A 72,089-nucleotide genomic window follows, 5' to 3' on the forward strand; every position below is an offset into this window, starting at 1 on the left:
AAGTGATGTTTTCATATTATATTGTAAAAGATAAGTAAAGATAAAAATACTAATTTCGTCCGGATTTCTAAGGAGGCGAAAGGAAAGAAAGTGAATACGAGACCTAAGATTAGCCAAAATCATGAAAAATGTGAGATTGCAACATAAACGACCATTGCCGAGCAGAGGGCCCAAAATCACAGAAAGACTAGAGGCGCCAGACAAGACTGGGCTTGAAACGCCGAACCAAAACCGTGCTTGAGCGGGACGAGGTGTACAAACCTTATGAATGAATGATGTGAGGTGTACTAACCTCTTGGAGGGTGTACAAACCCTGTGGAATGAAAGATATGAGGTGTACAAACCTCTTGGAGGGTGTACCAACCCTATAGAAAGTGAATGATTGAGGTGTACAAACCTCGTGGAGGGTGTACCAACCCTATAGAAAGCGAATGATTGAGGTGTACAAACCTCGTGGAGGGTGTACAAACCCTGTGAATGAATGTGTGTGAGGTGTACTAACCTCTTGGAGGGTGTACAAACCCTGTGGATGAATGATGTGAGGTGTACTAACCTCTTGGAGGGTGTACAAACCCTATGGATGAATGAATGTGAGGTGTACTAACCTCGTGGAGGGTGTACAAACCCTATGGATGAATGAATGAGGTGTACAAACCTCGTGGAGGGTGTACAAACCCTGTAGATGAATGAATGTGAGGTGTACTAACCTCGTGGAGGGTGTACAAACCCTGTGAATGAATGCTATGAGGTGTACTAACCTCGTGGAGGGTGTACAAACCCTATGGATGAATGATATGAGGTGTACTAACCTCGTGGAGGGTGTACAAACCCTATGGATGAATGATGTGAGGTGTACTAACCTCTTGGAGGGTGTACAAACCCTGTGGATGAATGATGTGAGGTGTACTAACCTCTTGGAGGGTGTACAAACCCTATGGATGAATGCTATGAGGATCAATAGGCTCGACAAAGGCCTTGAGGTGTGCTATCGAAGAAACAACTCTGGGATTCAGATCTTTTTTGAAGAAACATTGGTAAATACTGAGCAAAACATTAGAGAGATTTACATATAAAGGTCTGCTAACCTTTTTCACCACTTCATTTTCCCTTTACGGATTTTTGAACAATTTTCTTTGCTTTCTATGAAATGATGTTATGTTATGATGGTGCATGAATGCATATGAGCCAGTGGTTTCGTTCCCTTCTTTTGCTCTCGCTTTCTCTATCTTGCACCTTTTTCTTTTTTTTTTTTTTTTTTTTTTTTTTTTTTTTTTGAAAATTCTATGCTTGGAATCCGTTGTCAATGTTGACGTCAAACGCGATGTACGTTCGAAATGCATTCAATCAAAATAATGTCAAGAAGCAGTGGGTTCTTTGATGAAAGGAAGAGAACGTAACTAGGGGTTCAAATTCCCTCTAGCACTAGCTTGAACCTGAAAAGGTGCGGGAGATGAGTATGAAAGGTGGATGGTTGAATGACTACCTGTGGGTAATGTTAGCATTTGAATTTTTCTTACTTTGGGAGGCGTTGTTTAATATCTACACATGCATGGCCCGCTAGGGTTGCCCCAACTTTGTTGCGTATAGTAAACTTGATTTGGAGAGGTGGAAAGGTTCGGGTAGGAAGGATTGCCCCAATTTGGCGATTCTTGATTGACGGGGAGACTTCACATTTTTTGTCTTTTCTTTTTTTTTTTCGATGTTTTTATTTTCTTTCCTTCTTTTTTTCTTTTCTTTTGAGTGATTGTGTCATTCACCACATCATTTCGTTTCAGGGTTAAAATCGTGAGAAAGATTAAGACAAACAGTCTTCAGTCAGCGTGGACTTTTATTGGCTTGTACCGTGGCCAAAGGTCAAAGGGTTTTGAAAGAAATGGATAATGAGGGCTCAAATAAGTGTTTGGCGGTTAAATTGTTTCAACAAGAATCATTTGCAAGGTGTCGAGTCAACCATCCTTAAGGATTTGAAACTTTGGGCATCCTTTTATTTTCATGTCTGTTTTTTTTTCTTTCTTTTCTTCCCCTTTTGGGTCGCTTGCTTCGTTGTCTCTGTTGTGTACTTCTTTGAGACTTTATATATTTTATATTTCTTTTCACTTTTCTCTTTTTTTTCAGAAATCCCCTCCTTGATTTCGGATGCCCTTGATGTACCCTTTAGGTTGACATCGATGTGCTAATGATTCTTGTCGGGGGTGATGAAAACAAATATAATTTATGGCTCAAAAGGGGTGCAATTGGATAAACTTCTCTTAACGTTTGGATAAAGAAAAAATGGCCACACGTCACTCTGAATCTTTGCTTACCTTACTTTCTCGCGACCTTAGCCCTGGAATAAAACTCGGTGGTGGTTGACACATCGACTTCATTGTTTTTTTCTTTTTTCTTTTTTCTTATTATTTTTTTTATTTATTTTTTTTTTATCTCCCAATCAACAGATCGTTGGGGATGTGTACCATGATGAACACTGCCCCAGTATTGTATTCATGACAACCCTTTGTTTTAATGGGAAATGAAAAGGTTGAGGGTTCAAGTAGTATGAATGCAGATGCTCTAGCCGGAAAAGAACGATGGTTACCCCCGAAACCTTGCATCAGGAGAAGACCCAACTTTGGTATTTTCAAAATTTATTTTGCTTTTGCTTCCCGAAAACACTACGCCCTTGACAACCTCATTGACAACGAATTCCACATGTGTCTTTTCTTTTGCCTTTTTTTTTTATTATTATTATTTTTTTTATTTATTTATTTTTTTTTTTTTACCTTTTTACGACACCCACCAGGACCGAGCTAAGCCGACTGAATACCCGTGATGCTTTTATTGACATTCGTTCAATTATTTTCGTTTTCATTCCTCTTTATTTACCTAAACAGCTCAGCGCGACATGCAATAATTTCAGAAAGTACGAACAAAAATTTAATATGCGGTATTTATTGAATGAAATAACACAGATTACAACAAGGCGATGTTAATATTCGCTAACGGCAACCCTGATCACGGAATCATCATACGTAGAACCTTTTGACCGCATCAGAATTAACCGGTAACGGTAATTCCTCCCCATCCATCCTTGTGAGAATTAGTGCCCCACCAGAGAATGCTTTCTTCACCACAAACGGCCCTTCATAGTTTGGGGTCCACTTGCCTCGATGATCTTTTTGGATGGGCAAAATCCTCTTCAACACCAGTTCGCCCTCATGAAACTCTCTTGGGTGCACCCTTTTGTCAAACGCCTTTTTCATTCTCCTTTGATACAGCTGTCCATGACACACTGCTGTTAACCTTTTCTCTTCGATAAGGTTGAGTTGGTCGAATCGGGTTTGAACCCACTCAGCTTCCTCTAACTTAGTTTCCATTAACACGCGTAAGGAGGGAATTTCGACCTCAAATGGAAGTACCGCTTCCATCCCATACACTAGCGAGAACGGCGTGGCCCCAGTTGATGTTCGTACTGATGTGCGGTATCCGTGCAAAGCGAAAGGAAGCATTTCGTGCCAGTCCTTGTAGGTGACCACCATCTTCTGCACAATCTTCTTGATGTTCTTGTTAGCAGCCTCTACTGCCCCATTCATCTTTGGACGATAAGGAGAGGAATTATGGTGGTGAATTTTGAATTCCTCACATAACTCCGCCATCATCTGATTGTTCAGGTTGGTAGCGTTATCAGTGATGATCTTGTTAGGTAGCCCATACCTACAGATCAACTCCTTCCTTATGAATCTAACCACAACCTTTCTAGTCACGTTGGCATACGAAGCAGCCTCAACCCACTTGGTGAAATAGTCGATTGCGACTAGTATGAAGCGATGTCCATTTGACGCTTTTGGTTCTATAGCTCCGATGACATCTATTCCCCACATCGAAAATGGCCATGGTGCAGACAACACGTTCAGAGCAGTGGGTGGCACATTGATATTATCTGCATATATCTGACATTTCTCACACTTTCTCACGTGTATGCAACAATCGTTTTCCATGGTCAACCAGAAGTAACCAGCTCTTAAGATCTTCCTGGCCATCGAATGTCCATTCATGTGTGTACCAAATGTACCTTCGTGCACTTCTTTCAATATCAACTCGGCTTCCTTTGCATCCACACATCTGAGGAGGACCATGTCATGGTTTCTCTTGTATAAAACATCCCCACTTAAGATGAAACTGCCGGCCAACCTTCTTAGTGCTCTTTTATCGTTTTCAGACGCATCCTCAGGGTATTCTCGGGTTTTAAGATAACGCTTGATATCAAAGTACCAAGGCTTACCGTCTAACTCCTCCTCGATGAAGTGGCAATATGCGGGCTCTGCATGGCTTTTCATTTTGATTTTTGGTAATTCTGCATCTTGATCAACCTCAAACATTGACGACAAGGTGGCCAGTGAGTCTGCTAATTGATTATCTTCTCGAGGTATATGGTTAAATGTGATGGAATCGAAATACTCCATTAATCCCCTGATGTAAGCTTGGTAGGGAATTAATTTTGTATCCCTAGTTTCCCATTCTCCTTTCAGTTGATGGATGACCAAAGCCGAATCTCCATACACATCCAGAATTTTTGCCTTAGACTCAATTGCTGCTTTCATTCGCTGCTCAGCATTATGAAGTTGCCTTTCACAGTTTGGGTAAGGAGAAATTAACTTGAATGACAATTTGATTGTCTTAACCATCTCTGCGATTCATTGGCTATTTATTAAAAGTCCGTGATCTTGGGTCTCCCTTGAAGCGAACAACATTGCCCCAAGCGTTCTTAACTTGATGAAGCACTTTAGCAAAGGTTCATTCCTCATAAGATTTGCAATGTGGCCCGAGATGCAGGCGTTGGCGATCCTCTCACAGGATACCCAAAATTGTTTTTTTTGTGCTGACACATAGGATTGTAATTAATGCAACATCAGATACCCATGAGGAGGACATCAGGATAACTCCCGCAATCGTGTATGATACACGATCTTTGTTGCCAAGAAAAACACGCAATTAATGTTCTCTTTATAAGCTTGCGCAAAGCTGCACCCATTCATTTGCTCCTTCAATTTCTGGTTTAAACTGTAGTAACTCCTCCACAAGACCTGTAGCATTCAAGGCTCCCTTACTCATGCGAGAGATGAATCACAGATACAACATTGGTAGACAATGTAACCTCTTCCTTCTCCTTGGCTCACAGCATTGACTAAAGGGTTCCATAAGATTTAGCTAGGACGATAGAATCGGCGTCACAGAGCGAACTTTGTATCCCGCAAATACATTCGTGGCAGCACAGTCGATCAACTCCATGGTATTAGGAAAGAGAAAGACACCATAGTGGATAAAAGCTAGTACATTCATGAATGTTTCCCACTTTTCCTCCCTGGTCAATCAATGCAAGAACCATTCTAGGCATCCTTGAGTGAGGCCTCCTGTTGTAAATATGAATTCACTCTCCAACTTCAAGGTTGTACTTTCATGATTCTTGCTAGTTGCAAGATAGAGGTATACTGTCCTAGGTAGTTGTAAGGAATTTTTCCCTCGAGAGGTATATCTAAAATTTGCTCGAATTCTTCTACCATAGGCACCAATTGGAAATCCCAGAAAGTGAAACATCTCAATGGTGGTTTATAAGACTGGGCTAAAAGAGTAATGGCCGATGTTTGAACTTCCACCTCTAACAGGCTCAACAAATTCCCATACTCCTTCCTGAATGCATCCTTTTGGGTTGTCTTCATTTTCTTCAGCAGTTCTCTCAGGCAATCCATATTACCCTCCCTTACTTCAATGGCTAACCTTTCCCTTAAACTGTCTGAACTTGAACCCCCCTTGACTTCATATCTCATGTTAATTTCCATTTTATCTCAAAGGCTTAGTCACAAACTTATAATTTCACGACTAGAACCAGTGACAAGACCATAAAAATGCATGAGAAAAAGAAAGGAAAGAAAACAAAATGTATCAAAAGATATAGTGATATGTACAAGTTATTGGATTTTATTAAGCAAAAATGAGGGTTATAAGACTGCACACATCTCCCTTTGTGCCCTAGATAAGGTTCAACGCTTCGGATTCGAGGTCAACCATATGCAATCTCACCAGGATGGTTCCCTAAACTTAAAGGTCGACGGTCACTAGAGCTATGGCCCCCTTCATAGCATCTCCACAACAGTCGAGTAATCAACTAGGTGTGAAGACACAAATGAAGAGAACAGACTCTAGCTGGGGTTCTCACGATAGCCAAACAGGAAGTACATCCCAGAGTGACACCGCTACACAACCCCTCTAATTCTAAGTTGCGCTCAGACCCGGGTATAGGGCCTCACTCATGATATGCATAAGGTGCGTGTGTGAAGCGAGAATGCAATGCATACCCAAACCCTCACCTGCAAAACAACCAGAAAAATTCCCAGGCAGATATAAACATGGTTTCTACCCTAGGGTTCAGTATCCAACAAGCAAATTTATTCACATGCGATTATTCAAATATCAAAGATAGATAAAGAAAAAGGGAAGAAAAACATAAAGAAAAACCACATTGAATTCGCGCATATAGTTAAATGGCTTGACTCTCTAAAAAAAGTCCCCAGTGGAGTCGCCATCTGTCGCAACCGGAATCGCGACGGGACGACGATCCAAAAAAAAGAAACGCGTTTTGAAAAGGAGATTTTGGAGTCGCCACCATAGTTTATTATGGAAAACTACGGAAAAACCATAAAACGATAAAGCACGGTCCACGAAAACCAGATTCTGGGTTCGGGAGTCGGTTACGCGTGGGGAAGGTGTTAGCACCCCACAACGCCTGCCCTAAGGCAGTACCTTTAACTAAATGCGCGAATGTGATGTGGTTTTCAAAATGTTTCTATCCCCTAAAATAAAATTTTAAAGAAACAAAATATATTTTTAGTTTTTTGGGCCCGACGAGGATTGACCTCGCTCCTACGTATTCTCATTCGGAATGAGAAATCAGGGTTACGTAGTTCTTTTTGAAAATGTTTGAGAAATTTGTTTGAGAAATTGATTGAAAGATTTATTTGAGAAATTGATTGAAAGATTTGTTTGAAAAAATGATTACGGATGAATTTGGATTTTTGGGAAAGTGAACCTGACAAGGGCTAGCCTTGCTCCTACGTATCTCCACTTTTGATGGAGAATCAAGGATCACGTAGTTCTGGTTAGGAAGATTGTTTGTTGTTTAAAATTGTTGATGTTTTTGGGTTTTTTGAAGATTTTATACCCTTTTCGTATTTTGTTTAAGAAAGAGAAAAGGTTGTTAGCACAAGGACGATGCGTGCGATCACACATGTGCATAAACCTTTAAAACATATTTTTTGTTAATTTTACTTAAGGAAAAGAAAAGGTTTTTAGCACAAGGACGATGCGTGCGATCACACATGTGCATAAACCTTTAAAACATATTTTTGTGATTTTAACTAAGAAAGAGAAAAAGGTTTTCAGCACAAGGACGATGCGTGCGATCACACATGTGCCTAAACCTTTAAACATATTTTTGTGATTTTAACTAAGAAAGAGAAAAGGTTTTCAGCACAAGGACGATGCGTGCGATCACACATGTGCATAAACCTTTAAAACATATTTTTTGTAATTTTAATTAAGGAAAAGAAAAGGTTTTTAGCACAAGGACGATGCGTGCGATCACACATGTGCATAAACCTTTAAAACATATTTTTTGTAATTTTAATTAAGGAAAAGAAAAGGTTTTTAGCACAAGGACGATGCGTGCGATCACACATGTGCCTAAACCTTTAAAACATATTTTTTTGTAATTTTAATTAAGGAAAAGAAAAGAAAAGGTTTTTAGCACAAGGACGATGCATGCGATCACACATGTGCCTAAACCTTTAAAACATATTTTTGTGAATTTCTTTATTTAAATTGTAAATATTGCATTATTAAATATATATTTAGGAAAAGTAAATATCTAGAATAAATGGATAGAATAAAATAAAATAAGATAATAAATATAAAAATAAAATAAATAAAACAAATGAAATGAAATAAAATACAATAAAAAAAAAGCAAATAAGTAAATAAAGCAAATAATGAGGGGTCCGAGAAAAGGAGTGCCGAACGCTCGTACGTTGAGAAAAATAGCCTGGATGACGAGCGTTCGTTGGTGATACGACGAACGTATGCATGCACGGTTGATGGCGAACGGACGCTGAGAAAAATAGCCTGGATGACGAGCGTTCGTGGGTGATATGACGGACGTACGTCGAGTACAGGGTGGTAGATGACGAGCGTTCATTGGGAAAGGAGGTTGAATGACGAGCGCTCGTTGGGGACGAGCGTTCGTTGGGACGAGCGTTCGTTGGGGAATTGACGAACGAACGCTGGGAAAGGGGCGAAATGACGAGCAGACGTTGAGAACAGGAGGCTGGATGACGAGCGCTCGCTATGGACGAGCGTTCGGTGGGAAGATGAGACTGGGTGACGAACGCTCGTTGCGGACGAGCGTTCGGTGGGAAGATGTGGGAAATGGATGACGAACGCTCGTTATGGACGAGCATTCGTTTTGAAGATGAGACTGGATGTCGAACGCTCGCTATGGACGAGCGTTCGTTGGGTTAGATAAGACTGGATGACGAACGCTCGCTATGGACGAGCGTTCGTTAGGAAGATGAGGCTGGATGTCGAACGCTCGTTGCGGACGAGCGTTCGTTTTGAAGATGAGACTGGATGTCGAACGCTCGCTATGGACGAGCGTTCGTTAGGAAGATGAGGCTGGATGTCGAACGCTCGCTATGGACGAGCGTTCGTTAGGAAGATGAGGCTGGATGACGAACGCTCGTTGCGGACGAGCGTTCGTTTTGCAGATGAGACTGGATGTCGAACGCTCGCTATGGACGAGCGTTCGTTAGGAAGATGAGGCTGGATGACGAACGCTCGCTATGGACGAGCGTTCGCTGGGAAGATTGGGCTGGATGACGAACGCTCGCTATGGACGAGCGTTCGCTGGGAAGATCGGCGTTCGTTAGGGAATTAGATGTCGAACGTTCGAAAAAGGCCAAAAACGTGCGTTTATTCTGGGCTTGGCCCACCCGGGTGGCTGCTAACCTAGAATTCCCCTAGGGGTTCTGCCTTCCCATTCTCAAATGCTGCCTCCCTCCATCGAGACCCAGGTCTCTTTCTCTCTGACCAGGAAAACCTAGGGCTGGGAGGCACGCCGCCGCCACCTCGGCTGGAATCGGCCACCGCCACCTCCGAACCAAACCCGCCACCGCGACGAAGATGGGCACCGCGTCACTGCCCCCTCTGGACCAGCGACCACGTCACGCCGTGCCTCGATCCGGCCACCCAGGGAGGGGTTCCTCTCCGGCGTCTCTGCGCCGCGCCTGCCTAACTGGCCGCCGCTCACCACCTCCCGTTTCAACCCTTCCTCTCTTTTCTCTTGTTGTTTTCTTGACTGTACAATGGGCTATGTGTGTGGATGTTGTTCGGTGGTGATGAAGGTGAAGGCTGATTCGGAGATGAAGATGATGAAGTGGGGAGCGGTGGTGATTGCGTGAAGGAGGATGACGGGTTCACGGGGTGATGGGCAGACGTTGGAGGTATAGTGGATGGCGGAGTTGAAGGTGATGAAGATGAATATGAAGATGGCGGAAGTTTGAAGTGGGAGCGTGAAGGTTGTGGGTTAGTTATTGGAAATGGATGAAGATGAGGTGGTGAAAATGAAGAAGGTAAGGGATGAAAATGATGGGTTGGCCGTGGGGTGTTGGTAGTAGTGTTAGAGACGATGATGCTGGAGGTGGTATCAGGATGAAGATGTTAGGTGCTCCCGTGGTATAAGGATGAAGATCGTAGGTTGTTTGGCTGTGGGATAAGGTGTTGTTGATTGGAAATGAAGGGAAACTTGAAGGGTGAAAATTGGGAGTGGAAGAAAAAGGTGGCTGAAAGGGTGTTGGTTACTATAGTAGCCGGAAACGATGGTGAAGGTTCAAATACAGGACCAATCTTAAACAGAGCAATATCAAGCGTAAAAAACGCAATAACGAGTATAAAAAGGTAATAGCAACCATAAAAACTCCAGTGTTCATTCCGTCATACAGGACAATATGAACGAGTGAAGTAGTTGCTTACCTCTTGGAGCTCCTATGCTATTGCTTGGCGTCTCTAGTGGCTGCTGCAACTGCGAGTGAAGTTGGTGCTGGTAGTGAAGATCTCCAGGAAAACCCCCTTCTCCCTTGAGTGGCTGACCTCTCCCTTCTCTTTGCTGTAAAATGCTGGATGCTCTGGATGATGATCGAAGATGAAGGCCCCCAAAGAAGCCGTGTCCAACCCCCCTTTTCTCTCCAAAATCAGAATAAATCTCTCTTGCTCTCTCTCTGTGCTTGTTTTTCTGCCCTCCTCTGTGCCAACAATGCTTGTACTGACTTCGTACGCACCCCAAATCGCGTCTGCCACCCTGCTCTCCTCCAAAACGTCTCTGCCACCACCTTGCCCTCTGCAGAAAATCCTTTTTTTCCTTTTTCTGCTCCCCACGTTCCAACCTCCACAGCCAACCTCTCTTTCTTTTTCAAATCTTTTTCTTATATTTTTCCTTTCTTCTTTTTTTTTTTAGCCGTATTAAACAAAATATTTAAAATAGGTAAAACTTAACACTAAAATGAAAATAGAATAAAAAATAAAAGCAATAACTACATAGTAGAATTTTAAAATAAAAATAACGTAAGAAAAATATATATATCTATATATGGAGAAAAATAAGATAACATATAGAAATAGATAAAACAAAAATGATGATAATAATAAATAAAAAAAAAAAGCAAATAATAATAATAGATAATAATAAAAACAAATAGACAAGTAACAATAAATGAACACAAGACAAAAACGAGAATAAAAAATAAAGATACAAAGAAATAAATAATAGATTACAGTAAAGCCAAAAACGATCCGGACGAAATTTGGTATTGACAGTAGCCAAACATTTAGTTTAATGTATTTGGTAAGTCATTGTCACCCACTTAGGGAATAATAATAGTGGGTACAATTAGTTTTTATCATCTACCAGCATATGTAATTGTAAGGGACCACTTAGAGAACAATAGTAGTGCTTGCAGTGGTAAGGGACCACTTAACTTACTTATCTTATTTAATAGTATGGGACCACTTCAATTACTTTTAATTTCTTGTTTTCCAACTTTATTTATGCCAAGTTAATATGTGTTGTTTGTTGCTATCTAAGGTTTAAAATAAAGCATGGAAAACAACATTACCGTTTGGTGTAATTAGTAATTGGTAATACACTCTCCCCTCCATCGTCCGTTCGGTTTTAATAGCATTACCGTTCGAATTTAACAACATTACTGTTCGATTTTAACAACATTACACTTCCACATTACATTACTGCTTGGTTCTCCTCTATCATTATCGTTCGACCCTCCTCTAACATTACCGTTCTGGTTCGACCCTCCTCTAACATTAACGTTCTCGATCAGGCCTCCTCTATCATTATCATTCGACTCTCTTGTGTCATTAACATTACCGTTCGGCCATACTCTTTTATTCCTCCTCTCATATACCTTTAGCTTCCTAATAGTGGCTGCTTAGTCAAGCAGGATACTCTGCTGCCTTGCCATTGTGATAGAGGTAAAAAAGATATACAATATGAGAACCAAAGTTTAACTTGGTTCACTCTCATATAACAAGCACATTTGTGTTCTGTAAAAGTCAGCATCAAAGACAATATTAACATCATCAAGCAGAATTTGGAGACAAACTCAAGTACCTCATTTTATTCAACCATAATTCTTAATTACGATTCATTTTGAACAAAAACATAATACAAAAGAAAATTATTAACGCCCATGACAAAACAAACAACAACATCATTTTCCCAACTTTCTTCTCTTTCTCTAATTTCCTCTTCAGCTTGTCGTTCTTCTTCCTTAGATCCAGTACAGGTTTTTCATTTTCCAAACACATTTCAACTTCTTCACACTTTCTTTCAAAGCTTCCTTCAATTTCAGAAACTCCTTCATCAAGCCATTCAAAGTAATTACAACTTGAATTACTCTGCAATCAAAATAACACACGATTAATACTAATTTCAGCACATGAACTGAAGGATTTAGTCACTTACTGCCCAATTTCTACATCTATAAAATAGTCTTCCTTTGTTCTTCAAAGTAGTTGCCTTCAAAAGTAACATTGTTTCCCCACAACCACAAAATTTAGATGGTAACTGAGAAGAGGATCCATAGCTTTGCGACTTTCCCGAACCAATGGTCCTTCGCGTCCAACCATTTCCTCCACTGTCACCTTTCATTTCACTACAACAAAGAAATCCCTTCATCAACTTACTTCCCACTATTCCCACCGAAATCCTATATCCCCAATCCATATATTCCCACGAAGAAGACCAAAACAAAACGTATTAACTTACCTCCTCAACAAGAAGAAATCCAACCTTCAGATGTACAACTTTCTTTGAACCTTCAAATGTGATTTCGTATTTGCTCCCAATTGCATACACATCACACTTGCTTAAAATCCCATTTATAAGAGATGACGAAGTTAGGTTCAACCAAGTAATACACAATGCACACACTTAACATACTTAATCTCATTTAAAAATTAAACAAGCAACGTGACAAAGAGTAAAGAGGGAAACTGACATCAGACGTGGGTTTGCCGTTTGCCACATCAAACAAAAGTTAACGCATTCAATTTTAAGGACTAATTATAATAGTTTCAAAACTAAGAAGACTAAAAGAAACAAAACTTTTGAATAAGGACTAAACCCAAAATCGTGTGATAGTTAAGGGACTAAAAACATATTTAACCCTAATAATAATAATAATAATAATAATAATAATAATAATAATAATAATTAGAATAATAATAATAAAATAATAATTATTGCAATAATAATATTTACATTTAAACTTTTAACACGTTTATTTTCAAAAATAAAATAATAATCATTTAATTTTATCAATTAAAATATTTTTTAATATATTATATCCATCTGCACAAATTTTCATTTCAAATCTATTTAAATTATATTATTTTTTTCTTAATCAAAACAACCTCATTTCTATTTTCATTTTATTTTTAAATTCATTTAAATCGACTTTCTCAAAACCATCTTTAAATCTAAACACACCGTAGATCCTGCTTTTAATGTGTGAATCCTCTTTACCACTATTGATTTACAAGTTACAGTTGTGTTTGAATTAATTAATACAAATGACAGTAATGTAATGTAAAGGACATAATTAGATTTTTTTTAAAAAAATAGAAGACATAATAACAGCAAATAAGAATTATGAGTTTATTTAAATTTTTAAACAAATTAGAGGATAAAAAATAGAATCAAACCCCTCAATTTTAAAGAGAAAATAAGAGAAAGTCAAATAATTAGCAATGCAATGTCCTAATTACTCTCAATTTTTTTCTCATGCAATATCCAGTTTGTAGTCATTTGCTTATATCACACTCATGCACCAAATTATGTACGTTTCCGGTTCCAACTAAAAAACAAAAAATCGATTTAAAAAACTAATATTGTCTTAATTAAAAGAAAATTAAACACAAAAAACTTAATTAAAAAATTTAAATGAATGCTACATTTTTTCATCACTTAAAACATATTTTTAATTTATATCAATCACATTTTATTTAAATTTATCTTCATCAATTTTTTTAAATTCATATTTTATTGTAATATAATTTAAAATAACTATATTTTATTTTAAACTAATTTTAAAAATAAGAATAAATTTATAATAATTTTATCAATTAAAATATTTTTTTATATATCATACCAATTAAATTATTCAAAAACTCTCACAGATTTTTGTTTTTATTTCTCTTCAGTTTTAATTTTCTTTCCCTTGATACAAACGTAACACTAGAAACACACCAAGTCTCAAAGACTGAATCACTTATAATAATTATTTATTTGATGAAATTTTACAGTTTTTTTTTGTTGAGAAAAACACAGTCATGAATAATTAGACAATAAAAATTATGTTTCTAAGTATTTAAGAGAGTAATTTTGACATTAGTGGGTATGTTCTAAGCTAAGTGGTTATGAATAGAGTGCATGGGCTTTTTTTCTTATAAGAAAATAGAAAAGAGGTTGAAGAAAGGTTATGGGTAGGTGGACCACAGTCTCCCTTTGGTTCATAGCTTGATGATTATGAGGATCATGAGGACCATATGTAACGTTGTGGACCCAAATTTGAGGACCATGTGTGTCTGTCTATCTTAAGCCCAAAATCGGTGCAGTGAATAGGACAAGACAAAATGAATCCAAAGACCTAAAAAGTTTCAATGTTTCCTATGTCAAACATTTTGGTCATAATTGCATACATAAACATAGTCTTCAACAAATCCAAACACCCCAATCATCTTCTAGATTCCTTGCTATATAGCTTAAGCTTAGGTTAGCTTAGCATCAAACAAAGCAAAATCAAAAATTTAAAATTGGATCTTGTCCCTTTTCTTTTACTTCTTCTTTTCTCTGTCCACTCCTTTTTTGGCTCTCGACATGTTTGAGGTTTCGAACGACAACCACCTTACACAAAATTCAGAAATAAACGACCCCTGTAATCATCATTATAACTAAACTGTAGTTTCAATGCATTTTTGTTTTAATTTAGCATCCTATGACATAAATAAAATTGTGAGTTAATGTTTACAATATTTTATAAAGAGTAAGATCATCATCTCACACACATTAATATTTATTTGACAATAAAGATAAAATGATCATAATGAATTTTTATAATTTTTCAAAAAAAAAAAGTAAAAATTAAAATATAAAAAAGTAATGTGTGTCAAAACTTATCAGTATATTAATTCTCACTACAATTACTTTTTATTATATAAAATATCTACATCAATTAAAAAATTAAATTCACAAATTTGTAATATATAAATATAAATATAAACTTCATAATTTTATATAAGTATAAATATAAATTTTATCCTATAAATAATTTTGTATAATTAACTTAAATTAAAAATTTATATTTTAAAACTATACGAAGAATCATCTAAAATTTATTATAACTTGTTATTTATTAAATATATTATATCATCCACACTGTCAAATTATAATTCATTTCTTTATCATCTGATTATTATAAAGTATGAATGGTTATATGTATATTTATTAATTAAGGAAACGACACTTTATTCCATAATGCAATTTGCTATCTTTTATTAAAATAGTTTTATCGACTTATTGTTTCAATATATATATATATATATATATATATATATATATATATATATATATATATATATATATATATATATTAAATAATATTTAAATATCCTCTATTTCTTAAAAAATATTTATTTTTTTAGACTTTATTTCATTTGTATGTTTCTCCATTAATTAAAAATTTGTTTAATTATGCAAACTCAGTATAAAAAGTTAAAATGAGTGAAAAGAAAAAACACAATATATTTTATTTACTTATGATATGATAATATTATTATAACATTTATTTATGATATAACTTTTCTTTAATTAAATATGTAAAAATCGATGGTTCATCTTATAATTTCGTTATTAATCATAAGGTGAATTCCAAATTTAAAAGTATGAGAAATGAAAAGAAATTTATTTGGAAAAAAACTTTCCAAATCTCAAGTCAATAAATGTAAAATAGCAAATGTGAATTTCAAATTATCTTTCATAATGAAAATTATATTTATTCCTAGAGCTTTATGTAATTTATATAATTTAAATAGAAAATATATCAATTAAATATATATTATTAAAAGAAATTTAATAAATATAATAAAATTTTTGCCTGAGGTATGTATGTACATATTTTATTTTTAAATGTGTGAAAAACGAGTTCGTATTCATAATATGTTATAAATAATAAATAGCATGTGTACTACATCATCGTTTAATCATAAATCAACGGTCGAATAGTATCTATCAGGCTTATTGATTTTTACAATAACAATGATTTAAAAACTATAATAACAAATATTTTTCAATATCTTAGTTGTATTATTTTCTTACACGGACAATACATATTTATTAAATATACATCTTAACAGTTAACATTTTTTTTACAACTTCCTAATATTTCAAGAAAAAAGTGCTATTTTTTGAGTATTTAACAAAACAGATATTTATGTCATAGGATTCGAAAATAAAAGATGTTCAGCACACGAGGCTCATGGAGAAGGGCGTTTATCATTGAGTCGACACAGTTAACCAAGATTGCAATTTTTCATGTACCTATTTGGAATATTCAATTAATAATTCTTCTCAATTGAAATAAATTTTTACCTAACCACTCTACTTGTAGTACTTTTTGTTTTTCTTCTTATGTATATAATTCCCTTTCGATCATCCAATGAATCAAATTTTCCAATAAGAATTCATCGTTAACAATGTCTATAAATATTTCATACTATTTATAAATATAATTACCAAAAATTTGTTCTAAAAATATTAAAGAGATGACATAAACAATTTGACAGAGAGGGGACAAGGTAGCCAAAGGAAGGAAGTTGGAGATAAGAAGTGAATGAGAGTGGACCCAACGAGGAAACAACTGCTGAGGTGGCTAAAATTTTGAGAAAACTTAACTGAGGTAATTTTGTTCATGAAAACTGCAGAGAAGACACAGAAAGAAACATTGTCAACTCCAGAAGAAAAGAAAAAGCACTGTAATCAGACTGTTAGAGGAGGGAGAGAGAAAGAGATCAAGAAAAAGGAAAAAAAATGGGCTTTGAAATTTGAACATCGAGGAGAGAGAAAGAGTGTGTGGAATGGAGAGGAGAGAGAAAGGTGTGGAGGGAGAGGACAAAAGAGGAGGATTAATGGTGGAAAAGTTGAGGGAAGGAGTGTTGGTGGGGAAAAAGGGAGGGCCTAGTACTCCTCCACCCACATGGAGACTTGAGCTTCCATCGCAGTACAATGGCAGTGACAACGTTCAAGAGTTTCTAAATTTTCCCACTTGTTCTTCCCTTTCGGCCAGAAAGCTCTGCGCCAACCTCTGGGAACTTCTGCCCCACCAACAGCAACACACCCCACCTGTCAAAATGAACAAGCTTGGCACCAACCTCAGCCGCCGCCGCCGCCGTAACCGCCGTCTTCTCCGCCACCCCAAGGACACGGGTTCGGAAGTGAACAACAACCAATTGGCTGAGGCTCCAGACACCCCTTCTGGTTCTGATCAGGTTTTGTCTCAATTTATGTGAATGCTCATTTTGTTTTCCTTGCAAAAAAGAAGGGAAAAGTTGTCCATTCTTACCTATTTAACCACTTGTTTTGCACTTTTGAGCTCTACCTGAAAGTTTTTTTATTTTTTGTTTCCCATGTATGATTTTCTTGGTACTATTTCAGAAGTGGTGTCTTGAGGAATTTCTAGTCTTGTCTTTTGTTGTTTGTTGCTGACTTTAACTTCATCACCTCTTGTGGTTGCACAAGATCTTGCTCTCTTTGTAATCTGATTTGGTGGGTAGGGTGTCCCATCTGTTCCACTTAGTTCCATTACGTACACACTCATGTTCCTAACTTTTTCTTTAAAGTATTATTTTACTAAATTTCCCCCACCATCTTGTTAAGCCTTTCTTGATGGCTTAAAAAGGGAAATATCTGTTAAAATTTGGTGAAGGGTTTGGTTTGTGTCATTTTTGTGTATATTCAAGCAAGTGGATTGTTTATCTAAATCTTTTCCCATAAATCAACACATTGTTGTCTTAGATGTGCAATTTCTTAGTGAAGCTAGGCTGGATCATGAACTAACTAGAAACTTTTCGGGGAGAGTGTTAATTTTGTCCATTTAATTTCATTCCTACGTTCTTCAGTTGGCTAGGGTATGATAAATGAAATTTCTTTCACTGACCGTGTCCCTTTGCCTTATTGCAGCCAGCATCATCTAGTAGCTCAAGATCTGTTGCAGCATCATTTGTTCGACACCGTACATCAGTAAGAAGTGGCTGTGCTTTAGAGCCTGTATCCCCTGCTTGTTACAGTAGCTCAGAGGAAGTAAGCATATTTTTATCCAATTCAATCTTCAGCAGTTCAATGCTATGTTTTCATTGTTCTAAAATTTTTAATTACTTGGCATGGTACGAGTTTTGCAGTTTGTAGCTTTTAAAATATTGCTATAGACGAGTTTTTAAGGGTACTGACTTTATCCTTTTTGGATTCTTCAATTTTGCTTCTCATCTGTTTACCTAATTGGTTTTTTCTTTGTAGAGAACATTGTTTCGTAATTCTGGGGTGTTAGCTCAGTTGCATAGGAACATCATTTCTTATGATTATCATATGAAACATTTTTCCTTAGAGCAGAATTTGTAAAATGTAGTGGTAACAAGCAGGAAACAGAAATACGATACATCATATAATCGGAGACATTCTGGTTGTAGGTGTTTGTCAGTACTTTATTATGAACTAATTGAGGTCAGTTCTGCATGATTAAATTCTTCTCAAACCATCATTAAAGGAAAAAGTGAATGACAAAAACAGTAAATTTTTATGTAGTTGTTCTTTAGGTCATTATGTAGTTTGTTCAAGTATTCTTCAGCTGTTCTATCTTGATTTTTGATCATTCTTTCAGCATTTGTTTAACTTGAAAATTTATAGGATTCAATGATGGATTTCTTAGTTTTTGTTTTGAAGCATGAGGTTGATTAGCTTGAACTTCATACCTTAATATATAAGTCATGATGTGTCTATTTAAACACCTCTTGAAGAACAATATATGGGCCTGGCGATTTATTTTTTTATCCTTTGGAGATGGTTAAAAATGATGCAAATGCTATTTTCTTAAAACAGGTAGCATCGTATACATGTGCAGTAACCCCCAAAAGCTCGGTAGACTTCAAAGGTAGGAATGAAGGGTCAAGCTACAACCTTAAAACATCCACAGAATTACTTAAGGTACTCAACCGTATTTGGAGCCTTGAAGAGCAGCAGGCATCAAACATGTCAGTGGTGAAAACTTTGAAAACTGAACTAGATCGCTCTCAAGCACGGATAAAGGAGTTAAAACGAGATAAGCAGATGAATCGGCAGGAAATGCAGAACTTAATACAGCAACTGACAGTGGACAAACTTATTAGGAAGAATAAAGAACATGGTAGAATTAAAGCTGCAGTTCAATCAATCAAGGAAGAGCTAGAAGATGAGAGGAGGTTAAGGCAGCATTCTGAAAGCCTGCATCGGAAACTGGCTAGGGAACTTTCTGAAGTGAAGTCTTCCTTCTCTGGTTGTTTGAGAAATCTTGAAAGAGAGAGAAAAGCCAGGATTCTTTTGGAGAATCTGTGTGACGAGTTTGCCAAAGGAATACGAGATTATGAACAAGAGGTACACTCTCTTAGGAGGAGTTCTGAGAAGGGTCAGGGTCAGGTTCAGGTTAAAGGGAATAATAATAGCCTTGATAGGCTTATACTTCATATTTCAGAAGCTTGGCTTGATGAGCGCATGCAGATGAAGCTGGCTCAATCTGACAGTGATCTCATAGAGAGAAATTCAATTGTTGACAAGTTAGGTTTTGATATTGAAACATTCCTTCATGCTAAAAGATCAGTTGACTTGAAAAAATATGGTTATACCTCACCAAAGGAACTCACTGAAATTCACCCTTGTGAGCATTCATTGGATTCGTTCCCACTAAAAGAGGGTGGAAGTGCACCTCAAAATGTAGGTCTGGAAGATTCCATTGATGACTTTTTTGAGCCAAAAAGGGCTAATGGGGAAGGACTTCACAAACTCAGCTCAAGCCTACAAGCAAACATGGACAGGAGCATGTCATATGATGCTGAGAGCTTTTTTGTGCATAGGAAATCAAGAGAAATGGGAGAAGACAGCACTGCTCTACTAAATGAAGATGCCAAACATGATCCACCAGAGAGTGATGGACCCTGGATCCTGAGAATGAACTCAAGTCACAGGCCAGATATTCTGGTTGGAAACAGTTCCTTGTCATCAGAGGGTGATAAGATTTATCCTGAGAGTATTTGCAAGGAAGACTACTCTGTCCACTCTGCAGTTACAACTAATGGCAGTCCTGGAAAACTGTGGAAATCTAAGTTTTCTGTTTCAGATTTTGACAAGTCTGAATCTTCTTCCAAATTGCCTGTGGGAGTAAAGGAAAACACATTGATGGCAAAACTCCTCGAAGCAAGATTAGAGGCACAGAAATATCGCTGTAGAGCCAGCAAAAGCACTTCTTGAACAACTAGAGAAGTTAATAATGTGGAAATGGGAAATATGAAACAGTTAAAATGGGTATTACAGTAGGACCTTTCTTATAATTCCAGTAGCCATCTTGTACCTTGAATAATCTTTAGCTATGTACATGGTTGAATGAAAATCAGTGTTGTATCCATTATCTGTAAAAGATATTTGATCTCACTGTGCCTACCAAGTGCTGGTGAGTACTACCATGTTGAATTGTCCTTATTTTCCAAAACTCTGCTACATAAGCTCATGATGATGATGATGATATTGAATAACAATCTTATGTGTAGAAAATCAGAGATCATAACTTTTGTTTACTTATTTTTAACTGGTTTTAAAAGTAAGAAAAAAAAAAAGAGAGTGGAAAGTAAAGATATTCGAACCGAATGAAAATAAGTAGAAATGAGTATAATGATAATCCTTAAAAGAGGAATGAGGTGTTCTTTCTCTGTGAGAATGTCTCAGCAGTATAATGATTATAATCAAGTTGTTGTGTTTGACTGTTATTAAGATCCAAATTACCAATATTTGATTTTGAAAAAGAACCATCTATAAACTTCAACTTGTTCTTTAATGTTGGAGCTACTGTCATAACTCAACCAAGAATGATACTTGTTCCCTTTCAGAACAATTGAAACACGAAATTCTTGTTTTATGTTTTTCCTTTGCCAATGTTTTGTCTTTGCCAATGTCTATCATTATCATATCACATTACACTCAATGATAACTGATATACCGTTCGGTATCACTAACCTAAATCGCTCGGCTATGTTGAATTATTTCACCGTTCGGTATCATTGACCTAAATCACTCGGTTATGTTGAATCATTTCACCGTTCGGTTATTGTGACGATCGCTCTTGTATTCACTCAATGCACCGTTCGGTATCACTGACCTGAACCGTTCGACTGTGTTGAATCATTTCACCATTCGGTTATTGTGATGCACTGCTTGGTTTACAGTTATGATTGTAGTTTCTTTTATTCTGTTTTAGTTTCTGTTTCTGTTTCCTTTCCTATATATTTCCTTTTTTGTATCTCTTTTGAGAATAATAACAACTTCATATCTTTCTCAGCCTACTTTTCTCTGGTCTCTCTTTTCCTTTTCTCTCCTCTATCAGCTTTCTTTTTCACTATTGCATAGTAATTCCGTGACTCAACACAAATTAGCAAAAATATGAATAATTATAACACTATTGTTTTAACTTTTTTATTGTCTAAGTTTCTATAACATAAAATGATTATTTTTTTAATTTATGGGAAAGAACTTTAACACACGTTGAATAATGCAATTAAATTAGTATCACCTTTGCATGGAAAGGAAAAAGTTGGTGAGGGTGAGCTTTTGCAGTGTTGTTTTAAGCACTGTCATCGATATGTTAGAGAAAGACAATAACAGGAACCATTTTACTGAATTTCCATGCTGGTTTCTTATTTTCACGACATGAATGAAAGAATGATAAAAAAAATGTTGTTTGTTACTAAGTCAATGTCGTAAAGTTAACATAAACGTTCTGTTAGATTATTACACACACTAGCTTTTTCTCACCTCGATTTGTAGATGGTATGAAATAATAACTTGTAAGAAAAACAAGAAATAAATAAATTATCTTTCTTCAAAACAACATAAGAAGTTTTTAAAAAGAAAGAAAACAAAAGACTTTTTAAACATAATGAAAATGAAAAATGTGAAGCAGGTTTGCCCGAGTGGTTAAGGGGGAAGACTTAAGATCTTCTGCACATAAGTGCGCGTGGGTTCGAACCCCACAGCCTGCAATTTGATATTTTATTTTATTTTTTGCAACGTCAGTATTCCAAAATACAGAACTAGAATAAACATAAATTAAAAGTAACATCATAAATACACACAATATACGTATAAAATATTACCCCTATATGCCAAAACAAAGGTGATATTCTAACTCAATTTTTAATAATGACATATTTTACGCAATTATTTAACATAATACCACCCAATGTTTTTGCAATAGGAGTTTTGAGGATCACAATTTAAAATCTTGATACTTGCAAATAATATATTTTGTACCCATCATACGACATATATTCCCATAAGATTATTTAATCTTATTTTCTTGTGTAATTGGGTCATATCACACTTTTTCAAAAAAAAAAAAAAAGAATAAGACGATTTGGACAAGACTTATTATATCTATGGTCTATAGAAAATTAAAGAACAAATAAAAACAAAGAAAAAAGAGTACCTATGAATCACCGCAATATCATCGTAAGGAGAAAAGAGGAAAAACACAGACCTTGTAAAAACAAATCCAGGAAGGTTTTTTAGAATTAAAAACAAAAGATGATTTTGTAATTTTATAATTATTTTTTAATTTTATTTTTGCATAATAGTAGTTTCATTCCCACAATAGCGTGAAGGAGGGGAGTGACATTTTAACAAAATATTTTTGTCATGAATCTTTCATATATTCAAAAATGTATTTTTATCAGAGTTTATTTCATATACACACTTAATATAAAAAAACTATTGCTCAAATAAATTTTCAATTATTGATATAAAAACCAAAAATTGTATCGTAAATGAAAATTTATAATTTGATGAAAATGTATTGACTTTTACACTATTTTTCAGCATATATTCATCTTAGTTTCTTTTCCTTGGACAGATGTTTTTGTTCCTATCACCTTACTAGACTTGGTATTCATTGTGATGCTAGGTAGAAATTTATTTATTTTTGAATGCTTTATCTCGTAAATCATTTTATTATATTAATTATAAAATACTATTCTTTTATATATTTATTTTTTGTTGTCGTGCTTTTTACTGTTTCATTATTATTGTATTATTACTTCAGTAATTTTTTTCTTAAGATAATAGTATATTAATTGCTAACTTTTTTTCTTCTTTTTTAGTAGTATTATTTAAATATTGTTGTAACTTTTATAAGCACTAAGAAAAGTGTCACTCCCAAATCAAACATACCTAATATAAAGTAGAAGATTAGTTTATAAAACAAAATTACTTTTTTGCGTATATGAATATGATTGGGGTTCATAATTAACTAAATCAATCCAAAATTATAGTGATAGTTGCTTATTAAAGTTTGATTCATGGATCTAATATATTAAATTTGATAAATAAATTAGTTAATTTTGGATTATACATATTATAACCAATTAAACTCAAACTATATTCATTTTTAGCATGAGCTTGAAAAAAAAAACTACATTCATTTTCAGCCTTAACTTTAGACCAAATAAATTTTGAGATTTCGAATCACACCAGGACCTTTTTCAGTGGAATAAATTATAATTTTGGAAATACCATTACTAAGAATATTGTTATCATCTAACATATTTAGTAAATACTTAGTATTCATTTGAATACTTTAAATTTATTTAATTTAAATATATCTTTAATATACGTAAAATTAGTGAATTCTGATTTTCATGTTATATTATTTTAATTAATTTCTGGTCTCTTTAAAACTAAACTTCACTGCTTCTAGCCTTTAGTAGTATTATATATGACACTAGTTAACTGTTTATTTACTGAATGAAAGGTTAAGTGACAATTTCAAATAAGTATTGTGATGATATCTAGATAAACTCTTACAATAAATATTAAAGTAAAAATAATGATTTGAAATTATGCAAAAAAAATAAAGAAAATATTTTACAGGCTAAAACTAAAATCCATGCATTTTATAAAAATTATATACATTTATTTTAAATTTTATAGGAATTCAAAGTAAACAAAAATACAAGGATTAAATTTTAAGAGAATTAAAAATATATTGAAGACAATTTATTTTAACTAAAAATTTTAAAATAAAAATCAGATAAAATTGTAAGATAAAAACAAAAAGAGTTATGTTAGCAAATAATTTCCATTCCTATAAATTCTCAATCCAAAAATAAATACGTCAAACAATTTAAATAGTATAGATCTCTAAAAATATATATACATAATATGGATTCCTGAAAGCAAATATTGCCCAAAAATATACGGTGTTAAACTCCTTTTAGAAAATAATTTGCAAGACTCTAAAATATGTGGATAGACATTGACAAATAGGAAATAAAGTTGCTGCTTTCTAAAACTCTTTTGTAGTTATCCATTCAAGGCAATACACATGTGAAAAAACTATTATAACAGAAACTATTTCAAAATAAAAATAAAGTAAAAATGATAAAATGAAAATTAAAGTAAAACAATATTTAAATAACTTTTTGTTAAAAAGGTAGTATTTACAAATATAACTAATTTTAATGTAATTTGCATAACATATATAATTCAATAGTTGCTTACGTAGTGAAAGTAGAGACAATAATGACGCGTTTGTTTTTGATTTTTGGAAGAAGAAATATGTAAATAACGGAGTGATAAAATAAAAATATATATAATTTGTTTGGAAGAAGAAATAGAAAGAAAATGAAGATGTAAATTAACATAAAAAACCATTTCTATAACAATTCCTTTAATAAAGTTATATATATTGAAGAAATAAATATGAAAAACTACAGGAAAAATTAGTTAACGTTTTAAAAAGCTAATCAGAAGAGCTTCATAAAACATATTAAGAAAACTTATTTTGCTAAATAATATTATTAAAGTGAAGGAATAATAGTTTAGCTAGTAAAAACAGAACTCAGTTGAAAAATCAGTCTTAAAATAGAAGGTACATGAATTTGATATTTAAAAATTTGTGCAATAACTCATTTTCCAGGTTGAAATATTTGATTGTGAGATTCTTATTTCACTGTCCACAATTTGTTTTAAGAAGATCGATTCACATATTTTTAATTGCAGAAAATCAATCTCTGTCAATATAATAAGAAAAATTGGAAAGAACAGCGTAATAGTATAAGTATATAACAGAATTATTCTAAATAAGTAAACATAATTAATGCCAAATCTTCCAATCATTAATCATATGTTTGTATTCCCACACAAGCAAGCATCACCAAACTGATGCATCATCACACACTATCAGCTGCAGATCCTATCAGACGATGGAAAGGAAAAGATCCCCAATTAATCAGCTGGAATAATCTTTAAATTAAATTTATTGCAATGTTCACCAATCGTTAAACATCAAGATCAAGTTTTCAGATTCTCCAATCAAATATTTAATCCTCAAATTCAACGGTTCAGATCACACATCAAGCCTAGGTCTTGGCCTATAAAAAGCCAATGTTATAATGTCTTCAAGCATCACAATCCTCTCCCAAGTTCTTAGCTAATACATATAGATTAGTTCAAGCAATGTAGGATTTTGGGTATAAAGAAACCCTAATTAGAGCCCCCACCACTCCAGTACTGAAGGAGGTGATGGTAGAGCCTAGCTGCTAATTCATGGTCACCTTTGCCTTCACACAAGGAACCATGTGAAAGTCATGGGTCTGCATGAATTTGGAGATGGGGTTTCCCTGATCTTTTTGTATTGGAGTGAAGGGAGCTCTGAATTTCGTCTTCTTTTATATATTACATACTCAACTTTTCAAAACTGCTTTTCATTTTTATGCCTTTCATCACATCATCATTATCATTGCAGTTACATTTTTTACTATTTTTCTCAAATGATCATAATAAAAGAACAACTGCTGCAGCTATAGCTTCCTTTATTTCATATATGTATGCTGTTTTGATGATTGCAGGTGTTATATATGATTGTATGTTATCTGTTCATCTTGTATATTTTCACCTATATGAAGTGGTTGTTTTACTAGGTACACATACATATGTTGTTTTTCACTGCATATGGCAAAAGATTGAAAACTGATCAGTGGCGAAGAAAGTTGCTTCCAGTTGTGACTCGTTTCAACTCAACCTTGCTGAGTCCAAAGCGAAGTAAAGATATGAAAAGCACGAGGCATCAGCTGAAAAGAGGAAAGTTAAACCAGAGAGAGACGAAAAGCTGTGCAGAAGTTCTTTGAGGTTAACATGATATTAAAAGTTTCTGGGAGGAAAGATGTTGAAATCTTTCTTGTCTTTTAATGTATATTTGTATAGTCAAACTTTTGAAAGATCGAATATTCCTGCAACAATTTTTGTTTTCTTATTGATAATGATATTTATAGGGCTTATTTTTAAACTTTTCCTCAGAATATTCTTGGTATGAACATTATTTGATGTTTGTTTTGACTAAAATATATATTTTATTTTGGGAGTTTCGATCAATGTTTCAAAAGTACACAAATTATTGATTTGACAAATACATTGTCTCACGACTCTATAGGTTTATTTATTATTTAAAGAATCAAACTAATAGTACTTAAATATATTTTATTAAAATATATTAAATAATGAATTAATATAAAAATAAAAACTAATTTGAGTAAATTTCAAATTGAGATAAGGAATATTGTACGAAGATAATAAAATAGACGTCATATTCAAGTTTGGATCAACTTTATGATTACTACACTAGGTAATATATTTAATCTATGTTTTTAATTCCTCACCTCTGAAAGTGAGGTGTTTTAGTTAATTAATCTTTTTCGCTTATTGTTTCCGTATATAATAAACTAGAGCATTACATCGTTAATTACACTTGATTTTAAAATATTGAATACATTAGTGGGTAGAATAGGATTGTGACTGAGTAAGATATTTTGTCTTTATTACTCCTAATTATCTTGTTATATAATTCTGACTCTATTCATGATTTATTATCATCAATGTCAACCCATTTTCTAGTGTTTTGAAATATATTAATCATACAAAAATATTTAAGTGAGATGCTTTTACTTAAACAGAAAATCATACAAGTAAATTTTTTTTTCGATGGTGATTTTCACTTGAGAACAAGAATGAAAATCATCATCAGTAACAAGATTTTCGGGTGATCAAAATCATTCAAGAAAAGAATTTATTTAGAGGAGAAATTCTTCCTTTTTACTTTCAGTGAAAATTTTAAAAAATATTAAATAATCTAAAGAGGATCACTTTTAAGACATGGGTTATTCATGTAAAAGACCTAACATTATTTTTAACACAAAATTTTAAGACATGGGTTATTCATGTAAAAAATATGATATTATTAAATATTTAATATCAAAAGAAGGCAATTTCATAAATATTAAATATTTATAAATATATTATAATTATGTTTATTTCAAATTGAGTATCAAATAAAACTCATTACAACTAAAACATTTATTATGTTACAAATGCTAATAAAAAGTTGATAAAATTAAAAAAATATTTTAAAAAATTTATTAAAAAACCAATATTGAAGTTTAAAGTCATTTGAAATGTATTTTTACTTTCCTTTTCTAAATTCAAAAGAGATCTCTTTTTTTTTTTACATAGTAATAAAATTTTAATATATCACTTGAACAATGAGTTGAAATTTTTTATGTTTACATAAAAATGGGGTTCATGTCCCCTTAATGTTGGGTTGCGAAAAACAAAAATTGAAAGATCAAAGGGTAGACCATGCTAGTATAAAGATGAAGCCAAACTGTGTTATTGTAATGAAGTCGGGTTGTGTTATTGTAATGAAGTAGGGTTGTCAAACTGTCGGACTTGGCAGACGAAGTTGGTTCGGGCTCTTAGGTTGAAAATGTTGTCCTAACCTGTCCTTTCTTTTCAAATTGACATACTGGTCCACCGAACTTAGTCTTTTTGTCATCCCATGTTAGTACGATAAACATCAGTAAATCAATATTAATAGTGTCCGGATATTATATCCATAAAAAATAAATTTATATGTTAACCTCCCTCTTATTAAAAAAAAGAACTTTGTATTATATATTCATATTAACATATATGCTTTCGGTTCATATTTCGTATCTACATCAATTTAAGTAAAACAATTCATCGTGTCCTTTCACCTTAATTCTCATGATTTATAAAATATTGTTCCAAAAATTTGAAAAGGTCGAAAATAATCCGTATTTTATCATCATCTCAATGTCTTCAACCTTAAAATCAACTCTAAAATATCATTTCGTGTCACATTTATATAGTTAATAAACGGAATGAACTTAGTTTAAGGTAATGATTAGGCTTTATAATAATTTTATTCTTTAAGAGTAACTAAATTAATAAAAAAATATTGTTTTCTTTGCCAAGTTGCCATACCTTTTGAAAAGTACTATATGGGGACAGATTTGACCTTAGTTAGACTTACATAATATCCTCTGTCATGATGAGGACCATATAGTTTATTATCAGTTTTAAACTATATATAGTTGTTATTGTCTTACACACAACTCCTATCACTGATGTGGCCTATGGTTAGAGTATTTATAATTTCTTATTACATGTCAAAATTGCATACCTAAGCAATTACCTCACACTAGCAAATTAACTTTTGCTTTGTCCAATACTGAATACGAGATGATAACATTAGAAAGAAATCAATACATACACATATATATATATAGACTATCATATAACTTTTAACAACAGTTATATTATTTATATTTATTTAAAAAATAAAATTCTTATTATTCTGACATTTCAGTTATCATAAATACTTATATTATTTTTTTTAGAAATGAAATTTAATAAAAATAATAATTAAATCATTTATATTTTTATATTTTAAAAATGGAAAATAATTTTAATTTATGAACAAGATATCAAATAATAAAAAAAAAATTTAGTATTAGAATTTTGTTTTACTTTGTAATTTTTTTCTTGCATATTAAAATTCATAAATATTTTACAAAAGACTCCCAAAGTATAAAAATATTACTAATTCTTTGTTATAGGTCAAAGTGAAAACAAATAACATGACTAATGCTAGTGAGGTAATATTCAAATGAGATTAATCTGGTCTGGTTGCTATTGAAAAAATTCCTAAGAATAATTAACTCCTATATTAATTGTATTTGTTGGGTCTTGAGAGAAGATATTTACTTGTTGGATTTTTCAAAGAAGTTCCACTAAGAGAGATTTAACATCAATTAATTATAAATTATGAAAGAACTTATAAGATATTAGGACATTATTTTCGACGATTTTGAATTTGTGGATTCCTAATCAACCCTCCTTTAAGTATGAGTCATTTTCTATTGATAATTTTATCGGTTATCTAATGTGAGTCAAGTGGTTGAGGTACTTGATTCAATTGGTATAAAAACTCATTATTAAAGAAAATATTATTATATAGTGATACATTGTAATTAAAAAATTCAAAAAGAAAATGTAATGTTGATCTTATAATTGAAATAAAAAAAAGTTTTTTTTTTTTAAATTTTTCTTGAGAGATTAAATATTTGACTTAGAGTAAAAGGAAATGTGTTTGGTCAGCAATATCTTGGTGAAATGTATATACCTCCATCTCATACATCACTGGTTTCACATATGAGAAATTAATAAATCCAACTCCTATTTATGTTATGTTAATCTGCATGAGGATCTACTCTGAATCAATAAAAAATTTAAAATGGGTCTTATGCAATAATTTAGAAAAGTTAGATTATTAAAAGAAAAGATAAATATTATATTTTATACATAGAAGTGCATTTGCAATGAGGTGAAGCTAGTGGAGAAAAGCTTTGAGAAGTTGGAACAAGTAATTTCAAACTAATAGGGTTTGGTATTAGTGAGTGATGACTGTTATTATGAAAAGAAAAAGAGAATTTGCTTTTGACACAATGTTGTCATGAATGTGACAAGACTACTCGATATTATAGTTTTCATTGTTTTTCAATCATTTAATAATTAATTAAAAATCTATGAGGCAACAATGAACGCACTAATTGTGTTATAATAAAAATCATGGATACTTAGAGCATCACCTTTTCAGCACATTTTTTAATACATTTTAAATTACTTTCATTATTCCATATCACTAATTTTTACTTTTCACAACTTCAATTTTTCTTTCTAACCTAACCTAACCTAACCACTTAAAATCAAAATAATAGAGTCTTGCAAATAACTTAAAATACTTATTTATTTTATTGCATATTGAAACTTTTTTTTGTTATATGTAGGGTTAAATATGTTTTTAGTCCCTAAACTATTGGCCGTTTCTGGTTTTCGTTCCTCTTTCAGAGTAAGGTACAATTTGGTCCTCATTCTTTTCGAAACGTTCGTTTTAGTCCTCGGAATTTTGGTTTTAGTCCTCATTTGTTGCTAAATGAGGACCATATTTTTAAACAGTGTTTAGTTTTCGAGGACTAAAACGAACGTTTCGAAAAGAATGAGGACCAAATTGTATCGTATTTTGAAAGAGGGACGAAAACCAGAAACGGCCAATAGTTTAGGGACTAAAAACATATTTAACCCTTAAATGTATTATTTGTATATACCAGATTAATTAATTTGAGAATAAATAAAAATAATTGTTAGTGTTTTATTAGAAGATGAGAATATCAAATAATTTAACTTTTTAGATGACTAAAAAGGATAAAGTGATAAAGGGAGTAATAATTGAAAAAAATGGTGCTTATTGAGCACCACATTAAGGGAACTCTAAATATTCACCTCTAAAGCACTTTCATTAAGCTGGAATACTTAATCAGAAAAATCAATATAAGCATCTTTGATCAATAACAAATTTTATTAAGCACGAATGCTTGACGAGAAAAGTGAAAATAAGCATCTTTGATCAAGACCACCTTTGTGTTAATAATTTAATATACAGTTATGCTTGTTTGGATATGAATTAAATAAAAACAAAAGAAATATGAAATATAAAAATAAAAGCAAATTAAAAAATATGTTGTTTTATTAATAGAAATATGGAAATAAGAAAATTTAAGAAATTTTCTTCAATAGCTTTGATATATGAAAAAAATAGAAAAAAATAAATAAATTATATACCTTATTTTTATAATGTTTAAAAAAGAATTTTTTAATCTAATATAATTAATTAACATGAAAAGTTGTATTTTTTAAAAAAGAAATGAAGACAAAAAATTCTTCCGATTTTATTCCATTTTTTGTGGATCGGAATAACTTCCCTTCTTGCTATTTTCCATTAAAACTTAGATAAGCCAGTTTTTTATTCTATATTTTTTCTTCTGTTTCCTATCATTCTATTTTTACTGGAGCAGGAAAAATATGTCAGAGAGAGGGGAGTAAAAAGATAGAAAAGAAAAAATAAATATATTAAATAATACAATGTAATAGAAGAAGAATAACAAAATAATTCTAATATAATATTTTTTTTAAGAGAATGTATTCATAATTTTTTTTCTAACATAATACAATGTAATTCTCCTTTCTCTATGGGTCAATAATAAATTACCCTATTAAATAATAAAAAAAAATCATTGCCCTATTAACTTACCTTATAAGGTAATGGTTTAATCATTCATATACTCTTCTCAATCTTAATTTTTAATAGTTATTTCACATTTAATTATTTTTATATACGATATGAAAGGGTAATGATTAACAACTATGGTACGTGAGACAGTAAAAAATATTTGATAAAATTTTTACTTTCTCAAGTTTGGAGTTAGACTTTAGTATGACAATTATTTATGTATTTAGTCACTTAGGATGAACAGGAAGATTATGGAATATATGAAAGGGCAATGGTTTGTTTCACATTTAAATATTTTTGGTATATGAAAGGGAGTCATTAAACATTATGTTAGGTCAGTGAAGTGTACAAGATTTTATGTAATATTTTAGAATTTTAAATTAATAGAAATGATTTTGAGATAGTATTTTATTAAAATGTTGTTGCATATTGGTGTTATCTGGCTTAATAAATATTAAATAGTCCGGTTCAAGAAAGTCTTTTAAGTCTCTTTTTATTACGTAGTAGTTTAACTTAAGTTTATTTTGATCATATTTTCATATTATAATTAAATTTTGATAATTTGATATATTGGTTATAATTTAATATTATGTTAATATTTATTATATTGTTATTATTCTTTTCAAGTATTATTTTAATAAAAGCATAAACTTACTATTCATGATAATTTAATAAATACAATTAATATTTCTTAATAATATTCACTTCATAATTATTCTTATTCAAAATTAATTCTCTTACAAATTTGAGTATTAGAAAATCTTCCTAAGTAAATCTTTTCCTCTTATCAAGGAGAAAACTCTCTCTAAATAAAAGAAACAACCAAACCACTCTTAAATTATTTGTTCAAAAATCAACGCTCAACATCCAATAAAAACACATATGAATATTCGATACAAAAAATAAAAATAATAGATTTTAATTATAAAAATTTGTTAATTTAAAGACTACAATAATTCGAAACCCTTGATTAAGACTATGATTGGGAGAGTATTTTATATTAATTTTATTTTCTTTTATAAGTTTAATTAAAATTTTAGTCTTTTTCTTTTGAATTAATTTTTTTATTAAATTTTCTTTTTGTCTATTAAATAATTATTATTTTTTTATTTTCAATCGAGTTAATGTCATTTAATTTTTTCATTAATTAGATGACATGATTTTATTTTTAACCCATCATCGTACTTATTTGTTTTACTTGTTAATAATTTTATTGTTTTAATTGAAACTAATTAAATAACATAATATTATTTAAATGATTATTGAATTTTTAGAAAGTGGCAATTGTCTTCTTAATATTGTTTTATATTGATTACAAAACTCACACTTACTTTATAAAATTAGTGATAGATACTTAATTGAAATATATATAATTTTTAAGTGTTTAATGAAAAAAAAATGTATTGAAACTATTGAAATTTATAAGCCACTTCAAACTTAATTTTGTATCATAACTGTCTCAGTGCAATTTAACATCAACATATCTCGATGATAATTGCTAGGTATGTCACTTGAGAAAAGCTCAAAGTGGTGATGTTTAATGTCGTGCAAAGTTCAAGTGTGGCTGAAGTCACAATTTGTTGCTTAGGCCTTCTTCACATGTGAGGATACGTGAGAGATGATTTGGGAAGAGTGATTGAATGAATTTGAGGGGATTTGAGAGTAAATTTTTGTTTATTTGTTTGAGTGGATTTGGAGGTAAATGAGACTGGATTTGAAAATAAAGTTTGTGAGAATTAGTGTAGGATTTGATTGATGTATTAGATAAATAAAAATTGTTTAATTACTAGAAATTAAAGATTACCAAAATACCCTTAATTATAAAAGTAATATAAAATGATAATTTTTAATGTTATATATAATTATAAAAATGTCTATAAGTAGAAAAAAAATAAAAATTATTTTTTAAAATGTAAAAAATGGTAATTTAGTAAATTTAAATAATAATAATAATATTTAATTATTTTTATTATTGTTAATATTAATATTAATATTATTAGTTATTATAATAATAATAATTTATTATTATTATTATTTTTAAAATATAATATTTTTTTTAATATAATTTACCACCTCAAAAGAAAATATAAGTTAAAATTTCAAAGACCAAAGAGCCAAAAGCTTACAACAAAGTAGGAGGGAAAGAAAAGATGTATAATGGGTATTCTCTCTCTATTTCTGTTTTTCCATCTTCATCAAACCCTTTCGCTGCCATTTTCAGAGTACAATTCCCTTCGCTTTATTCGTTCAGCCATTACCGATACCATTCCACTCGTTCTCTCTTCCTGGAATGCCTCAACCTCTTACTGGAATGCCTCAACCTCTTACTGTTCCTGGCTCGGCGTCACATGTGATGCCCACTGCCACGTCGTTGCTCTCAACCTCACTAGACTCCACCTCTTCGGGACTCTCTCCGCCGACATAGCTCACCTCCCATTCCTCTCCAATCTCTCCCTCGTCGACAATAAGTTCTCTGACCCCATCCTTTCGCCTCTCTCCTCCCTCTCTATCCTTCGCTTCCTCAACCTCTCCAACAATGGCTTCAACCAAACCTTTCCCCCGGAGCTCTCGCGCCTCCAGAGACTCAAGGTCCTCGACCTCTACAACAACTCCCTATGGCCGTCGCGTAGATGCTTAACCTCCCCTCTGGTCAATACAAAATTATTACGAGAACCGAATACATCCAGCCAAACTGTGAGGGGATGGAATACAGAAAACATGAAACTGAATACAAACACAAGGAACCGAATACAGGTCCCTTTGTATTTATTTGTATCACGGGAACCGAATATGAATGCTACCTAATCGAATACGCCTTTGTTTTTCTTCATCTTTAACCATTTCTTTTCATCTTTCTTTTTGGAATCGGTTATTTTTATATTAGAATCGAATATGTCATTTGCACGTTAATATATTTGTACGTGGTATTATAAGATAAGTCAAGAATGATAAATGTGACTTTTTAAACACAATTCCTCCAAATCTCGACACATTAGCAGGTGATGAAAAAATTATTCGTTCCACAAATGATCTCAAATCAGTCTGTGCATATCTTTTAAAACGAAACAACAGCATTAAGGAGCATTTCAAATCTTCGCTCACAAATCTGACTAAACAGGGCAATCCATGCGAACACAGCTAAGGAGCATCTCTACGTAGTAATGTATTTATTTTTTACATTGAAAAATGGATATTAAAATCAATAATGTGGTTACGAATTTACAAAATCGTAATTTGTGAGATCGTAAGATCGTAACTTTTTCTTTTAAATTATTTTGTACTTTGTAAAAGATTAGGAATATATATGTATTTTCTAGATATTTGTGAAAATGAGAGATAAGAATATAGTTACTTAACTTATAAATACTTGTGAAAATAGTTTGCGAAATCGTAACAGAATAATTGTTCAAAATATATTATGGAAAGATTTCTACAAGAAATACTTTTGAAAATCTTTTACTCTGTGTTCACTTGGAGAGGAAAAGTACTGTTTAAGCAGTTTTACGAGTGATTTGAAAGTGAATTTCGTATTCACATGCAAAAAAAACACGCAGACGGATTTGAAAGGAAATGCGGGATGTTGTACTTTTTACTCACCCGCGGATGTGGTGTGATTTGGAGGGATCCAATCGAAAAAGTCTAAAGTTCCCGTGTATCTAGAAATAATTCCACTTCCAATGTATTGTGCAATTGAAGGAGCATTGTATTATGTAAGTGTATGCAAGTGTAATGTTTTATGCGTTGAGTGGGGAAGAGAAAGCTGAGGTGAGGTTAGTATGAGTGTATTGTTGTTTAGACAACTATTTGTTGTTTTTCGTTGCAGGATTGATGGTAGATGAAGAAGATAAGGTTGATGGAAGATGAAGAAGAAAGTGGTGATGAAGATAACGACTGTTTGAAGCTGAAGATATAGAAGATGAAACCGTATTCAGTTCCGGGGAACCCATATTCGGTTCCAGCCGCATGAAGAAGAACAAAGGGAAGTTGTATTCGGTTCCCATTGATTGGTATTCGATTCCACGCGTACGAAGAAGAAGAATGGAAGTTGTATTCGGTTACCATGGGTTGTATTCGTTCCCCATTGTTGAGACAGAAGCGTATTCGATTCCCAAGCTGTGTATTCGGTTCATTGCGCTTCATCCATTCCAAACAGCCACCAAATCACACCATTTCTGCTGCCAGCTTCCACCTTACTTCCGCTGATCCAATCTCACGCTGATCTGTACTAGGTTGTTGCATCTGAACGAAGCTATCAAGTGGTATCCAGACCCAGGTTCAAGCTGTTGTTGGAGCTAAGTCCAGTTGTTTTGCCTCGCTTCACTGTCATTTAATTCCTTTTTTCTGTTTTGTTTTGAACGTGTTCTGTTCCATCAAATCTGCCATCACTGGTTGCTATTGTTTTTAGGATTCTGTTGAGTTCATTGTTTTCTGTCTAGCTATCTTTGCTTTGTTGATGCTTTTTTGTTGATCCAGACCCACTTCATATTTGAGTCATTTTTATTTGATTAATCTGTCCAGTTTTGTCAAGTCATGTGCATTGTTATGCATTGCTTTTGATTGTCATTAATTCTGAGTAATCAGCTGCTTATTGCTTTGTTCTGTGCATCAAGTGAATCTGGAATTGTAAGAACATTTTGTCCATCATCAAAAGAGCTGTGAAATTCATTGGAATGAGCTCGATGGCAAGTGTGCAATCAGATTTCGAATTTTAAACTCACTTGCATTGCATCTGTTTGAAAAAAAAAATCTGGTATTGTTTCATTGATTTGAAGCAAATCTATGAGTTGTTTTTGCTGGTTAACATCAATTGCATACCACATAAGCCATAAAATGCTTAAGCATAGCTTGGATGCGTTGAGAAATTACAACAAAACCTAAATCTGCAGTAGGCCAATCTGCAGCTTCATTGTTGGGTTAATTTTTATGTTTTAAATCTGGTTTGAGCACTTAGATCTTGCTAACCATCCAATACACTGTTCTGCTACTTTGAGCAAGTTTTAAATGTTGTTTTGACGCCAAAATCATTGTCTCAAGTCTGTTTAAAACTCTGCTTCAAAATTTGGATACTAAAGTTGCTTGATTTGGAATGCACGTGAATTAAATATGCCAAACTGTTTCATAGATTGAATCTGCCTAGAAAAATCATTCAAATAATCTTATATTCATCAACCAAACATGTTTGTGCAAAGCTAATCTGATTATAAATTGTTATGTGCATTTTCACTATCCAACTCATCCACTTTTTAAGCACTTTTCTGGTTCAAATCATTTGCTGCAGCAAAATTTTGCTTTCTTGAAAACTGATTTGGTGCATTGAACATTGTTTGTAAGTTGTAGCAAAAGCTTGAGTCCATATAAAAGAATTAGAACATTCAAAAGAGTTGGAATGAAATTAAAAAGCTAATTGGACTAGTGCAACAAGTTTTCGAAATCTGAAAGTCAGGAATTCTACACCAAACTGCATTGTTATTGAGACATTTTCACAAACAGTTTGTAACATGTGCATTGCACCTTTGATTTGAACTTATCTTCGACTTATGGACTTTTATTGCATTGTTAATCCATTATAGAGCTAATCATAGGATCAATTTGAGGTGCCTCCTTAATTGTTACCGATTATTTGCTTGCTCTTTGAGTTCTTGGCTATCTTGCACACAAGTTGTTTGATAAAAAGTGGAGTGAGTGAAGAATCAAGCACTGAATTCAACTCTGGTGCAGCCTTTTGTGCACGACCAGAATTGCAAATTCTGTGATTTTTGTGCAGTAGCAGAAAGCACAGTTGGCAGCTGCGAGATTAGTTTGAACTAGCATAGTTCATTTGTTTTCCAAATTATCAATAGTGTGGTAGCTTTCTGTCATCTGCAAGGTATTGTTCACCGTGATCTCAAGCCAAAGGTAACTAGCTCATAAATAATCTAATTTTATTTAAACTAAATAACATACTTCAATATATTAATATTATTTACGGTTCTTATATGAATACTTTTTCCTAATTCATGTACTTTATTTAACTAACTGAATTGGACTTCCTTAAGAAAATTACACAGTGTATAAGTAAAATGAAGGGAGTATATTTTCTTTTCTTCATTTTGAGTTATTAAATCATTGGAATAAGTAAAACCTTCGTAATTAGAGAAGTATTGCAAAACTTTCAACTCTCTTTTGATAACATATCTAAAGTTTTTCTGAAATATATAGTAAAAAATTATAACGAGTTATTTAGATTCTAAAATTTTGTTAGATTATTTTTAATGTTTATTTTCAGTTATATATATTTTCCTGTATAAAAGTAAATAATTTTATATTAATATAATTATAAATAAAACTTTTATCTCATATAATATTCTAACTTTATTTAATTATTTCTTTCTTTAAAAATATTCAATTTCACTTCGATACAAATAAAATCATATCGCTTAGTAATAAATAATATTACAAAAATATAATAAATTAAAAATAAATTTATTTTACTAAAATAAAATTTTTGTACAATATTAAAATTAATTCTAATAATTAATGTTAATTTTTTACTCTTTATAAACATTTTTACAATTAAATATATTATTAACAATCATCATTTTATATTACTTTAATAACTAGGAGCATTTTGATAATCTTCAATTTCTACTAATTAAACAAATTTTTTTTATCTGTCACATCATTCAAATTTTACACTAATTCTTATAAACTTTACTTCTAAATCCACTCTCATTTACTTCCAAATCTACTCAAATAAACAACAATTAATTCACCCTCAAATTCATACACTCACCCTCCCCCAAGTGAACAAAACATTAGTCTCCAATTTGATATTTTTTTTTCACTTTCATGTAGTTCGAGGTTGATTCAAGACAGAAATAAACAACAATTAATTCACCCTCAAATTCATCTACTCACTCTCCCCCAAGTGAACAAAACATTAGTCTCCAATTTGATATATTTTTTTTCACTTTCATGTAGAGGTTGATTCAAGACCGAGGATATGCAAAAACACTTTAACACTCAAATCAGATATATGCATTAGATAATAAAAAATATTAGAATGAACAAGTAATAGTTACTTTATGAATAATGTTATTTATAATAATTTTATTAACTTTTACTTATTTGAGTATAAATTGTCTAATTGGTTATCATTTTTATTTATGCTTGATTTTGAATCATTAGAAAACAAACTCGATGTTGAAAGCTGATTTAATAGGTCATCGTATTTCAAAATTCAGTTTAGAAATCTATCAGATTTTGAAATTCGGCTCAAAAAATCATCGAATTTCAAAACTATTTGGATTTTAAAATTTGTTTTAGTAAGTTACCGAATTTCGAAATTCGGTTTGTAATGTCAATGTATTTTGAAGTCTGATTAAGGTACTCGTCGGATTTCGAAATTCGATAAGCAAAGTGACTTAATTTTGAAATACAGTAAAGCCTTTGACTTGTTTTTGAAATTCGATTACTACCTTGACTGGATTTTGGAATCTGATGACTTCTTTAATTTTTATTTTTATTTTTTAAGTTTTTTCTTTTAATTTTATTTTTAATTTATTATCTTTTTTAATAATTTGTTAAGGCATTATTATTATTATTATTATCAATGAAGTGAGATATTCAACGATGAAGATGTTATGTTATAGGTGATTATATTGTAAGATGGAAGATTATCCTTTTAGTTTGAAGGATTCACATGTAAATTTAAGCTTTGTGTCAGGTTTATCTTCTTTCATCAATAAAATGTGTGAGAGACATTATACAAATAATTTTACAATTGATTAAATATTTTTCACATGTGATAACTTAATTGAATGGGTTTGAGAGATTGTTTTTCATCTTGGATTTCTTGTCATAACTATAAGATATAATAAAGACATTAGTCTTGTTAGGATGTGAAAGGGGTGAAAAGTAAATGAAATATAAAACTGATGTTCAACTGAGTATATACAGCATACGAAAATGCGGGTGTCCTTTTAAGTTGAGGGGTAAGCCAAATTCTAATGGAGAGGGATATATATTGAAGGTTATATGTGGATATCATAACCATGATTTGACACAAAGTTTAGTTGGTCACTCTTTTGCTGGGAGGTTAAATCCCATTGAAAAGTCATTATTTATTGATATGACTAATAGTAAGTGAAGCCTATAAATATCTACGGACTCTGAAAGAAAATAATGTCATAACAATCAAGCAAAATATATAATGCAAGCTATATTTACAAATGATCATTTAGAGGGTCGTGAACTGAATTGCAGTGTTAAATTGTGATAAATACATCCATTGGAGTAGATGGGTCAAAGAATTTGAGGTGGTAAGTGACCTCTTTTGAACACATTTTGATGTAGTTAAATTGTTGAATGCATTTAATGTCATTTTCTTGATGGATGCGACATACAAAACCAACAAATATCGGTTGTCATTGCTTGAGATAGTTGGGGTGACATTTACAAGGTTGACATTGTCAACGACCTTTGCATTCTTATTAAGTGATCGGGGAAATAATTCCACTTGAGCTTTGGAAAGGCTTAAAGGATTACTTCTGACATATGAGGGCGATCCACAGGTCATTGTTAGCGATAAATACCTGACTTTGATGAATGTCATTAACATTGTATTCCTTGAACATTATCATCTCCTATGTCGCTTCCACATTCTGAAAAATGTGAAAGCCAAGTGCAAAATGTAGTGGATTTTGTTGAGGCATGAGATGTCGTGATAGAAGCATGGGAAAATGTCATGGATTGTGAACAAGAGTCAATGTTTACTTATTATGTTGATCGCCTTCAGTATGCTTGTAGTTTATGGTCTTTATTTTTTTTGAATATGTGAATCAGTCTTGGATTATTCCGTATAAGACATACTTTGTAAAGGCGTGGACAAACCAAGTTATGCATTTAGGAAACACAACATCAAACATCTATGTTTTAGTCTTATTTTATTTAGTTGTTTTTGTTATATGTTTTATGATATTATTCATGTCATTTATGTTAGAGTTGAGTCTACCCACTAGAGCCTGAAGAAGTATGGAAAACCTTTGTTGATGTTGGGATGTTATTTATAACATCATCATCTTGCAACATAATCAGATAAAGACATTCTTTGAAAAAATCTTAATCTTATGAGTGAAGCTTTTAAAGGAACCAGATATAAAATACTAGTTGGACGTGTATTGAGATATGCTTTGGGACTCATTGTTGAGGAGTTTGATTGAGTAAAACATATATGATTGGATAAGGAAACTTGTGGACAAGTTTTGAGACGAATATATGGTCTACCCTATGCTTGTGAATTAGCACAATTTGACCCTAGAGTGATTCCTCCGACTGAAATTCATATCATGTGGATTAGATTGAGCTTTTCAAATATTTTATCAATTGAATCGCAGCTAGAGTTATGCATTAACGTGAACTTGATATGATGCGAGAACGATTCAAAGTGAATATCAAACAAAAGTTACTTGAAATTGTTTGTCTTGCTATGACATTAATGATACCTCCATTGAATAAAGTTAAAACGAAGGGTGCACATAAGAGTAAAGTTCATTGAACTGAAAGGTCTACAAAGCATGAACCCTCATATTTTGAGCTCGGCCACAAGAGCGTGGCCAACCCAAGCTTGGCCAACCAGAACTCAGGCAAACAAGCTTGGCCACAAGAACTCGGCCATAGGAGCTCTGCAACATGAACTCGGAACTCTACCATAAGAGCTCGGTACCAATAGCTTGGCTGCAAGAGCTTGACCAACTCACACTGTGTAGGAGGACCGAGCTCCTATATTTATGGTCATGAGCATGAGATCACGTGGCCGATCTCTTGTGGATGAGCTCTTGTGACCGAGCTCCTATGACCAAGCTTATGTGGCCGAGCTTGTGTGGGCTAGCTCTTGTTGTCAAACTCCTGTGGCTGAGCTTGTTTGGCCGAACTCGTCACTATCTATTGAGTCAGCCGTGTAAGCAATTCTCACTAGACATGATAACCATGTAAGCAATAATCGAATGACTTATTCAAACACTGTCAACATGTTCAATTTATCGCTAATAATTTAGACGTTATAAAAGGAGATCTAATTAAACATAAATTACCAAAATTAGAACTATGATGAACATAAAAGAAAAATGAGTTCCCTTCAAATAAATTCGATGAAAATAAAAACCACCAATAATAATAATAATTTAATAACCTAAAATAATAATATTTTAATTAAATTTATTTTATCTTTTAATTTAAAACTTTAATATATATTATTATATTATTAAAGTGAAGTGTAAAGTAAATAATAATAATAATAATAATAATATAAGAATAATAAAAATAATAATATAATAATAAAATATAAAAATAGTGGATCGTAAAGTTGGAGGATTTTTTTTAAGGATGCCATACTATTATTTTTGTTTCCTTTTTAACAAGAAAAATATATTTTGACATGCATAATTTTTTTTATATTTATTTGATATTATCTTTCTTGTTTCTTGTTTTCTTTTTTTTTAAAATTTATGTTTTAAAATCATTTTAGCTCTACTACATGTGAGAGCTATCCTTGCTCTTTTAACAAACATCTAAAACATCTACTGTAAAACATCTAGCGAAAACCCATTCCTACCCTGTTCTTTTGAACCAGCTAGCTTGACCCGATAACGCCCTTCACAGAGCCGAAAAACAATCATCACTGATAACCCTGCTAACGATTACTTCCATCAACCAAAAAATGGCGTCCCTTCACCACCACTACCTTCTTCTCTCTCTTCCATTCCCTCACTCTCCAACCCCACCCAAACGCTTTTTCTTCAGAACGACGCGCCCACTCAAAACGACACGCTCCACCGTCGAGTCCCCAACCCCTAAACGACGCGGCCGAAAGAAAAAACCCTCACAACCCGAAACACCACCCGCAAACGACACGCGGGAACACCAAAACGCAGAGGCCAAGAAGGAACAACCTTCAGAGGACGACGAGCTGTTCGACTACGACGACGGCATCGACTTCCCCTACGAGGATCCGCCGCTGGTGTGCTGCTTCGGTGCGGCGCAGAGGGAGTTCATCCCTGGGGTGCGGGTGCAGATGTACCCGATGCATCCGGACAAATACTCGGAATGGAAGATGCTGCAGTGGAAGCCACCAGAGTTTGCACGGGCGCCGGGGGGGCCGCCATCTAACGTGGCGGTGGCGCACGTGCGGCTTGGGGGGCGTGCCGCGTTTTTGGGGAAGGTTGGTAGGGACGAGTTCGGGGAGGATTTGGTGCTGACAATGAACAAGGAGAGGGTGCAGACAAGAGGGGTTAAGTTTGATGAGGGCCGCAGGACAGGGTGCGCATATATGAAGGTGAAGTTTGAGGAGGGGGGGATGAAGATGGAGACCGTCAAGGACTCTGCTGAGAACTCACTTCTTGCATCTGAACTCAACCTTGCAGTTTTGAAAGAGGTATTTGTTTTGATTCTTCTAGTGTTTTATGTCTAGGCCTAGTTTGTTGTAGTCGCTACTCACTGATGTGCCTATGAATTATTGTCGTAGGAATGTGTTTAGAAGTTTAATTGAACAAGCTAATCAATCAAGGCTTTTATTGAACTGGAGGAAAGGAAATAATGTGAATTCCCCCATGCTCCTCCATTGCTCTGTTTTCTGCAATACTTTTTACCATGAAACAGGATTGGAGCTCCTGTAGCTAACTGAAAAGATCACCCTTCAGTAATATAATAACATTATTATTGCAAAATTTAATTTGGAGGAAGTTGATCGAGAATTCTAGTCATAAAGATTTACAGTTGGGACTAGTTGGATATGAGCTTTGGTATAAATATTTCTTGATTGGGTTGGTTACGGGATTTTCAATATTGCAGCTGCATATTTCTTGGACTTGAAAATGCTTTTAGCAATTATGTATAGACTTGTTAATGCTGTAAACAATTATCATTAAGCTGAGTGTGGCGGCACCAAGTGTTTATTTTGAACAAGCTCCACTTTCCACGAAAAGGGGATGAGAATAGCAGGTAATCTTTTATGCAGTACAAAAAGGATGGGTGAAATTTAATGTGTGCTTACCAAGTAGTGTGAGAAGGATGATAATTTAAGATGGAGGAAGATTAAAGGAAATTATTGATGGACAAAGAGTGCAAAATATAAGTTCTCCGATACATAATTTTTATCACAATTCAACCATGGTCATAGGATGTACTGGGTAGGGAAATTGAATTTGTTACTTTGGGTGTTATAACTTCATAGATTTGTTGCAGCAAGAGTGAGACTCTTTTGCATTGTTTGTTGTGTGAAGTGTACACTGAGTTTGTTGTGACTTCTTTTGTGTGGACTACCGCAGGCTAGGATTTTCCATTTCAATTCAGAAGTTCTGACATGCCCCACTATGGAATCAACACTATTCAGAGCAATTAAATGGACAAGAAAGTTTGGTGGTCTTGTATTCTTTGATTTAAATCTGCCATTATCCCTGTGGAGATCTCGCGATGAGACTAGAGAAATAATAAAAAAAGCATGGAATGAAGCAGACATAATTGAAGTTTCAAGAAGTGAGCTAGAATTCCTTCTAGATGAAGAATATTACGAGAGGAAGAGAAATTACAGGCCACAATACTTTGCTGAAAGTTATGAACAAACCAAGAATTTACAAGAGTATTACCATTACACTCCTGAAGAAGTTGCACCTTTGTGGCATGATCGACTTAAATTCCTCTTTGTAACCGATGGAACCATTAGAATTCACTACTATACCCCTTCTTTTGATGGATCTGTGGTTGGAACTGAAGACGTGCTCATAACTCCGTTCACATGTGATAGAACTGGCTCAGGTGATGCTATTGTAGCTGCTATTTTAAGAAAGCTAACTACTTGCCCACAGATGTTTGAAAGTCAAGATGTTTTGGAGAGACAACTACGCTTTGCTGTTGCAGCAGGAATTATAGCCCAATGGACTATTGGTGCTGTTAGAGGTTTTCCTACCGAAAGTGCTACTCAGAACCTCAAAGAACAAGTTTACGTGCCTTCCATGTGGTGATTAATTATTTCTGTAACTTCAATAGAGCTTAGCAGAGTCCTAAGGCCTTAGTTGGTAGTTATTGTTTGATTATTTGGGTTATGTCCGTAAGTGTTTCATATGAAATGAGAACAGACAAAGTGCTTAGACTACCAAAGTTGTTTGGTCGTTTTCATTGGCACCACCACTTTTCAATCACAGAAGGCAGGGTGTCAATTGAAATTTTTGTAGGTAATAGCTGTAATGTACACTCTTCTTGTAACACTTTGTATTCTTCATGATCTTCCCTTTCTTCCTTATTTTTGACCTTCTTCTGCTTTAGTTTTATGCACCATCGTTCTGTTCATGCAACAATTTGCAAGTTTCTCCATTTAAGAGCATGGGAGTGCTTTAGTGTGACAGTACAAACATAAGCAGTGTCCTACAACCTGGACCGAAATAAAACAGCAAAACAGAAGACAAGCTATGTTTATATAAACTAAAATAAACTTATATATTGAGTTAAAAACAAGCTTTTAGAAAAGCCAAATACATGACTTTCATGGAGGGTTAAGATATACCATTTTTATATTATAGGTCTACAATTATTATTAACTTTTAAATTGATTAAAGTGAAGAATTTATTATAGATCCACCAATCACAACTTATGATAAATGTATTTCTTATCCAAATTTTTTGAAAGAAAATTGTTATCATGTATTACATAATAGTAAATTCAAATAAGTTTTATTATTTATTAAATTATCTTCTAGTGCTCTAGGAACCAATAACCATCGAAGAATAAATTTGTACTTGGATGTTTGGAAAATGGAAGAAAAATGTTGGATCTTAATTAAGGAAGATGATTTTTTTACACTAAAATAACCACTTTACAAACTGTTTTTAAGAGTTAATGTGTTACAAGAAAAACTAATGTTTTGTAATTGTAAAAAATAAAGAAAAAGATAAAATAATGAATCTCAACTATTTATATGAATTTATTAAATGTCAAAATAGCATTATTCCTTAATATATGTTGCAACTCTAAAAGAAATTATGGTAAACATTTTATATATTCAAGGTGACGATGTTTATCAACAGAATGTAAAATTAAGTTTAATTTTTTTTTATATTTTACAAAGTTCATAGTTTAGTGGTTTACTTTTTAATTACTTTATTTTATTTAATTTACATATACTATTTTCTTTATTTATATAAAATTTTTAGCTTATAATAATACAAATTAAACAAAAATACAGTGCATGATTCACGCGGTATTATTAATTCGAAGTAATATATCAAATTAATTAACAAAAGAGTAGTAACCTGAATTGAAAGCAAGTAGGCACATGTTTCATCTTAAATACTATAACAATGAAACCTAGTAAGATTTTATTAATGAAACTTCATCACCAAAAAAACAAAATGAAAAGACTAAATTTGTGCATGCACAAAAAAAGAGTAATTATGTTAGATTAGTGGCCCCTTATCCGACATGACTTGTTTAAAGAACTTAGTCAGTGGACACTTTACTTATTATGTCTCACCTTTTTCTTTCCTAACAATTTATTTCATTGCTTAGAGGCTAATACGGACAAGTGGATGAATATACCAGACATTGGTTATGCTATTACTAATCGATATAATGTCATCTTAGTCTATTTATCATATGATCATAATTATACGATCTTTCCACTACACAATACATCACCTTCTGATATAAGACAACAACATCGATTACTATGTATAGGACATGTTCATGGATCTCATTTTGTGCAGGTAAAGTTATTATTCTTGTTCCATTATAAAATAAGTTCTATTTACCAATTTTAACTTTATAGGTTCACCTACAAGAAAATTGTCATTTACCTATGGTGAATATCATATCGTCAACCCATTGTTACCTAAAGGCGCGGGCGTGATCATCTTTTTTATATAAGTAAGATGCAAACATTTGTAGAATTGTTGGACGTTAATACCAATTATGTAGACTTGCTTGAGCCTTGATATTTGTGTAATGTGAACATATGTGTAAAGGAACATTCATAGTTGTTGTTAATTCATTGCAAAACGTTCCACTCTCTTGGATAAAAAAACTCACATCCTCTCCATTAATATAGTAACTATGTAAAAATGAGCAAAGTTGTTTAATTATATAAAAAAAAGGTTCTGACATTCCAAATATTACTTAAAAAGTTTCGGAACAACCAAATACATAGTATAAGAGGTTGTTACCCAGATGATGATGAACGTTTGCCACGTATATGTCGACCTCCTCTACTATTGGATAAATGTTCTTCAGTCCCTGGAAGAGCTATCTATAAGGTCTCATTATTATGACCCTAGGCTACAATGCACTCGCTGACATCACAACAAATAATCATTATCTGTAAGATTCTCACGAGGCACTTGTTAGATCCATGCATTCACGATGAAAAAATAATTAATTAATATTCGTAAATAGTCTTTAACATATGGACAATATATAATTACATACCAACAATCTAGTTTCTGATGGCGATATACTACGAACTAGAATGTCATATAGGATATGTCGCCAAAGTCAAGGTGCAAGACTTAGTCTGTCATCGTCGGCAACATGAATTACATAGGAATGAAATACCCTTCTAAACCACTACAAGTATCCCTAAACACAAGCATAGGGAGAGGATGTCAATATATTCACCAACAAGTGATATGCAAAGTGTAACCAATAATCATCAATGGTTACTATGTCAACCTCTAAAACAACGTTTAGCGACCGCAAGATCGACTCTTTATACCTAAACTACCTTAACATGTGTTCAAGCAAATGTTAGTGAACAATCATACCACCTCTGATCCAGCCAAAAAACATATTGATTGCTAAAAGTGGACGACTAACCCGATGTGACTGATATGGGCACCAGTGACCCCATTATATGTCAATCTATCCAAATGTGCCCTAGCCTCAAGTAGGTTGGAAACCGACCTCCTTATTACCCAATGTGTGGTAGGAGGTCTATCTTCATCATAAGTTGATAGAAGATGCCTCCTTTCCATCCCTACAAAAAAATTATAACTTTATAAAAAAATTAATTAAAGTTTGGTCAATAATGAAAACATAAAGGAAATCAAAGTGCAAGATATATTTGTACCTGTAAAAGAGTGAGATATCCAACTAATTGCTTTGTCCAACAAAGCTGGCATCACCAAGCTACTTATAGAAGTGGGCTAGTGTAACAACTTGCCAAGCATATCCGTCACTTGTATGCAAGTCTTTGAAGATCACCAAGTAGGATACATGGATCAAGGTGGCGCTCTTATATGTGAAAATAGTGCATCCAATTAGATGTAACAAGGTTCAGGCGACGCACTCCCATTGTTGCTGCTCACAACATTCATTATAAACATCTCTCAACTAGTTGAGCCTAACTTGGGGACCACATGCTTGTCTCATCTCAATTGTAGCCCTCGCACGGTCCACACCTAAAAGATCCATGATAGTAGACCAAGCTTCTTAAAAGTCCAACGTTTCATTCATACATAATTGTCCCATTATAGGTATTTGTAGCAGCGTGAGCATGTCAACTAGTGTGACGGTCATTTCACCAACCGGGACATGGAAATTGTTTATCTCTCTATGCCATCTCTTAACGAATGCCAATATCAAACCATTGTCAGTGTAAGAGTAGGAAATATCATTTAGGAGCATCAAACCAGACTTCAACACAAAATGTTGAATTGCCACATGACATGTTCCAAATTTATTTAATTTTTTCAATGGAGACTAACTAGATCTTCCCTCAGTCTTACATAAAGCAATCAGATCTAAAGTTCATTCAAACAACTCATCAACCATTAAAATTCAAATATTGTACTAACTTGGCCTTGCCACAACACATATGCAACATGATCTGCATAGCTCGTCAAGAGTGACATCATACGAACATCTTGGAAATCCACCTACTCCATCGTGTTGTTGAACAACATCTTATGTTGCTCAACAACATTATCACGCTGCTCAATAACATCGTTATGCCCCTCATCAACATCATCATCATGTAATGTTGCAACTTCTTTAGGGCGACTCCTTCTACGAGCTGATGTCGTAAGTCTCATTCTCTGATCACCTTATGAAGAACTCTCACCTGATATATTGATGTACCTCGTGTTCTTGTCATATTTGTAAGACAAATTAATCAAATATTAAAACAAATAAGTTAACGTACTACTAATTTTATGCCTATTAGCAATGTAACTACTCTTCATAAATACTCAAACTTAAATAGTTCAAGCTAAAGGTCTGCCTTCCCAGTTGAACACAAAAAAAAATAAAAAAATATAGAAATTAAATTTCAAAATCTGATTAAGTCTTTATCGAATTTTGAAATCTGGTTATACCTTCATCGATTTTTGAAATTCGATTACTCTCTCGTTAGATTTCAAATCTAGTTCTAAATCCCATAGACCCATAATCGATTTTTGAAATCCAATAAAAACTAACAACCTGATTTGGAACAAAACCACACGAATCTCCTATTCTACGTCCATATACATTGTAAAATTGAAATGAAAATCAAGAGATCTCAACAAAAACAAACGTATACTTGTGGTGTCACAGGGATGAAGAACAATCTTAGTTCGGGTAATGAGAAAGAAAGCTTCATCAAATTCGATAGGTGAGAGGAAAGGGGTGCCGGTGCAGGTGCGCGACACTAGGTTGCAAAATTTGAAAGATGAATAAATGAGGTGGTGTGTGTTTGTCATGTGCACTTTAATAACTTTAATAACAAAGAGAACAAGTGAAAAACATTTTACCTAGCATAGACAAAAGTGAAAAACTTTTCATCTTATGTTAGAAGGTTAATGTTGACATTTATTAGAAATTTAGAGGTGCAAGAAGAAAGAGTTAAAGGTGCAAGAGAAACTCCTAAGTAAAAGTCAACTTTTTCTTTAAATATTTTAAAAAATAATTATATCCTCTAACTTAACTAATACAGAAATTAAAAATATGAATTTCAAAATTAAAACTTTTATAAATTAATTTATTCAAACTAAATTGTTGTTTATAGATACACGTATTTCAAATTGTTTGTTAAACGTATTTGAAAAGTAACAGAAATTAAAAATATGAATTTCAAAATTAAAACTTTTATAAATTAATTTATTCAAACTAAATTGTTGTTTATAGATAAACGTATTTCAAATTGTTTGTTAAACGTATTTGAAAAGTAACAGAAATTAAAAATATGAATTTCAAAATTAAAACTTTTATAAATTAATTTATTCAAACTAAATTGTTGTTTATAGATAAACGTATTTCAAATTGTTTGTTAAACGTATTTGAAAAGTAACGTATTCTATCACACCGTTAAATAAGAAAATACAATTTTTTACTGTTTCATATACTTTCTTATTAATTTAGAGAACTAATTTTAGGTAATTTTATTTAATATTGGGTTAAATATGTTTTTAATCCCTAAACTATTGGTGGTTTCTGGTTTTCGTTCATGTTTCAAAATAAGATACAATTTGGTCCTCATTCTTTTCGAAATGTTCATTTTAGTCCTCGAAAACTAAACACTGTTTAAAACGAACGTTTCGAAAAGAATGAGGAACAAATTGTACCTTACTTTTGAAAAAGAGACGAAAACTAGAAACGGCCAATAGTTTAGGGACTAAAAACATATTTAACCCTTTAATATTTTTTACATCTTCGACTTTACGTTTTTCTGAGTAAATTTTTGCATCGGTTGTCTTCATTGATAACACATTTTTGCTTTTTTTTTTCTTTTCTTTTTTTCATGGTTGTATAAACTTAAATAATATCAAATAATAGCAATAAATTATGAATCTCTCGCATTGATTTAATATATAAATTATTTTGGTTTTCAAAATTGATAATTCAGAATGTGAATATAAATGAATTGATTTTCTTTCTTGTTAAACAAGAGTCACTATTGTTTTAAAATAACATATAATTTTTGTAGTAATATAAATAATTCAAATTATTTTGTAATTATATAAAAAGTTAAATATATTTTTAATTTCTAAATTTGGACACAAAATTTAATATTTTAATCCATTTTAATCTCCAAACCTAAAAAATGATGGATACCATCTTTTTAAGTTAATATCGTTAATTTTATTGTAGATTTTAAATGATGTTTTAAATCAATATTTAAGTTGAAATTTATTGAAATAATACATAAAACATATTTTACATGTAAATTTATTTTTAACACATTTAAATAAAAGATTATATTTATTTATTTTTAAAATTTAATATTCAATTGAATTAAAGTTTAAAAAATAATAAATTCTAATTTTATATCAAAATTAGAATTAAAATTATATTTAAGCCTTATATAAATTATAATTAAATTATTTTAATTTCTTATGTTGTCCATCAATTCTCTCTCATGTCTCTTGATAGCTGAATCTGATTTTTATGCTGTTCCACTAATTTGATTAATGATTCAAAATCTGATGAACCTAATTCCACCAAATATATATATAAAAAAGAATATTATTCTAAAAAATCATTTAGAGATTCTATACTAGAGAGTTTAGCTGAAGTAGAAAAGGGTCATTCAATCATTAACGCCCTATTCACTCCAAGCGAAATACTGTTCATGAGAATAACGAGCGCTGATTTGCGAGATGAGAGTGTTTTAATCATCTCGCTATCTTGAAGGGTTTGTTCACTTGATGGTGTTTGAAGGAGATGATTTGGGAAGAGTGATTGAATGGATTTGAGGGAATTTCAGGGTAAATATTTTGTTGTTTGTTTGAGCGGATTTGAAGGTAATCGAGAGTGCATTTGGAAGTAAAGTTTGTGAGAATTAGTGTAGAATTTGATTGATATGACAGATTTAAAAAATTTGTTTAAGTGGTAGGAATTAAAGATTATCAAAATGTCCCTAGTTATAATGTCACGCGTTAAATAATTAAAAATCACTTGTGATAATTTTGTAAATAAATGCAATTATTAAACTGTCATTTAGAATTATAATTCGACTTAATTAAATCCACTCAACAAATTTTATTGCAGTAAGATGAATTTAATATGTTCTAATTTGTATGTTTGGATTTAGGTATATGAATTATTTGAGGCCGCATATTTTTCATGTGTATTATATGTGATTTATAATGATTCCATAAATAAATTATATGGGGGAGCAAATGAAACTTCAGACGAGGAACAAAAGTTTTCAATGGGAAGAAAATAATTTTCGGTAATAGGAGAAATTTTAGACAATATTTTCAATGTGAAGAAAAAGATTTAGCTTCAAGAGTACATTATTATTATTATTAGACAATATCACTTGAACCATAATCAGCAATAACATTTTTCAAAAGAAAGAAGAGAAATCATATTACATAAGACAAATAACAGTATTCTTCTTTCTCAAACTATCTTTAAATGGTAAAACGATACATTGAATGCGACTTGCACCTCTTGTTTTCCAAAACAGCCACTAAGATAGAGTTAATGGAACAGGAAGAGTGATATACATATATATATATATATATATATATATATACATATATAAGGACTAGTAAACATTTTCTATACACTCCTTTTATCTTAGAAGATGAATAGACATTAAAACCCAGCAAGAACACTCATTTTCCCTACAATAGTAACGAGCATTTGCAAGGGAAATGTATATGTAAAGATAATCAATAATACTTACAAAGTGGTTGAACCTCCTCTTGTCAATACACTGAAATTCTTGTTACAAATTTTCGATATAAAAACTTTAATTCAATTTATATATTCGTTCTAAAACTTTAAAACAATACATTTACAAATCTTTTTCTAGTGTTTAACTTTCTTATTTTTGTACAACATTTGGATTCCTAATAACTAAAATAAACATATTTAAGAAGAGTTTAGCATATTAGTGAATGCTTTTAATCTAATAGCTATTAAATACTTTTTGTTTCGATAAAAGTTACATATCTTTTACAGAAGACAAAAACAAAATGAAACTTGACTCAAGTTTATGACTACCTTTATATCAAAATCAATTTTGTGAGGGAATAACCACTTATTTATAAGTAAGATAGATATAATTGTTTTTATTTTCCTAAAACAAAAAAAATAACCAAAATAAAAATTACAAATATAATAATCATATATCAAATCTCATGTACAATTATATCTATTAATAAAATTTAAAATGAAAACAGGACAGATTTAAGTTTAATTTCTGAACCATACTTTAAGTCAACTTTTAGATGTTTAACATTGATCTTTGAGTATAGAATCGGACTCCATATCGTAATAGTATACTCTCGTATAATAATATTTTTTTTCTTAAAAAAAAGAAAGTTGTTCTGTAGGAGATCCGAGGATTAGCATCACATTGGAGTGTTTTCATCCAGATTTCTGATTGACGAAAGAAAAATAAAAAGCCCTCGATGACATTTTCAAACACAAATATGAAGAAAAGATATATACACTGAGAGAAGAATAATGTGATGAACATAATACAATGTAACCTTTGGAGATCCCTTCACTCCAATACGAAAAGATCAAGGTAACTCATCTCCTAATTCATGCAAACCCTTGATTTCGTTCCGTCACATGTTGTTACGAAACCATAGGTATCCATGAACCAGCAGCAGAGGTTTACCATCATATCTTCTAATAATTGGAGTGAAGGAAACTCCAACTTGGGTTTCATATCTTATTTCTAACTAAAGACACTGTTTTGAAGAATAAGAAAGAGCGAAATGTATGCAGTATCCATGTCTGAACCTCACCTTTATATAGGCTGGGAAATGGTTTTTGAAGAAATCTGGACAATTAAAATTGATGGACTGAATAGGAAAAAAAATCTCAACGGCATGGGTGACACATATATGGTATTAAATTAAAATCATAGCTAATTAAAAATATATTAATGTCATTAATAACTTTACAAACATAGAGATTAATATTGGTGTTCATGTACAGGTAATAATAAGTGGGGCACCTTTTACTTTTTTTTTTATTGTTTTATTTTTTAGACTTACCACATTTAATTTACCATTATGATCTTTAAAAAGTTTCTTAAGCTTTGTTCACTTCAATGGATTTGAGGGGAGTGATTGAGGAAATTTGAGAAGATTTGAAGATAAACTTTTTTATTGTTTATTTGACTGGACTTGGAGGTAACTGAAAGTAAATTTGGAAGTAAATTTTTTTAATCTGTCACATCAATCAAATTTTATACTAATTGTCACAAACTTTACTTCAAAATTCACTTTCACTTACCTCCAACTTCACTCAAATAAACAACAACAAAATTTACCTTCAAATCCTCTCAAATCCCCTCAATCATTCTCCTCCAAATTCATTCAAGTGAACAAAACCTTAATGAAAAAACAGTTACTTGACATCAAATCGATGCGTTGTTGGAATTATTACATTTAAAATATTTCTTTTTGTCACAATTTTTTCAGGCCACCTGATTAGGTTACTCGTTTGAACTTCAAGGGCTAGATTTAATTAATTCAAATATAAATTGCAGCCAGATCTTATTGCTATTAAAGAAATTTATAGAATTTTCTCAAAAATATTAAACACTCATTAATTAATTAAAAAACTATTAAATGCACATCTCTCTCAAAAAAACCTCCTAAAATAAATAAGATGATTTCATAACTTACTTAAAGGAATTAGCGTTAATAATCTAAATATTAAATGTTTCATTTAATTTTTTACGTTTTAAATAATAAGCTTCTAGATTTTGATTCAATAAAGAAATGTATTCATTTTTTAGATTAAAAATGTATTATGGTCCTCATATTTGTTTGTTTTGAAATCTCAATTCGATTATTAGATTTTAAATAAGTCTTTTATGTTAATTTGACAGAAATAACGTCAAAACATAGTAAGCTATAATATTTAGTAAATGAGGTGTCATTTGATTAATATTTTCAATAGCTAACATCGTCACTCATCTCCTTTTAAGTGTTTGGTTTCTTTGTCCTAACATTTGAAATTGAGACTACGAAAGAACAGGTGTCTTCTGTTGGTCATCAAATTCCTAATTAACCAATGCAAAAGCCAATGTGCTTCCATCACAAAACCACACCACTACAATTAACCTCCACTGAAACCTCACGAGAAACCTACGAGAAACCATGAGCCACCACTATGCGATAACCATGTTTGAGTAGCATCGCAGGTGAACCACACATGAATCATGCCATCAACCATGTGAACATGCGTAACAACGAAAAACCCAAATTGCGAACCTGCAAAAGTCCCCCACCACGTCGTGCCTGAGATGAAAATAGGAGCCACCTAAAGGAGTCTCCATCTCAGAAGTTGGGGCTGTGAAAGAAGAGGCACTAGTGTAGTAAAAGGAAACAAAACTGGTCATTTTCGTTTATAAGCAGCGGTTCATGAACCGAAGTATCTCATGGTGAGGCAAAAAGTTCGGTTTTGAACTGAGACAGTATGTGGAGATCTTTTGCCTCGATTGGTTTCAAACCGAGGCGGTAGATGCCTCTTTTTTTTTCTTTAGAAAATGGGTCTTATGCCTATTCAAAATCGTTTTTTTTTCTTTTCTTATTTGTAATGGACAACGGAGGCGGTGACGAACGACCGAAGGCGGTGACGAACGGTCGAAGGTGGCGACAAACGGTCGAAGGCAGCGACGAACAATCGGTGGCGACGACGAACGGTAGGTGGTGACAACGAACAATGTTTGTGCGAGAGAAATAGAGGCAGCAACGATCACTCGACAAAAATGGAGCCAACGAAGATGGAGATCACACCAGGCACTTCGCGGGAGAGAAATGGAGGCCACGAACCAATAGCTTCGCTTGAGAGACAGAATGGTTGCGGAAGGAAGAACAAGGAACATTAGGTTAAAATTTCTTACAACGGCGGCCAGTGGGGGAGGCAGCAGCGATAGCCAGTGGTGGAGGCAGCGGCGGCGGAGCGGCAAGGAAAATTTGTTCACGCTAGATGGGAAGGAGCAATTCGCATTCGCTCTTGACGGAAGAAGAAGAAGAGTGAAAATATGCTTACTGTTTTACAGTTTTGGAATATAACTATGGAAGAGGCTATTACCTCAGTTATAAACAAAACCGATGCATAAACCTTCCAGAAAAAATTCAAAATAAAATTAAAAAGGAAATATTTTAAAATATGTACTAATTATAGGCCTCGATTCGTGGTTAAACCGAGCCATAAAAGACTTATGACATCGGTTAAAATGGAACCAGACAGTAGAGGTTGAGAAAATGGATTTGGAACGTTCAAAATAAGAGGTTGTCAGTTTTTAGCATGGCATACTGCCTCTGTTAGTCAGAGAACTGAGGTAGTAGGCCTATTTTGTAAAAGCTGTCAGGGTTTTTTGCCTTGGTTGGCCAGAGAACTTTGGCAATAGGCCTATTTCGAAAAAGTTTTCAGAGTTTTTTTCCTCGGTTGGTCAGAGAACTGAGATAGTATGCCTATTTCGATAAAGTTGTAAGGTGAAAAGTCTGATTTGCATTTGGTCAGCAGGGTTTTTTGCCTCGGTTGGTCAGATAACTGAGACAGTATATACCTTTAGGCATCGGTATGCACTGAACCGAGACATATAGTGTCGCCAAATTTACGAAATTGCCACCACATTTTTATACGCTTCGGTGTTTTTGAAACTGAAGCGTAATGTGCGAGTTAAAAAACTATTTATTTACTAGTGAGGTAGTCATCTATTGGTTTTTTGGTTGTCTTCACTCATCCTGCTCCTTTCACATTGTTTCCAAATCCCTATCTATGGTGGTCTTGTGTTGGTTTTCTATTGGTCTTCAAATCCTTAATTAGCCATGGCCATTGTACACCAAATCCCCAATTCTTGTGCTAACGAAGTAGTGCAATTAACTAATATTGAATTCCACGTAATAAAATAATTCACATCACCATGTTCATTGTGTACCAGCGTTAACCATTTGCAAAACATTAACAATCTGAGGTTATATGTTATACATTTTCAAAAACAAAGACCCAATTGAGACAACTTAAAATCTAATGATTGAATTAAGAGTCCCGTACAAATATAAAGTTCATCCGAAAGTTTTAACTTTTTTTATAAGCAAAAATAATTTATAAATGTGAATATATATGGATACATCAACTTATTTACAAACAAAACAAAATAAGAAAACATAAATTTAGCTTCAAAAAAAGTAAAATTGTGATAAATTTAGCTTCCAAAACTTAGAATCGTGACTACATCATAACGTACAAAGATTTTAAAATTAATTTAGTAAATAAATATTTGAGTTAATGTCATCTTAAATAAATCTTAAACGTAAATAAGTTAATGTTTGACTTAATGAATCTAACTAAAATAATAATTTAACTTCAACATAATAAAAGCTAAGTGAATTAAATATTGAAAATAAATAAGTTAGTATTAGCTAACTAAAATAAATAAAGTTAGCTCTATTTAAGTAGACGCTAGCATAAATAAATATTCGAAAGAATAAAGTTAATACTAATTTAACACACTAACTTTATTTATTTTTAATATTTAAGTTTACATCTAGTTAGTCGATGCTAAATTATATATTATGAATATGTGTGCATGGGGAAAGACTAATATAAACCATAAATTCCTTTTAATCTAATGGTCTAGTTTTAAAATGACAAATCTCCTCACTCATTTTTTTCTCTCTTTCTTTTTATATAAATCTCCTCAACTCTTATCCTTCATTCGTATTTATCTACTTTACATATATTCATTTCTTTCATCCACACTCATCTTTTTCATCTATACACATTCATCTACATCTTTTGTCTACATCTCCTTCATCTACATTCTTCAAATCTCCTTCCTTGATACTCATATCTTCCATCCACGGTTCATCTTCCTCATACACATACTTATACATTCATCACATACCATTATAGTTTTTTTACTATTCTTTTTTCGTGTATATTTATTGAATAGGAAGATACTATATGAGATTTTTCTTAATTTGTTGTCATTAGTATAAGCCAAATTGATGCTAAATTAAATCAATTTTAAAATGAAAAATACATTAGTGCCGACTTGGACAACACTGTTTTAATTAAAAAATCAATTTAAAATCTAATGATGAGTTAACGTTAACCAAGTGAATAATACTTGAAGTTGATCTTGAAGGTTGACGTTAACAAATTAGCATCTATGGTCATATGCATAAGTGACAAAAATTTGATGCTAATAACTATTTAGCGTCAAATTTTGCTTGTTAACGTCAGCTTTTGACTAATGCTATGTCTTTTTTTTCATAAAAATTTAAAGAAACCACATTAAAAAAGATAAAAATGGTATTTCATTCAAAATATCGTAACAAAATGTTATCTTTCCATCCCAAATATAACTCTTCAAAAAACTATTCTCAGCAAGCCACTAGAATTATAAAGTAAACAAATGAAGAAATTATCCAAATTATGGTTACTATGAAAATATGTAGTCCATTGCAGACAACATACTAAGAACTCTTTGGGATTGAGCATATACAAATTTAGGGTAGAAATTGAAACATATAGTTAGTTCAAACACCAATGAGCTCATGAGATTGTACATTGTATTTGTCCCTTCTATTGTTTTATTGGTCTAGCTTATATTTTTATTTTTATTATATGTTGTCACAATTGATACATTTGCATCTATATATGTCTTCCTATTCGTTTGAATTTAACCAAACAAATACTATTTCGCTCCATATTTTATGTACAAAAAGTAAACCAAACCAATTCAAATTGTTTTCATAATATATCTACTATATTTCTTCATCCTCTATCTGTAAAGGAAGATTTATGAGGGAGTTGGGAAGATGGAAGCATAATTTTTGGGTTTGGAACTTAACTTCGAGAAGACCAAGAATGGTGTGGGAAGCAATCTAGGAACAAGAATTAATGCAACTCATTGTTGGAAAAAAATCCAAAAGAGATTGCGTAGATTATTAGGTGTGGATGAAGGATCATTTATGGTTAGATCTACTTATAATATATTTATAGGCAATCTAAGTGGGGAAGATACTAGTTTATTCAAATCATTTTGGAGTGTGAAGGTTGTCCCAAAAGAACAAATTATAGGATGGAGGGTATTGTTGGACAAGTGCCAACTAAGCAAAAAAGCTAGCACGTAGGGGTGTTCAGCTAGGAAGTATATTGTTTGTGAGTTGTGCGCGTAGAGAATGAGGACAGTACCAATTATCTATTCTTTGTATGAAAAAATAGCTTAAAATGTCCTAGTGAGTTGTACGTAGACATTTTTGTTTTCACCTGTTGTTAGACTGTTATCGGCGTGAAGGAAGTGTGTTGAAAGTCCCACATCAACTAGAGATAAGATCAAATTATAATATATAAGTGGAGTGCACATTTCATCATATAAGCCGATTTTGTGAGGTGAGTTACGCTTAAAATCCACTTACTAATATGGTATCACGAGTGTGTTAAAAATCACGTGGTTATCAATTACTTTATTGATTTGGAAACATAGCAACCAAGTGATTTTTAACCAAGGGAGGATAGACCTAATAGAAATTTTTGGCACGGAACTAGTGAATGCATGGATTTCGATGAAACATAAACTACTAGTTACATTCTCCTACAGTAGTTAGTACCATTGCTCAATCCAATACTTATTGCAATTGTGAATTATGGTCCAAGTTTTATAGTAAGGAATTGTTTCGGAGAATGCCAAGCTAATGGGGGATAGGGTGTGGGCTTTATTATTGTAGGTACTAAGAGTATACAGATACAAAATAGTGCAAAAGGAGGAGATTGTTTGCGACTTCAAAAAAGGTTGTGAGAATGCATGAAGATACCTGATGCAACACTTACAGGTCAAGGTTGCTTATTGTTGCAGGGACAATATGTCTGCATCAGTGATAATTGATAATTTTCATGCTACTTCAGGGAAAACAATAATTGCTTAAGCTTCCTATACTTTGACTAAAACAAACTTTTATCTGTTATCATTTTCAATTATTGTAATTATTCTCTAGATGACTTTTGATTTGGTTATGTATTTCATCAACTCTTACTAGTTAGGGCATTCATTATGAGCTAATGCTATTTTTCATCAAATCCTTCAATACTTGTATCGTTGTTTAGATACTTGCACTCTTTTGTATATGGGTTAGAGCAGTCATAAGACTCTTTTTTTATATTATTTATTTATTTTTTGATAAAAAACACTAAGTTTTATCTTTAACCATTTAATGTTTAGATTAATATTCATTAAATGTATATTGTATATGACCTATTATCCCTCGATTATACTAGTATTAGTCTCATCTTTGGATGATGTTACGCAGATTACAACTGAATATGTTTTAAATGTTTTGTTTTTCAATAAAAAAAAACAAGAGAAGAGAAAAAAAAAAGAAAAATAAATAAATGTGTAAAAAAAGTATTTGAAGCGAGAGAGACGAGTGAAAAAAAAGAAAGAAAAATATTTGATTCGTTACTAATATTTTTATTTAGTTAAATGATAAACTACAAGATACATAATAAATAAAATATGATAACTTTAAGAGAGAAAAAAAGTTAAATGAGAAAAAAAATAGAAATATCATATATAAAAATAAAGCTAACTAGTTAAATATTCAACCCATAATAAGAAAGCATGATGGTAAAAAAGTAAATTACTATTTACTATATTGAAAAATCAATTTCACTTAGTTCATCTTCTTCTTCATCTTATATGACATTTTATTCTCGTTCATTCTCATAATTTTCTTCCACATCTACATTCAAGTTCATTTTCATTAGTTAGTACGGTAGATTTTCTCTTTTTTATCAACATTCGTAGTTAAATTTATTGAATCTATTAAACAAGTAAAAAAAATTAAGTATAATAACATTTATGATTAGTTATATTGCACAAGTTTTAAAGTTTAAACAAATATATTGTTGTATATTCATTTATAAACATCATTTAGTACGTGAGGATCATATTTTTTTCACTCATTATTTTGATTTAATATCATATAAACATATAAGATTCAAAATATCCTCTTTCTCTCTTTAGCCTTTCAAGTTGAAGATTATACCTCACTAAAACAAAAACATTAAATCTTTGTTATTATAAAGACTTCTTCTTTTAGTATACACTAGATTAAATATTTCAATTATGTTCGCCTATAATAGCACTACAATTGAAACTTAAAACCCTAATTACTAGATTTTGTAACTCTTTACTATCATTGTAGGAGTTCAAAATAATTTAGTTATTTTCTCCCTTTAATATTCTTTTTCCACTACCACAAAATTAAAACCATTTATCACAACTTTCTAAACATTATTGTAACATCCCAAAATTATACAGTCATCAACCATATACTTAGAATAATTACACGTATCAATAACTCAAAACAGTTTTTAAAAGCGAAGGAAATAGATTTAAATAAATGGCCGAACGGCCTTTCATGTATAAATTAACGAGCGTTTACAAAAGGAATGAAGACGAACGGTTTACAAAAATTGACCGAACGTCCAAATATGTACAGCAACAAAGAGCGCTCGCTCACAGCCACTCACTATCCTACTATGCTATTTACACTATCTAAAAACCGAACGCGCTCACTGTTCGGCCTTCACTTCAACTTCAACTAAATTTTCTTCAGCAGGGATCTCCTCTTCCAGTGTTTGCTCCAAAGAAGCATCACCTTCTGCTCACATCCACACGGATGATCATTGCAAGGACATGACGGATATACATAGACAAGACAACACAATGGAAATGCAAGGGTAAGCTTATTGAATTAAATTCAAGTCAAACAGATATTTCATACTTATCAAAATCACAAGTAAATTCACAACACATACATTCAATTCATACAATAAATTCCATCCAAAAATCCTGATGCTAGACCGACCGTCCGGACTGTATGAATCCTGTGTAGCTAAGGCGTCCGTGCACCCAGGTGAGTGACTGGAATACTCATCAGTAGCCACCTGAGGTTAGTCTTTTCTGTCCAAGTTACAGTTATGGACTAGACCTCCTGCCATTCCCACGCATGACCTACTCATCTCTACTTGAGAACGAGCACTCACGGAATATCAGGATGAACCACCATCTAAGCTTACCACGTTCATACTAACAAATCTCAATTTCCATTCAAGAGTCGTTCCTCCCTGGAACGCTCGTTCAAAAACCATAATCCCAATTTCAACTCTTATAGTGTTCGCACATATTAATTATTCCTCTTAAATACATTTTCATTCTATGTTCCTCTTGCATAAAAAGACGAACGTTCACTCCCCTTCATAACGAGGACGAACGTTCAGAGTGAGACCGAGAAAAGACTCCTTTGAATCAGTTAGATTGACTGACTCTGGTACGATCTAAATAATACTTATAAAAATTTTAGTTCAATAACTCTGAACCGAATCCAATGGATAGACATATCTCAAACTTGTTTAGATAACTAAAGCGATCACGAGTTAATTCATAAGACAAATCGCTAGTCAATGACCGAGCGCAAAATCAGGTATTTAAAGTAAATTTGGACGAACGTCACTGAAGTCTTGGACGAACATCAATAGAACTATTGGACGAACGCTATTTAAATTTATGGACGAACGCTATTTCAATTTAGGACGAACACTATTACCGCTCGTTGATAATTACGGAAAGAACGAACGTTCGGTAAAGGACCGAGCGCTACTTATCATTTACACTGTTGGGACGAACGTTCGGTATAAGACCGAGCGCCACTTAGGACGTACGTTTTTAGGTCGAGGCTCTTAGCTGAATTCAAAATCATAGAAAATTGGGATTTATATAAGATGAGATATTTAAAGTTTATGTTTTAATAATTTGACTAAGAGTTCAAAAATATACTTTCAGGCTTCTCAAATTCTCACACAACACTCCTGAAGTCTACGTTTGGCCGAACGCTCAAACGTAAAGTTATATATAAGAGGGCGTTCGTCCTCAAGGGAAATCCTTTCCAAATGAAAGGTTCGACTATTTCAAAGAATTTACCAAGACTACCGAACGGTTAAAGACCGTTTCGATAACGAACGTGCATTTTCATAGGATTCTCATATTTAAATTCCACATACAGTAGTCATATTTTCCAGTATACTTACATTCATTTAATCATATCATATCATATCTTATACTTCTCAAGCTTTGAATTAAACATCATATCCAATCATTCAATACCAAGATCATACAACATACAATCTTTACAGATCATTCATATATACAAGCATAAAATTCTCAGTACATACATGCATCAATTTTCATATATCATCTCAGAATCATAATCATATTTTCAAACTTCACACACTCACATGCAGTACAGAGATCACATGAATTAAACCAATAAGCTTCCCTTACCCGGATTAATCAACGTGCGTTCGTTCTTCAGAGAGAAAACAAGATTCCAGTACACTCCTCTACCCTTAACGTTCAAAACCCCAAAACTCCTCAAACTAAAATTACAGAAAAACCAATACTGGTTCAGAGAAGGTGCATGCAGATTAAAACGAGGCTTGCATGTTGAAAATGAAGAGTGGTTGAGGACGTGAAACTTACCCGTTTCAGAATCCAAAACCAATCGGTTTGATGAAAAGCTCACGGTGCAGGGACGCTTCTCACGGTGCTGAAACGTGAACGGAGTAAAGGGTGATGAGTTGCAGAAGAGAGAAGAAGAAAGGTTTCTAGAGAGAAGGTAGAGAATTTGGAATGCAAGAGTTCGGGGAGGAAGACGAAGTGTGCAAAGGAATGGGAAGAGTTTTCCAGAAAAATTAAATTCTCTTCCCACGTAGGACGAACGTCCATCCGCATGCTGCCACTTGGATTCCACTAACTCTTGGAAACGTTCCAAAGTGACACTTGTCAGCATGCATGCAGTGTGAGTGTGAGTGCGTTTTAATGGAAGGGTGTGCGTGTCACGGTGCATTAATGGAAGCACAGTGGTGACTTATCAGAGTAATTAATGGGGCGTGACAATTATTGTTCCCAATTTCTTCTTCCACCGAATCTAATACCTTCAAATGTTTGTTTGACATCTTTAATCACATTAATAATAACAATATATTTTAAGAAAACTATTCCACTTGAACTATCAACCAAAAAGTTGGTAATAAAACTTCCTCTTCCATCAATCCAATCATCACACATCAAAATACAGTCTTATTCTTATATTTCTTCAAACTATCTTAAATATTGTCATCCCAGTTTTTCAAATAATATACTCTAACATCGTGATAAATAGGAGACTTTAAACCTTTCTCATTTAGGAACAAATTTTAGCATTTATATAAATAAGAAGTTTCTTACCAAATTATGAGGTAAAATATTATCATGCATGCATTTGCAAATGTCTGGAATCACAAACTCTTTTTCTTTAAATGTTTGGTTAATGATTTTGTTTTGCTTTATAACTTTTTTTTTTTCCTTTTTTTGACAAATGACAATGATGTTCCTTTTTTATCATTATCTTGGATATCTATTTCTTTAGAATAGTCTTGACGGTCTATTGTCTTTTTTTTCTCTCTATATCTTCTAATAGTCATCTTAAAAAAATGTCTAATATTATTTGGAATAGATGTACAAACAATGACTAATTTTGTATTAAAAAAATAAAATAAAAATATAATAATAGATATATACTAATTTAAACAATAATTTTTTTTTTGTAAAAGATAAAATTAATTGATCTTTAAATGACAATTAACTTTTTAAACGAAAAGCAAGATTGAAAATAAAGTATATCTCATATACAAAATATCATTGTCACTTAAAAAAAGACAAAAGGGTTTCCCTCTTACATTATTAGAAGAAAATATTAAAGTCATGAAATGTACATCGAATTATGCATAGTATGTCTTGGAGTTTATTAAAGTTATCCACACATAATGTTTGTAAATGGAAAAGTGTTAAAGAAAAAGTTAATAACGTGCTTCTCTATTTCTTCTTACAGAACTTAAAGAAAAAGAGTGTAAAACTTTTTCTTTTCCTTTTTTTTTTCTACAGTGAGTTTGTTCCAATCAGTATCCACTGCTCTTCATTTTATTATTTTTCACATTTGATGATTTTTCATTTATTTTGTGTTGTTTCGTTTAATTTGCAGAAAATATAAGTAGGCGCAAACTTCAACTGAGTCGTGAATCACATGATTCAACTAAGCTATGATTGGAGTTACAAAAGGATATCCAATTATATGTACGCAGGGCAGCTAAACAAAGCACTTGTTTTATAGACTTTAAAAAAAATTCTAATTTTTTTTCTACTATTAAATATACTTATTAAATTAATTTTCAAATTAAGTTTAAGAACAAAATTTAATTAAAATAGTTTTGAATTCATGATAAATTTAGAAACTTCCAATTGAATTTCTATTAAATTTTTATAATTAATTGATTTTTTAAAATTTTAAAATTTTTAATCGAGTTCCTACAATTAAATTTTCTATTAATTATGTGATGTAGCATCTATTTTTGCATGATCATCTTATTTAAATGTTGTTATATAATGTATCTTTAATCAAAGATTTACATTATTTAATCAAAATTTTTATTAACTTTAATTAAATTTAATATATATATATATATATTAACAATAAAATTATGAAATATAAAATTATAAAATAATAACATTATAAAATAACAAAATTAAAAAATTAAAATATTATAAGGTTATAAAATTATAAAACTATGAAACTATAAAATTAGGAAATTACAAAATATAAAATTATAAAATTAGATAATTATGTAACTATAAAGTTTATGAATTACAATTTTGTAATTTTACAATTTGTAATTATATTTATATAATTTTATAATTATATTTTTATATTTATAATTTTATAGTTTTACAATTTTATAATTTGTGTAAAACTGTAACATCCCAAAAATATAGTATAATTATATTATAGAGTCATTACATAACATGATAAAATAGAACAATCATCTACTAATTAATAAAGTATTAACCGTACAGTTATCCAAAAATAACCATAAAATTAAAACTTTACAAAATCATGCTTAAAGAACAAATCTATAGACACAACCGATCGGTCCCTACAAAACTTCCCATGATCGATCGGTACTAAACTAAGCAGCCGAGTCCTCTCCATCTAGCGCCTGCTCCACCGAACACTCACCGTCCTCTGCTCACATCCACCGGATGATCATTGCAAAGGAGAAATATCGAACGGACAACATGACAAGACATAAAGAAGGGTAAGCTAGTGCAATTTAATAGTCATGTAAACATACAATCCAAACATACCGAACAGATAAAATAATTAAACACGAAGAAAAACATATAACACATATTGACCGACCACTTTAACCGATCATCCGAACTAGTATGAATATGTAGCTTTGGTCGTTCGTGCACTCGTGGGTGTAGCTTGAGACATGGTAATCATTAGAATGTCAGGGTGAACGCCGTAGATTTCGCTATCCATATTCATACTATACCAACACATTGATTTATCGATCACTGAGACATTCCTCCTTGAAATTCTCTTTCATACCAGTTGGAACTTCATACTTTATTTAACTTTCAATACAATTTCTCATACAAATATATGAATACAATTCTAATAATCAATCCGAACCAAACAATGAAATCAACGTTTAATAGACCGAATAACATTTTGTAGAAGAAACCGAACAGACAACAACACAACCTCTGAGTACGACTGAACGGGAAATTTCAACATAACCAATGAATGAGACCGAACGGAAAAACACAAACAACACATGGACGTGGTCGAACGGTTCTTTAACGAGCAATGCTCGAACCAGAACCTAAAGCAGTTAAAGGTCGAACGCTAGAACAACCGAACACTTTTAACTTAGGTAGGACACTAAAGCATTATCGAACGATCATTAACTGGTAAGTCCCCTAAAAGGCCGAACACAGTTAAAACCGAACGTCAGTACAAGACCTAACCCTATAGATAAACCGAATACTGGTACGAAAACGAACGTTATGACAAGACCGAATACTACTAAAATTGAACGTTAATAAGATTGATCGTGAAACAAAGCCTAACACTTATATTAAACCTAGCACAACTAAATCGAACGCTAATACATAGTACGACTATAACGAACGCTATACCTAGTACGACTAAGAACGAACGCTAAACCTAGTACGACTAAGAACGAATGCTAATACCAAATTGAATATTGTCAAGACCGAAAACGAATATTGTTAAAATCGAACGTCACTACTAAACCGAGCAACACTAAGACAAAATACTACTACGAAACTTAATACCGTTAAGATTGATTACTTGACATGACCAAGCGTTCAACAACGAGTGCTCGACTTTCTACATAATTCTGCAGAACTTCTGCAAAATGAAATACACACTAGAATTTACCAAAACTGAATATTTTCCCAACCCATTATTCACTCCAAGGTTTGTATAATCTACAACTCAACAATCACAATATTTAACATGTCAAACAAATAATGTCGATCACCCAAACATTCAATTTCACCCATATGCAAAACCATCTAACAACGTTTTCATATATCACCAACCAAACAATTAAATTAACTAGCTTCCTTTACCTCTTAACCAAACGGGAAAATCTTCTACCCTTCCAGAATTTGCTCACACTTCCATAAAATCCTAAGAACTCCTATAGCTAACTGATCGGTGAGAAGAGACCATCCAAAGCACCAAAAATGAAGTTAGAAAATAGAAGAGAAGGCTGATGAACACATGCAAACAGCAAGGCTTACTTGCATGTGTCAGAAATTCCAAAATTCACTAGAATTAAAGGAACGAAACTTACCAGCTTTAACCACTACACTAATAAGTGAAATAGAAGGCTCTCTTCTCCTAGATTACTTAGACACAGTCTGATCATTAAACAGATGAAGTGAGATTGAAGAATTTTAGAGAGAAGGAGGAGAAAAGAAGATAGTAGAAGAAGTTGGATAGGTAAAGTTGTATGCAGAGAATGGAATGAGACTTTTTGGAACTTTTCATTTATATATCAATCTTATTTTAATATAAACCGCTCGGTCCCATCCTTTGCTTACACTTGTCTCTTCCAAACTCTTCTAAACCTCTCGGTTCTCACAAAAAGTCCAAAAAATGGTATTTTTAGAAGTGATGGTAGTCTAAAAATATTGAGATTCCATTATTTTATTATTAAACGGTTTTATTATAAATAGTTTTGTTATAAACATGTTTCATTATTTTAAAACGTATCATCTCTCTAGAAACCACTTTTCTAGAGTTCTCTACCTTCTCTCTAAGAGTTCTAACTCCCGAGTCATCTATTTGACGATCACGAGGTACCTAATCAACCACGACAAAGGTCTACAAATCTATTCGATTGGTTTCTACAATAGAGCAAGTAAGTTTCAGCTCCTTTTTGCTCTTCGCTCTTTAATCGAGTCAATGCATGGAAGTGTCCATTGCATGTGTGTTTTGTGTTGTTCTTTGAGCTTCTTGGTTAATCTAAGGTCCTAAGGACTTTTCCTTTTGTCAATTTGGTGATTCGTAGGTGTTTCTAGAGTTTCTTTGCGGTTCAAGTAATCAGTGAAGCATTTTTAGAGTTGGATAATTTCTTTTGAGAGGTAAGGAAAGCTAGATCATGCTTTGTTTGATGTCAGTTATGCATGTTTGAAAATTTAGAAATCTTGGACTAGTTGTATGAGAATTTTGTCCTATGAGTACTTGTAGAATAATGGATTGTGTGTTTTGATTGTGAAATGATGAACTGTGATGTTGAAATGTATTGTATGATGATTTGATCTGTTATTGGATGTATAATATGTTAGAAATCTATGATAAGGTTGGTTGATTATAGCTATTTTAGAGGAAGTGAAGTGGTGAAATTTTGATTTTGGAGTTAGGTGCTCTAAAGGTCACTTGGGATAGTCTTGGTTAGTTATTTGGAACTTATTAGAGTCTTTAAATCACTTGGGATAGTCTTGGTTAGTTATTTGGAACTTATTAGAGTCTTTAAATCACTTGGGATAGTCTTGTTTCTCTTTTGCGATGATCACCTAATTGTGTGAGCTTAGGGATTCACCTTTTCAGTTGTTCAAGCTAGAGGTAAGGGAGAAGCAGATGAATTGTTAAATAGATCTACAGAAGTACATCTCTTCTTTAAAGGAGGTTTGTTTTACCTAGTTGTTCTTGTAGCATCTATGTAACTTTCATTTTGGTAGTTTTATACTATTAAAATGAGATGTTACAATTTGTAATTTTATAATTTTATAATTTCAATTTCATAATTTCATAAATTTCTAATTTTATAGTTTTATAATTGTCTAATTTTATATTCATTTATTTTATAACATCCTAATTTTATAATTTCATAATTTTATAATTTTATAACTTTTTAATTTTATAATTTAGTATTTTTGTAATTTCATAATATTATAATTTTATAGTTAAATATTTAATATTTTTGCATTTTTATTTTGTATTTTATAATTTTAATTAATTTAAAATGATTTTTTCTTAAATACGAAAAATATCTATGGAGGACCTCCTCATGATATTTGTAAACCACGGTTGTTACAGTTGAACAATGTCAGATAACGGTATGTCATATATAATGAACATTTAATTGCAGGAAGTCAAAAAGTTTTAAAATTTTGATTTCAGGGCTGAATTAAAAGTTTATAAATTTATAACGGATTCAAAACATAATTAAGTCATTAAAATATTATAAGTTCATGTTAAATTTTAGGGTTAAATATGTTTTTAGTCCCTAAACTATTGGCCGTTTCTGGTTTTCGTCCCTCTTCCAAAGTAAGGTACAATTTGGTCCTCATTCTTTAGAAAAACGTTCGTTTTAGTCCTCAAAATTTTGTTTTTAGTCCTCGTTTTAGTCCTCAAAACGTTCGTTTTTTCGACTAAAACGAACGTTTTTTAAAGATTGAGGACTAAATTGTACCTTACTTTGGAAGAGGGACGAAAACCAGAAACGGTCAATAGTTTAGGGACTAAAAACATATTTAACCCTAAATTTTATTGATACTAAAATTTATATTTAATAAAGTAATACCTTTCTTCAATCAAAATATATTAGCATTGATGAAAATATTAAACAATTAAAATGTCTTCTTATTCCGGTCAAGAAAACTCCTTTTGAAATGGATATTGAATCAAAGTTTTTGTAAAAAAAACATATTACTAGAAAAAAGAAACAATTTGATGAAAATAGTTAGAATAAATTGTAAAAGGTTTTTAAGAGTCATTTTGAATTAATTACTTTCTACACATGGTAGATAAAATAATTATTATTTTTCAAAGTAAATTTGAACAATTTAAAATATATGAAAATATTTTTGGATTTTTATTTAATATTAAAAAGTTAAAGTCAATAGACTATATATTTTTGAAAAAAAAATACTTAAACTTTGACAAATATTTAAAATATGATAATTTGTTGAATCTTGATAAATTGAATTATTTTCATGATTAAATATCTTAAAAGGAAATTATAAGATTAGAAAATGATAAACAAATTAACATTCTTAATTATATAAAAGTATATTCTTTTTTAATATATATATATATATATATATATATATATATATATATATATATATATATATATATATAACTTATGAAATAATGTTAACAATTTTATTATCTTTCCTTTAATAAAAAGAGTTTTTTAAAATTAAAGATAATAAAAATTTATTTAAGAACAACAATATCTCAACTAATACTATTGAAAAAAATGTTAAATAAAATTAATTACGATAATTTAATAAATAATTTTACATCACAAAAACTTAAACAAATTTTAAATAAAATTATGATAAATTTTAATATAAATTTTAGATGTTCCAAATTTTCGATGTTCCAAGTTTGGCCTTGTTCATTCTTAAGTTAATTTTAGATGTTCCAAATCCTTAAGTTACACTTTTATGTAAGTGAAGAAATATTTTTTAAATAAATTTAATTTCAGAGATTGCACCATGCTTACGATGCTAACTACGGTAATTATATAAATACGATGAATGTTTGAGTGTTATGGTTAGAATATTTTATTTTGGAATTCGAGGATAATCTTATTGAGATAAATCGATATTATGAGTTTTGAAGCATTGACAAGTTGATGTTGTTTTAAACTTATTAAAGAAGTTAGACATGATACAATTAAAAATAGTTGTATCTTAATATGTCATACCATATGCATACCTTATATGGAAACATATAACAAATAGGTAAAGATATTAATATACATTTTTAAATAGCTTAATTGCTCATATTTTTGTTGCTATTTGTAATGTATTTTGGCATCTCAAGCTATTTCCTAGTGGTTTTTATTAAACTATATTTTAAAACCTTCTACCTATTTTCATTAATGATTTTGTTTAAAATTACTAATTAAAATATGATTTTCATTTTATATTCTTTAATTCCTTGAAAAATATTTTAGAGGAATCATGAATGAAACACGATTTTTACTTTTCTAAAATAAATTGAAACAGTTTTTGGCAAAGTTATTTTCGAATAAAAAATAAAAATACAATATAAAAAAGTCGTAATTTGGATCATACACTTTAAAAAGAGTCATGTTAAGGAACACGACTTATAACATTGTATTAAAGAATTTTAAAAAAGAATTATGGCATTGTCGATAATGTTAAATACATTTTGATTAAAAAAAACATCTCTTTCTTACTAGTTTTTTCTTGAAATAAATAAGATTATTTCAAGAGTGGGTGTTGCTCCCTCCACCACCACACCTTTCTCCCTCCACCTCTCCTTTACTATTTTGTCCCTCAGTAAAATTTTATTTTTATGGTTATTAAAATACTTTTCTTTCATTTTAACATTATATTTCTTCCTCTTTTTCTTTCGTCGTGAGATACTACAAGTTGCAAAGTTTGGTGGTGGTGAAAAGAATTATCAAGCAGTCTCCCTCTTGTGGTGCAGTATCGCTCTCGTGGTGCAATGTGTAGAGTGTGTGTCGTGCTTCCTCGTATTCGAATAAACCTTGAAATAAAACCCTAAAATAAAAAACGTAACCTTTAAACGGAGGTGACATCCTTCAACGGATCTCAACATCCTTCAACGGATGTCAACATCCTTCAACGGATGTCAACATCCATTTAAGGAAAAACGGATGTCGACATCCGTTTTACCTTAAACGGATGTTGTCACCTCCTTTTAAATGTTACTTTTTTATTTTAGAGTTTGTTTTATTAGGGGACATCCGTTAAAGGATGTCACCTCCGTTGATGTATACTTCCTCACGCTGGTTGATGCTCTGGATGCTCCTCGATGTTCCTCCACACCACGACGGCGACGCTCCTTCACACCACGGCGGCAATGGAAGCTTTTAAACAAAAAAAAACTAGGAAAAAAAAGGAATGGAAGTGCGGGAGGTGGGGAGGTGAAACGAAAATGGGAAAAGGAGAAGAAAGTTCCGTGGATGGGTGTTGGAAAAGTAAAATTAGGGTTTCAAATTATTTAAAATAGGATAAAAGTAAAAATCTTTTTAACTTAAAGAATATAATTGTATTTAAAATATTGTGAGAAAGTAGAAGAAAATATAGGATAGTGGTGAAGGGAGCAACACCCTTCAAGAGTTCGTTTCAAGGAGATTTTAGCAGTTAATGACAAGGCCAAACTAGCCCAGTAAACAAATGAATTCTAGGAATATGCACCGGAATTTGTCCATGAAAATTTGAAGATATTTTGGAACTAAATTACTGAGAAATAAAATTGAAAATTTAGGATGCGTTCGAACGCTATTGGGAAAGTGGAATAAGAACAAAGCAGAAAAATATCAAACCCAGCACTTTATTTATTTACATGTTTTAAAAAGCAATC

At 32.0% G+C, this 72,089-nt stretch overlaps 3 protein-coding genes and 1 non-coding gene across 4 annotated transcripts in view; 3 read left to right on the plus strand and 1 right to left on the minus strand.

Moving 5' to 3' along the window:
• Positions 1-16,439: 16,439 nt before the first annotated feature.
• LOC124839357 (uncharacterized protein At5g41620-like) lies at positions 16,440-20,374 on the plus strand. The gene is made up of 3 exons (XM_047315147.2): positions 16,440-17,142; positions 17,834-17,953; positions 18,746-20,374. Exons 1-3 carry the CDS (start codon positions 16,732-16,734, stop codon positions 20,144-20,146), a joined length of 1,932 nt encoding a protein of 643 aa, XP_047171103.1. The 5' UTR covers positions 16,440-16,731; the 3' UTR covers positions 20,147-20,374.
• Positions 20,375-21,844: 1,470 nt separating this feature from the next.
• On the plus strand, positions 21,845-21,927 carry TRNAL-UAA (transfer RNA leucine (anticodon UAA)). Its single transcript has one exon. It is a non-coding gene; the product is annotated as a tRNA-Leu (tRNA).
• Positions 21,928-41,920: 19,993 nt separating this feature from the next.
• On the plus strand, positions 41,921-44,640 carry FLN1 (fructokinase-like 1). The gene is made up of 2 exons (XM_088101161.1): positions 41,921-42,777; positions 43,670-44,640. Exons 1-2 carry the CDS (start codon positions 42,064-42,066, stop codon positions 44,360-44,362), a joined length of 1,407 nt encoding a protein of 468 aa, XP_087957287.1. The 5' UTR covers positions 41,921-42,063; the 3' UTR covers positions 44,363-44,640.
• Positions 44,641-72,043: 27,403 nt separating this feature from the next.
• Positions 72,044-72,089, minus strand: part of LOC124840120 (BTB/POZ domain-containing protein POB1-like) — a 3,737-nt gene continuing 3,691 nt past the window's right edge. The window contains exon 6 of the mRNA XM_088102261.1: positions 72,044-72,089. This exon is cut by the window's right edge and continues 1,145 nt beyond it. The gene's annotated coding sequence lies outside the window, so the exon portion shown is untranslated.

Source organism: Vigna umbellata, chromosome 11 (genome assembly GCF_029865625.1).
Source record: "Vigna umbellata cultivar VRB3 chromosome 11, Vumbellata_1.0, whole genome shotgun sequence".
NCBI classification, from domain to species: domain Eukaryota; kingdom Viridiplantae; phylum Streptophyta; class Magnoliopsida; order Fabales; family Fabaceae; genus Vigna; species Vigna umbellata.

What these genes read in the sequence shown, in the direction of transcription:
- LOC124839357 (XM_047315147.2), top strand. Translation starts at nt 16,732, where the DNA reads ATGGAGAGGAGAGAGAAAGGTGTGGAGGGAGAGGACAAAAGAGGAGGA. An exon ending in CCCCTTCTGGTTCTGATCAG is followed by an intron (nt 17,143 to 17,833) that starts GTTTTGTCTCAA and finishes GCCTTATTGCAG; the next exon opens with CCAGCATCATCTAGTAGCTC. An exon ending in GTTACAGTAGCTCAGAGGAA is followed by an intron (nt 17,954 to 18,745) that starts GTAAGCATATTT and finishes TTCTTAAAACAG; the next exon opens with GTAGCATCGTATACATGTGC.
- FLN1 (XM_088101161.1), top strand. Translation starts at nt 42,064, where the DNA reads ATGGCGTCCCTTCACCACCACTACCTTCTTCTCTCTCTTCCATTCCCT. An exon ending in ACCTTGCAGTTTTGAAAGAG is followed by an intron (nt 42,778 to 43,669) that starts GTATTTGTTTTG and finishes GGACTACCGCAG; the next exon opens with GCTAGGATTTTCCATTTCAA.